This window comes from Chiloscyllium punctatum, chromosome 46, assembly GCF_047496795.1.
Source record: "Chiloscyllium punctatum isolate Juve2018m chromosome 46, sChiPun1.3, whole genome shotgun sequence".
Taxonomy (NCBI): domain Eukaryota; kingdom Metazoa; phylum Chordata; class Chondrichthyes; order Orectolobiformes; family Hemiscylliidae; genus Chiloscyllium; species Chiloscyllium punctatum.
The window spans coordinates 50,964,070-51,036,158 of NC_092784.1; the positions used below are offsets into that span (position 1 = coordinate 50,964,070).

The following is a 72,089-nucleotide window of genomic DNA, read 5'->3' on the forward strand; positions in this document are numbered from 1 at the left end:
ATTCCAGCCTCAGGTGACTATCTGTGTAGAATTTATGCATTCTCCCCATGTCTGCATGGGTTTCCTCCGTGTGCTCTGGTTTCCTCCCACAGTCCAAACATACGCAGGTTAGTGTGGATTGGCCATGTTAAATTACCCATAGTGTTTAGGGATGTGCAGGTTAGGGTGGATTGGCCATGCTAAATTATCCATAATGTTCAGGGATGTGCAGGTTCGGGTGGATTGGTCATGCTAAATTACCCATAGTGTTCAGGGATGTGCAGGTTAGTGTGGATTGGCCATGCTAAATTACCCATAGTGTTCAGGGATGTGCAGGTTCGGGTGGATTGGCCATGCTAAATTACCCATAGTGTTCAGGGATGTGCAGGTTAGTGTGGATTGGTCATGCTAAATTACCCATAGTGTTCAGTGATGTGCAGGTTTGGGTGGATTGGCCCAAGAAATGCAGGTATACAGGGATAGGGTAGGGAGATGGGTCTGGATAGGATGCTCTTCAGAGAGTCAGTGTAGGGTCAATGGGCTGACTCCACACTGTAGAGTTCTGTGATTCTAGCCAAAATCACCCATGTTCAATGGACGAATAAAATAATTCCATTATTTTATATTAATGCCATCTTTAGGAGGTCTTGTGCTGGAATGGGTAGTGACTCTGGCTCTACGCCAGAAGCCTTGGGTCCCACTTTGAGACTTGATGTTTTAGAAGTGTGTATTTATCCCATGCCCAAACAGGTTGAGTATCAAATCTTCCAATGCATGCGATTCCTGGTCAAAAACGACACTTGTGGATTAGCCGTGCGAAGTGCAGAGTTATGGGGATAGGGTCAGTGTGGATGGACCAAATAGCCTCTCTTCACTATACGAATTCTATGATTCTGTCCTCTCGCACATTCTCAATTTCCATCTCTCTATCATTGGTGACTTTGCCGTAGTTTCAAACTCTGGTATTCTGTCGCTAAACTTCTTTTCCTCTATCTGATCTCATTCTTCAAAGCAAGGCAAAACTGCTTTCCTGCTGTTTTATGATCTAGCTTGGTGTCAACTGTTTAAGAATGACGTTTTGATGTTGCTTGGGACAGTGTACAGGATTAATGTAAGTGCACGTTAGGGCTAAATAGAACTGCCAGTTTCAGATATACACAGATCTGTGAGGGAATGGGATGGATCGAATATTCAACACTGTCCTATGGACTTCAGTCATGTAAAATTGGAGGGAGAAATATTTGGGTAGCCATGGTGTAGTGTTGGACTAAGACATCGATGTGTTGATCCATTGACATCCCATCGAACCAAGATCCTGATGTGTTAAATGTCATGAAGGAGTAGGTAGGTGGGAAGGGAGCAATTTGGAGGATTGTGTACAAAAATCTTGAAGCAATTACTGGGTAGGTATAATGAATAATCTAAAAGGCTGAAGGGAAATGTGGACTTTGCACGCTGGCTTATCTCTACCTTTGGTCTCTTATTCCCCCTCATTCGGTCTATCATATACATTTTATAGATGATAACGAAATATTCTTTTAACAGACTAATAAAGCAGTTTGGAAACTGGCCTCCTGATGGCCAAGCTTCCCAGAATGCATTACAACAGGCCTTAGCATCCCCTAGTGGTCAAGGGAATTATTGCAACTTAATAAATTGGATTCCCAGATCCTGCCAGAAGGGGATGCAGAGTAACTGTGAGAAGGTTTGGGCTTTGTGAGTAATTTGTTTGCAGACAACGATAAGCTTGATGAATGGGTTGGCCTTTCGCTTGGTGCAATTGTGAAAGCAAGCACAATTACTGCTCTGTTTTGATATCTCCTGGAAGTAGATGATGTTGGGTCGATGTGGAGTATTTAAAGAATATTAATAAGCAGTGTCACCTGTAAAAGGAAGTTAGGAACAGGAGTTGTCCATTCACCTGCGTATATCTGTTCTGTATGTCAACACAATACTGACCACTGAGCTAACTCTGTATTTACCCTGTATCCTTTAATACCTTTGGCTAACAGAAATCAATCATTCTTAGATTTGTTTGTAGAACAGTTTCAGATTTCTATCATACTTTGTCTGCATTCAATTCAGGTTAGAGTATGACCTCTACTCCTTGCTTCCATAATCAGCAGAAATATGTTTCCACTATCGACTCTATCAGTTCACATTTAAGCTTGAAAACTTTAACCAAGTCACTTGGGAGTTCAAAGGAGCACGATCTCATCTTTTATTCCCACCAGCACTAACTCGAAACTGTGCTGCCTTCTATGCCTACGTATCCTTCCTAATGTGTGGAGCCCAGAACTGATCAAAGTTATTCAGTATCACCTTATCAGTGGCATCTATGACCTTCTATTTGATGATTGAAGGGGAAGGTAGGAGCTTGTAAATGTGGAGCAAACTTCATACCCTCAGGATGATCCAAAACACTTCACTACTTAAAATGTCCGTTTGCGATGATGTTGTAATACAGGGAACCCAGTTCCAATGAACAGCAGTGGGATACATGTGCAAGTCAGCTATTAATCAGTTTATTGTCACATGAGTGCAATGAAAAGTTTACAAACTCACCACTTACGACATCATTGGACTGCAGGTGAGGTCAGCACGGACTGGATGTGAGGTCAGCACAAAGTGGATGTGAGGTCAGCGCGGATTAGAAGTAAGGTCAGAATGGACTCGAGGTGAGATCACTGTGGATTGGAGGTGAGGTCAGCACAGACATTTGAAATCTAACATCTACCTGTTCAAATGTTGTTAGAAATCACTGTCCAAATAATCAGGAGGACATCGTGATCTTTGTTTTCCTACCTTTTTTCTGAGCTCTCTTGTCATTGCAGTGATATATTTCTCTGAATGTCCTGCTAATCTCCATGTTATCAGATTGGCAATGGAGGGCAATCTGTTTTTGCTCTCAGTTGTTAATGGGGAAAAGCGCGACATTAATACGGAGGTCAAAGACCATTGAGGGGAAAGGGGAGAACTTACATCTGTGGAGCCTACTGACAGGACTTTACATTTAAGACTGGTGCCCTCTTACTGAAATCCAACGCAGTCCACAAACCTCAGACAGTGCAGTCACCTGATATGGTCCTTGTTTGGCAGGAGTATAGGAGTTCGGAGGTCATGTTGCAGCTGTACAGGACATTGGTTAGTCCACTGTTGGAATATTGTGTGCAATGCTAGTCTCCTTCCTATCGGAAAGATGTTGTGAAACTTGAAAGGGTTCAGAAAAGATTTACAAAGATGATGCCAGGGTTGGAGGATTTGAGGTACAGGGAGGGGCTGAATAGGCTGGGGCTGTTTTCCCTGGAGCATTGGAGGCTGAGTGGTTATCTTATAGAGGTTTGTAAAATCATGAAGGGCATGGATAGGATAAATAGACACTAAATAGAATTAGAGGGCATAGATTTAGGGTGAGAGGGAAAAGATATAAAGGGGACCTAAGGAGGAATTGTTTCACGCAGAGACTGGTGTGTGTATGGAATGAGCTGACAGAGGAAGTGGTGGACGCTGGTACAGTTGCAACATTTAAAAGGCATCTGGATGGGTATATGAATAAGAAGGGTTTGGAGGGCCATGCTGGGCTGAGTGCTGGCAAATGGGACCAAATCAGGTTAGAATATCTGCTCAGCATGAATGAGTTGGGCCAAAGGGTCTGCGTCTGTGCCGTACACCTCTATGACTCTACGACTGGACTAAAAAAAATGGCTGTGTGTTTCCACCCCCCCCCCCCCTGTTGCTGTGGAAGTGAATGGAACGACAAGGTAGAACTGGAATTTGTTCGACTTGAAATAGCGAGGGAATTGATTTTTGATTAAAAACTGCCCGTCTCAGATTTGCAATTCTGCTTTCAGTCCTGTGGAAAAAGCATCACAAGTTGTACCTAGAACTCATTGAGGGACTGAAATGCGAGGCAGGTGGGAAATCACAGGATTTGAGGCCACACTTTGAAATCCCTTATTAATGTTATTAATGAATGATATTAATTCAGAATAAGAGCTCAAGGGGAGAGGGAGGCCATTGATCAGTTTGTGCCCACACCCAAACATCCAACTCATTCCTGAAAATTCAGAAAACTAGATGTTGATTTCATCAGGGCCTTTGACATAAGAAATCCTGCTGTGAGAGCACATTTGTTGAGAGGGGAGGAATTTACTGTCAGGAAAGCTATTGACACGTGCAGAAGCTTGTTTATCACAAATTGTCATGTACTTATGGGAAAACGAATCAACTTTTGCACCACGCAGAGGGATGACCAACCCAAATGAAAATAACACTCTGGGAAAAAGGAAGAAATCGTTGCAGAGTAAACAACAACATAGAGTCATCGAGATATACAGCACGGAAACAGACCCTTCAGTCTGCGTCCATAGAACATAGAACATAGAACAATACAGCACAGAACAGGCCCTTCGGCCCACAATGTTGTGCCGAACATTTGTCCTAGCTTAAGCACCTATCCATGTACCTATCCAATTGCCGCTTAAAGGTCACCAATGATTCTGACTCTGCCACTCCCACAGGCAGCGCATTCCATGCCCCCACCACTCTCTGGGTAAAGAATCTACCCCTGACATCCCCCCTATACCTTCCACCCTTCACCTTAAATTTATGTCCCCTTGTAACACTCAGTTGTACCCGGGGAAAAAGTCTCTGACTGTCTACTCTATCTATTCCCCTGATCATCTTATAAACCTCTATCAAGTCACCCCTCATCCTTCGCCGTTCCAAAGAGAAAAGGCCTAGCACTCTCAACCTATCCTCGCACGACCTATTCTCCATTCCAGGCAACATCCTGGTAAATCTTCTCTGCACCCTCTCCAAAGCTTTCACATTTTTCCTAAAGTGAGGCGACCAGAACTGCACACAGTACTCCAAATGTGGCCTTACCAAGGTCCTGTTCAGCTGCAACATCACTTCACGACTCTTGAAGTCAATCTCTCTGCTAATGGACGCTAATACACCATAGGCCTTCTGACAAGCTCTATCCATCTAAGTGGCAACTTTCAAAGAGCTATGAACATAGACCCCAAGATCCCTCTGCTCCTCCATCTTACTAAGAACCCTACTGTTTACCCTGTATTCCGCATTCTTATTTGTCCTTCCAAAATGGACAACCTCACACTTGACAGGGTTGAACTCCATCTGCCACTCCTCAGCCCAGCTCTGCATCATATCTAGTCTCTTTGCAGCCGACAACAGCCCTCCTCACTATCCACAACTCCACCAATCTTCGTATCGTCTGCAAATTTACTGACCCACCCTTCGACTCCCTCTTCCATTCATTAATAAAAATTACAAACAGCAGAGGACCCACTTGTCCCTGCGGAACTCCACTTGTAACTGGTTCCAGGCTGAATATTTACCATCTACCACCACTCTCTGACTTCGACCGGTTAGCCAGTTTTCTATCCAATTGGCCAAATTTCCCTCTATCCCATGCCCCCTGACTTTCCGCATAAGCCTACCATGGGGAACCTTATCAAATGCCTTACTAAAATCCATGTACACTACATCCACTGCTCTACCCTCATCCACATGCTTGGTCACCTCCTCAAAGAATTCAATAAGACTTGTAAGGCAAGACCTACCCTTCACAAATCCGTGCTGGCTGTCCCTAGTCAAGCAGTGTCTTTCCAGATACTCATAAATCCTATCCCTCAGTACCCTTTCCATTACTTTGCCTACCACTGAAGTAAGACTAACTGGCCTGTAATTCCCGGGGTTATCCCTATTCCCTTTTTTGAACGGGGCACAACATTCGCCACTCTCCAGTCCCCTGGTACCACCCCCGAAGACGAAAAGATCATTGCCAACGGCTCTGCAATTTCCTCTCTTGCTTCCCACATAATCCTAGGATATATCCCGTCAGCCCGGGGGACTTGTCTATCCTCAAGTTTTTCAAAATGCCCAACACATCTTCCTTCCTAACAAGTATCTCTTCTAGCTTATCAGTCCATTTCACACTCTCCTCTTCAACAATACGGTCCCTCTCGTTTGTAAATTCTGAAAAAAAGTACTCATTCAAGACCTCTCCTATCTCTTCTGACTCAATACACAGTCTCCCACTACTGTCCTTGATCGGACCTACCCTTTTTATTATTTTTTATCCACTGCTTTTTATTATTTTTATAAATGATTTAGATGTGAACATAGGAGGTATAGTTAGTAAGTTTGCAGATGACACCGAAATTGGAGGTGTAGTAGAAAGCGAAGAAGGTTACCTCAGAGTACAATGGGATCTTGATCAGATGGGCCAATGGGCTGAGGAATGGCAGATGGAGTTTGATTTAGATAAATGTGCATTTTGCAAAGGCAAATCAGAGCCGGACTTACATACTTAATGTTAAGGTTGTGGGGAGTGTTGCTGAACAAAGTGACCTTGGAGTGCAGGTTCTGCTGATGTTGCAGACACTGTATTAGATTAGATTAGATTACTTACAGTGTGGAAACAGGCCCTTCGGCCCAACAAGTCCACACCGCCCCGCCGAAGCGCAACCCACCCATACCCCTACATCTACCCCTTACCAAACACTACGGGCAATTTATCGTGGCCAATTCACCTGACCTGCACATCTTTGGACTGTGGGAGGAAACCGGAGCACCCAGAGGAAACCCACGCAGACACGGGGAGGATGTGCAAACTCCACACAGTTAGTCGCCCGTGGCGGGAATTGAACCCGGGTCTCTGGCGCTGTGAGGCAGCAGTGCTAACCACTGTGCCACCGTGCCGCCCCATGGTATGAATGAAAAGGACCCATATCCAGTGTGAGGAAAGCAGTGCTCTAACAGAAAGAAGGTAGAGTTTAAAAAAAAACACATAAGGCCAGGTTATAGCCCAACAGAAATAAACCTGTTAGGCCGTAACCTGGTATTGTGTGATTTTTAACTCTGTCCACCCACGTCCAACACTGCCACCTCCACTTTATGAAAGAAGCTGAATTGCTTTGTGTACAAATGGCTAGAAACAAAATATCCAGAAAGAAGCAAAACAAGCGTCAAAACAGATAGCTGCTGGAGAGGTATCAGCTGACAATTCTGAGAAATCACTGTACAACAGACTGACTTGATAAAACGTACATGACTGTCAAAAATGAGGATTGCAAAATGGGAGCATCATGTCAATAAAGTATCAGACAGGCATCAACGCTTTGTGCAATCTCACGAGTTCCACAGCTCTGTGTCAAGTTGGTGACAAGAAGGAAACTTTTCAGGGTGAAGTGGAGGCTAGAGGTTGGAACGATACCCATCCCAGGCTGAGAGTCCAATGCAATGGGAAGGATGAAGGTCTATCATTCAATTTGGCAGCTATTGAGCGAGCTTCACTCATGTTTGAGTTCGAAAGAAGGGCTGAACAGGCTGTGACTTTTTTCACTGGAGCATAGGAGGTTGAGAGTTGCGGGTGTGTGTTGCTAGGTCAGGCAGCATCCGAGGTGCAGGAGAATCGATGTTTCGGGCTGGAGACCTAGGAGGTTGAGAGGTTTCTAAAATAATGAGGGGTATAAGTAGGATTAACGGTATTTGTCTTTTCCCTAGGATGGGGGATTTCAAGACTCAGGGACACATTTTTAAGATGAGAGGAGAGAGATTTAAAAAAGACACAAGGGGCAATTTTTTTATACAGAGGGTGGCTTGTGTGTGGAGTGAACTTCCTGAGGAAGTGGTGGATGTGGGTACAGTTACAAGTTTAAAAGACATTTGGATAAGTTCATGAATGGGAAAAGTTTGGAGAGATTTGGGCCAGGAGCAGGCAGGTGGGACTAATTTAGTTTGGGATTATGGACTGGTTGGTCCGAAGGGTCTGTTTCCATGCTGTGGGACTCTATCTTGGCAGAAAGGTGTCTAAAGCTTGGGGGCATGACCAGAAACCTGCTGGAAGAGATTGGGAGCATTATGCAGTCCCTTGACTGCTCGACAGATCTTAGGAGATAACAGAACATGGCTCCACAGGTCTTTGGATCTCATCCCAGGACAACACTCTGGAATCCCCTCTCCCAGGGCATTGTGGGTCAACCCACAGAAGGAGGACTGCAGCGGTTCAAGAAGGCAGCTAATCCTCATCCTCTCAAGGGGGCAACTAGTGACACCCACGTCCCACAAATGAGTAAGAAAGAAACTGTCTCAAAGTGGACGAGAGAGTGAGACCAACTCAGCACTGACTGGCTTCCATTTGCCCCAAGTCCAGCCTCAAAGATAAGATCAGGGAGTTTGAGTGATCACCTGACACCTCCAATGGCCTGGATGAGCAGAGTGACGGGAGGGAAAGAACCTGGAAGGACTAAGATAGTGCAACAATCACAAGGATTTCAGCAGAGTCTTTGAAGGGATTTCATCTCCCAGGCCAAACATTGAAGAAATCTCGCTGCAGTTCGCTACGGCAACGGTATTTATGAAGGGACGGACAACTGCTAGCCCATTACACTGGACGAAAGCCGCTGTTTATGAACTAGATCCTACACCCTGTTTGGCACATTCACTGCCTCAGAAGAGCATTAACACAGACAGCACAAGAGAGTCAATGATCCTCACAGAATGGGAAGCCATGTTCTGGCTAGTCCAAGAATATCAAGGCTCACCCATAGAAACCATTGCTTACCACAATCAGAATTGAACTGCTAGTGAGAGGAGAGGCTGGGACTCTCTTTTCCCTGGAGCAGAGGAGGCTGAGGGGTGATCTTATCGATGTTTACAAGATCATAAGGTGCCTACTTGCCTTCCTCAGCTGAGGCATGGAGTACAAGATTTGGCAAACTATGTGTTATGAAGTTGAAGGCGTGTACTGTACCTTTAAGAGAGAGTGAATGCTGTTCTGTGTACATGACCAGATGACAGTCCCAGAGAGTACTGGGAATTTGAAAATATGTAACATTTGGCCGTGAAATGGACACCTGAACTTTGGTTGCTGTTTTAACAATAATTCAAATTTAACCAATCATTTTAAATTTTGCCCCAGGATACTAAATCCCAATCGAGTTTGAATTTATGGTTTCGACAACATCGAACCAATGAGACGATCCGATATTGGGCGACTATAAAATGCAGACATTTTGAAAATGGGTCAGAGAGCAACTGCTGTAGAGGGAGAAACTGGAGAGTTAATTGTCCATCTTAATATCTTGCTCTCCAAGAAATTAGGAAGCACTCTCTATCAAAGGTACCTTTTCATGTGAAACGTAATTGCAGTAAAAAGATGGAAGATGACTCAGGGAGATCTTCAGCCAGAAGAAGACAGTGGCTTTGTGGTTTTGAAGTTAAGTTAATGTAATTTTAATAAGTTTTATTGGAACAGCATATTGTTATAGAGTTGGAGGCAGATAATAAGCAGTTAAGGAAAAGGGGTGCTTATAGTTGTGAATAGTTGTTTAATGTTCACTTTTAGAGTTAAAAAAGGATGTTATTTTCTTTAAATCATGAAATTGGTGAGTTCTCTGTCATTCACATTTCACCAGATTATGAGGCGAGGTGAGTTTTTCTGGGTGTTTGGTTTAATTAACAGAGGGGTTCACCTCCATGTTGTAACATATGTTGCAGCTATAGAAAGCCTATGCTAGGCCACATTTGGAGTAACATGTGCAGTTTTGGTGGCCATGTTACCAGAAGGATGTGAAAGCTTTGGAGAGAGTGAAGAGAAGGTTCATTAGGATGTTGCCTGATCTCGAGGGCGTTGGCTATGAGGAAAGGTTCAAAAGACTCGGATTGTTTTCACTGGGAAGGCAGTGGCTTGGAGGAGACCTGATAGAGGCCTACACAATTGTGAGAGGCACAGAGAGGGTGGATAGTCAGAGGCTTTTTCCTAGGGTTGAAGTTTCAATTACAAGGGGATACAGGTTCAAGGTGAGAGAGGGGAACGATTTTAAGGGAGATGTGTGAGGGAGGGTTTTCATGCAGACAGCGGTAGGAGATAATAAGATTTGTAGCTCAGGTTGAGGTTCTGGATGTAGGTTTGCTCACTGAGCTGCAAGGTTCATTTTCAGATGTTTCATCACCCTATTAGGTAACTTCATCAGTGAGCCTCCGGATGAAACACTGGTGGCAGTGCCCACCTACAATTTATGTGTTTAGGTTTCCTTAGGTTGGTGATGTCATTTCCTCTGATTATGTCATTTCCTGATATTTTTCTCGGGGTTGGTAAATGGGGCCCAAGTCAATGTGTTTGTTGATAGAGTGCCAGTTGGAATGCCATGCTTCAAGGAATTCTCGTGCGTTTGGCTTGTCCTAGGATGGATGTGTTGTCCCAGTCGAAGTGGTGTCCTTCCTTATCTGTATGTAAGGATACTAGTGAGAGAGGGGCATGTCTTTGTGGTTAGTTGATGTTCATGTATCCTGGTGTCTAGTTTTCTGCACATTTGTTCAATGTAGTGTTTGTTACAGTTCTTGCAAGGTATTTTGTAAGTGACATTAGTTTTGCTTGTTGTCTGAGTTGGGTCTTTCAAGTTCATTAGCTGCTGTTTTAGTGTGTTGGTGGGTTTATGGGCTACCATGATGTCAAGAGGCCTGAGTAGCCTGGCAGTCATTTCTGAGATGTCTTTGATGTAGGGGAGAGTGGCTGGGGTTGGATGTAATTTGTCTGATTGTTGATAAATCGGTGGACTGTGTTCATTGGGTACCCATTCTTTTTGAATACATTGTGTAGGTGGTTTTCCTCTGCTCTGCGTAGTTCCTCTGTGCTGTGCTGTATGGGAGCTCATTGAAACAGTGTTCTAATGCAGTTTCATTTGTGGATTGTGAATTTTATGCCAGTGAGGGTATTATTGATGGGCTTGACGGTTTCCTCTAATTTGTTTCGTTTAGTGATGACAAAGATGTCATCCACGTAGCGGACCCAAAGTTTGGGTTGGATGGTTGGTAGAGCTGTTTGTTCGAGACTCTGCATGACTGCCTCTGCTAAGAACCCTGATATCGGAGATCCCATGGGGGTTCCGTTGGTTTGTCTGTAGGTTTTGTTGTTGAAGGTAAAGTGGGTGGTAAGGCATAGACCCATTAGCATTGTCCCTGCTGATGAAGTTGGTGGTGTCTGGTATATGTATCTTTGGTTCTTCTAGTAGGGTAGTCAGTGTTTCCTTGGCCAGGTTGATGTTGATGGATGTAAACAAGACTGTTAAGTCAAAGGAGGCCATTATTTCATCCTCTTCTGTCTTGGTGTCTTTGATGGTCTTCAGGAATTCTTGGGTGGAGTGGATGGAGTGGCATGAGTCTTCTCCTAAGTGTTTAGTCTTTAGTGTCGCAGCTTGGCCAATCCGTAAATTGGTGTAAGTGGTAGGAGCTTTGAACACACTGCCAGAAGAGGTGGGGAAAGCAGGTACATTAGTGACATCTAAGATGTATCTGGGAGGGTATAGAGGGATTTGGACTGAATAAGGGCAGAAGCTTTTGTTTTTTAGTTTAGTTAGGGCATGACGATCAGCACAGACTTGGAGGGCCGAAGGGCCTGTTCCTGTGCTGGACCACTCTTTTGTTCTTTGTTGTTAAATAAGGTGAGTAGCGAAGGTCTTTTCCCCAGTTTAGGGGAGTCCAGAACTAGAGGATATCAGTTTAAGTGAGAGGGGAAAGATATAAAAGGGACCTGAGGGGTAACGTTTTCACACTGTGGGTGGTGTATGTATGGAACAAGCTGCAGGAGAAAGGGGTGGAGGTGGGTTCAGTTACGACATTTAAAAGCCATTTGAATAGGAAAGGTTTAGAAGGACATGGGCCAAACGCAGGCCAATGGGATTAGTTCAGGTGAGGAAACCTGGTCAGCATGGACGAGTTGAACCAAAGGATCTGTTTCCACGATGTATGACTCCGTGAGTGAGCTCACCCAATGAACTTGAAGCTGAACAAGAAGCAGAAGAAACCAATTGAAAGTGCCTGAAGACAGGTACATTGAGCATGTACTGACAGCAAAAGGAACTTTGACCAGAAGCTGATAGTGCCAGAGCTATATCAGAGATGGAGCAAGCAACACATTTTATCAACAAACGCTCATTCTCTTTGTTGACTGTGAGTAACTGGCAGTGCCAATGCTGATAATTTTGTTCTGTTTCTCTGTTGCCCAAAGGAGGATGCTGGGAGAAATGGGATTGTTTGGCGCCGTCACATGACGCCTAGCTCTACTGTTGAGTGGCTAATCTGTGTAGGCCACAGAAGAGGCATCGGCCACAATGGCACAGTTCAATCCTCAGACAGAAATGAAATAGCTCTCTTTCTCAGCAGAGAGCTGGATTACGAGTAAAAGCTGTTTGTGGGTATGCCTGGCCTGAACTCCTGGCTTCATGTCGGCTACATAACATTCCGCCGGGACTGAGTCACCTCTTGAGTGAATGGGTGTGGTGCACACTACAGAGCTCAATGGTGACTGTCTGCTTTGGAGAGAATTAACCAAGTCAAAACAGCTGATTAGTTCAGTCTCCAATTCACGCAGTAATCCCCTTCCCCACATAAATCCTCCCTCCCACCCCCCCAACATTAATCCAAAGGGATCAAAATCAGATTTAGCAATTGAGATATCATGTAGAGATACCGAGTTTCTTGTTAACTCGTTTGGTACCACAATGGATCTCCGAAATCCACGTGTGCTACTCGTTCTGTCTTTGATTTGTTGCGGATTTGGCAGTGAGATGGTAGTATAAAGCAAACCAAACATGATCGAGGTTACTGATCAATGTGTTAATGCTTCGAAACTGTTCCAATGGTAACGCGTCTGCCAAACACCATGGGCCATTTAACAGGATCGATGGCACTATATCAACGCAAGCTGTTGTTGCTTTATATCGTCCAAGAATGAACAGCACTTGAAGTTAAAGGCAGACGGTTTAGAGGGGATTTGAGGAGGGTTTTTTTTAACCCCCTGGGAGAGTAGGTTAATGTCACCATAGTCCCAGAGGGCCCTCGGATGGGGCTGCTCTTTCATTACAGCGAGAGAAAGAGCGAGGACTGGTGATGGCTTTGAACCTGAGGGCCAGCACGCCTCAGCTAAAGGGGAGAGGCTGAGACGGAGAGTCCTTCAAGGTGAAACACAGGACGAGACTGCTCAGCCCCTCGAGTCTGTTCCACCATTCAGTGAGATTGTGGCCAATCTGTGGCTTTACTCCCTGCCTTTGGCCCATACCTTTGCTGAACAAGCATAACTCTATCTCAGTTTTTAAAATTAACAACTGATCGAGAGTCCACTGCGGGAGAGAGTTCCAAGCCTCTCCTGCCCGTTGTGTGTAGAAGTGCTTCCTAATATCTCTCCTGAGCCATCTGGAGCTAATTCTCAGACAATGCCTCTAGTTCTAGAATCCCAAACCTGGAGAAATAGTTTATCTTTACCTAGCCTGTCTTCTCCTGTTAATGTTTTGAAGACTTTGATCAGATCACCCATTAACCTGAGGAAAACAGGGCTAATTTATACAATGGGAGGAAGTGAGACCTGCAGATGCTGGAGATCAGAGTTGAGAGGGCGGGGCTGGAAAAGCACAGCGGGTCAGGCAGCATCTGAGGAGCAGGAGAGTCGATGTTTCTGCCCTTAACTTACACAACATTTCCTCATAACTGAACTCCATCTGTCTTGTAAACCTACATTGTACTCCCTCCAATACCTCAGTCAGTGTGAGAATTGAACCCACACTATTGGATCAAACTGCATAGGAAACCAGCTGTCCAGCCAACCAACGCCAAGGGTAGTAAAGGTGTGGAAACCTCACAACCTTTAAGAGGTATGTGGATGACCACTTGAAATGTTCAAACACTGAAGGCTGTCCAGATGTTGGGAAGTGAGGTTACTGGGAATAGAATCCTAACAGTGTGGAAGCAGGCCATTCAGCCCCCTGGGTCCACACCGACCCTCCGAAGAGTATTCCAGCCAGACCCAGCACCCACTTTATCCCTGCACTTCCCTTGGCTAATCCACCTAGCCTGCAAATCCCTGGACACTATGGGACAATGTCACACGGCCAATCCCCCTAACGTCTTTGGACTGTGGGAGGAAACTGGTGCAAACCCACAGAGTATGTGTGGAAAGTTCTTTACGTAGAGGGCGGTGGGTGTCTGGAACATGTTGCCAGTGGAGGTGGTAGAGGTGGGCATGATAGCATCATCCAAGATGTATCTAGACAGATACATGAATGGGCAGGGAGCACAGGGATACAGATACTTAGAAAATAGGTGACAGGTTTAGATAGAGAAGCTGGATCAGTGCAAGCTTGGAGGGCTGAAGGGCCTCTTCCTGTGCTGTAATTTTCTTTGTGGACATGGGGAGAATGTGCAAACTCCACACAGACAGTCGTCCGAGGCTGCAATCAAACCCAGGTCCCTGACACTGTGAGGCAGCGATGCAGACCCGATGAGCTGAAGGTCCTCATTAGGAGAAAGTGAGGACTGCGGATGCTGGAGATCAGAGTTGAAGAGTGTGGTACTGGAAAAGCACAGCCAGTCAGGCAGCATCTGAGGAGCGGGAGAGTTGAAGTTTTGAGCATTTCTGATTAGATTAGATTAGATTAGATTAGATTAGATCCGCTACAGTGTACCCTACAAGTCCACACCAACCCTCCGAAGAGTAACCCACCCATTCCCACTTCCCTCTGACTAATGCACCTAACACTAAGGGGAATTTAGCACAGCCAATTCACCCTAACCTGCACATCTTTGGACTGTGGGAGGAAACAGGAGCATATCCTCACAACGTCAACTCTCCTGCTCCTTGGATGCTGCCTGAGCGACTGTGCTTTTCCAGCACCTTGCTCATTGTCTCTGAAGGGCCTCATTGTATGATTCTGTGACTCATGTGCCTCAAACAGCAGAGTTCACTCAGATTTAAAGACAGGTTAAGATCTGTGACCCTTGCATTGTGGGAAAAAAGCAGGCAAATGAGGAAGATGCGCATTTATGTAGTGCTTTTCACAGCCACTAGCTCTCTCCAACACTTTGCAGTGCTTAAACTTGTAGTCAGTGTTGTAATGGAGGGAACACAGCATTCAATTTGCAGAGAACAAGCTCCTACAAATAGCAATATGAATTCTGTTTTGTCAATGTTGATCGGGAATGAGAGTGGGGGGGTGGGTCAAATATTATTCGGAGTGTTGTCCCTGGAGAAGATGAAGAAGGGTTTATGCCCGAAACGTCGATTCCCCTGCTCCTTGGATGCTGCCTGACCTGCTGCGCTTTTCCAGCAACGCATCTTTCAGCTGGAGAAGATGCCACTGGTTTAGTATGACCACTCACACAAGCAGAGCAGGCTTCAGTTTAAAAACTCACAGGATCTCCAACAGATCAGCAGCCCCTCAGCACTGTGCTGGAGCGTCAACCTGGGTTCTTGGACTTGAACCCTGAACCTCAGAGATGAGATTGTTAGCCCCAGAGCCACATTAAAAGCTGGCGTTTGGTGGAAAGTGGTGCCAATGTCAACTAGAAAGAAGAGAGTCAAATCGCCTGTAGCGGTTGTGTTAGAACTCAGGTCGCCAGAACACTAACTGAATCTTTAGATTAAGCATCTAGTCATCATATCACTAGACCATAACCTCCCCTATGGAGGGGCATCATTGACAGAACATATTCTTGAGGAGCCACAGACAGCTCTACAGCCAATTGTTTTTATTATTATTATAAATTCACGAGATCACTGGCTAGGCCAGCATTTATTGCCCAGAGGGTAGTTAAGGGTGAACCACCTTGCTGTGGGTCTATGTAGGCCAGACTGGGTAGAGATGGTAGATTTTCCTTCCCGAAAGGAAGTGAGTGAACCAGGTGGGCTTTTATGATAATTTTACGGTCACTATTACTGAGAATAACTGAAATAACTCTACGAAGGCTGGTATCCTGTCAGCAAGTCACCCTTTACTTAGCCATGCACAGCACATAACACTGATCCAGCTGCCTTGGAGCCAGCTCTCAGAGTGAACAGAACCTCTGACTCTCCTGTTTATATCTGTCAGCAAGGGCTCCCGGATTGGACCAGGTTAACAGCCCCAGTCAGGGAACTCGGATTCTATGAGGGAGAAAGTGAGGGCTATAGATGCTGGAGAGCCAGAGTCAAAAGGTGTGGTGTTGGAAAAAGCACAGCAGGTCAGGCAGCATCCGAGGAGCAGGAGAGTCAATGTTCCTGATGAATTCCTGTTGAATGACTTAAGCCTGAAATGTCGATCCTCCTGCTCCCCAGATGCTGCCTGACCTGCTGTGCTTTTCCAGCGCCATACTTTTCAACTCACGTTCTATGAGGTCCACCTGGCTGACCCCATTGCAAGCACTACATTAACCTTTGCTTTCGGATTCTGAAGAGCAGTCACATTAACTCTGATTTCTCTCCACAGAAGCTGCCAGACCTGCTGAGATTTCTCCAGCAATTTCCGTGTTTGTTTCAGATTTCTAGCATTTCTAGTGGTATTTTACATCAATTTTAGATTATTGCTAATTGAATACATGCTGTAATCGGTCTACGATTCTGTGATGTTCAACACTCGACCAATACACTGAAAAGGAACATTTATGGAGCTGTGTTTTTCAAAACATACCTGTCACTGTATCTGTAAAATCTTCAAAACAAATTAATTAGTTGTGAATGCTTCAGGGCTTCTGACAATGTTGTACAAATAGAGCATGTTTCTTTTAAAGAGAATGAAACAGCAAACATTGCTAATCAAATGTTACTGCATTCATCAAATTAAACTATCACGAGTTATCTCTTGATTGAAACAGCAGGCCCTATGATCTGACAGCATAAGGTAACTTCACTTCCCTTTATTAAATGTTGCTCATGTATTTTTCCTGGTGATTATTCCAAGCACCTTGTGGTATTTTCCCCCTGAGGCCTCATTCCTGATAAAGGGCTTTTGCCTGAAATGTTGATTATCCTGCTCCTGGGATGCTGCCTGACCTGCTGTGCTTTTCCAGCACCACTCTAATCTTGACTCTGATCTCCAGCATCTGCAGTCCTCACTTTTGCCTAGTATATACAGAACAGGCTATTCTTAGCTAACAAGAAGGTTTATTGCATGATAGTGATAACTACAACTGCATTTGGTCAGGTATAATGACTAGGACACGAGGGAGATGGTAGATATATGTGTGCTCCCTTTGAAAAGCTGGAGAAGAACAGCCAGTCTCCACTGCGTGTGGCATCAGTACAATGGGTGGAGCAAATATAAGGTGAACATTAACTCCTTCAGAACCTTATACAACAGTTCCAAATCTTTTAATCACTTCAGAAATAAAATATTGATCATTGCAATTTCATTTTAGCATATTTTCTTTGTATGGAATAATCTTGGAACTGATCAACGTTGCTCAGTTTGAGTTCTGGTGCTGCCAAGTTATCCTAGGGAAATGTATCAAGTGAATTAAAGATATTTAGTTGTGAATTATATCTGCTAACTCTTCTAACCTTCAAAAAGCTCTTGAACATATTGAGTGCTGTGGTGCCTTTGGGCTGGCCATTCTTGATTAGGGACAAAATATTTTTTTTAAAAACTCCACCATATTGTGCTCCCTCTTACAACATGCTATTTGCATTATCCATGGACCTTTTGTGCTGTGAAAGAACGTTTTGTATTGCTGCAAGTGTCTCATGATTAAACATTAACATCCACTCAAATAAACCTCACAATTCAAAGCAACAAAGTGACACTGTCATCATCAATCCAAGTCATTATTATGAAAATGTTATTTATGAATATTTCATTGTGCCATTTTACTCTTCTTTTCACGAACCCTGCATCACAATATCTACAGATAGGCAGCTGCGAAATGTGCTTCAAATGATCTTTCCAATGTTAGTTTTGGAAGATATTCCGGGCTTATGATTGCATCAGAGATTTGGAATTGTGTTCAGTCAAATGCTGCATGATCAAAATGGATGGATACAAAGAGAGATCAAAGTTTTCCCTATGACATGAGCAAAGGAAGACTTAGGGCAACTCTTATGGAGGTATTGGTAAGGGACCCACATTAGCGGTGAGCCACTCAGCCTGTGATGAGGCCAGCAGTGCAGCAGACATTACACAAGAATCAGGACCCCTGAGACAGTCCCATTGACGCTTCTGCTCAACACCGCCACCAGGGAGGCTGTGGCAGCTGACATAATGGTGGTGGTGACGGAAATGCCATTGAACGTCAAGGGGATGCTCGTTAGGTTTTCTCTTGCTGGAGGTGGTCATTGTCCACCATTTGTTTGGTGTGCATGTTACTTGCCACCCTTTAGCCCAAACCCAGGATAGTTTCCAGGTCTTGTTGCATTCAGACTTGGACTGCTTCAGTATCTGAGAATGGTGCTGCACACTGTGCAATCCTTAGTGAACATCCCCACTTACAGTCAGAGAGTCATAGAGCTGCACAGCACGGAAACAGACCCTTCGGTCCAACTCGTCCATGCCGACCAGATATCCTAACCTAATCTACTCCCATTTGCCAGCACTTGGCCCATATCCCTCCAAACCCTCCCTATTCATATTCCTATCCAGATGCCTTTTAAATGTTGCAACTGTACCAGCCTCCACCACTTCCTCTGGTAGCTCATTCCATACACGTACCACCCTCTATGTGAAAAAGTTGCCCCTTAGGTCCCTTTTAAATCTTTCTCCTCTCACCCTAAACCTATGGCCTCTAGTTTTGGACTCCTCCCAGCCTGGGGAAAAGACCTTGTCTATTTATCCTATCCGAGTCCCTCACGGATTTTATTAACCTCTATAAGCTCATCCCTCAGCTTCAGATGTTCCAGGGAAAACAGCCCCAACTTATTCAGCCTCTCTCTGGAGCTCAAACCTTCCAACCCTGGCAACATCCTTGTAAATCTTTTCTGAACCCTTTGAAATTTCGCAATGTTAAAAGTCACGCAACACCAGGTTATAGTCCAACAGGTTTATTTGGAAGCACTAACTTTCGGAGTGCTGCTCCTTCATCAGGAAGGACACCTGATGAAGGAGCAGTGCTCCGAAAGCTAGTGCTTCCAAATAAACCTGTTGAACTATAACCTCGTGTTGTGTGATTTTTAACTTTGTACACCCCAGTCCTATACAGGCATCTCCAAATCAGAAGTTTCACAACATCCTTCCTGTAGCAGGGAGACCAGAACTGCACGCAGTCTTCCAAAACTGGCCTAACCAATGTTCTGGACAGCCACAACATGATCTTCCAACTCCTATACTCAATGCTTTGACCAATAAAGGCAAGCATACCCAATGCCTTCTTCATTATCCTATCTACCTATGACTCTACTTTCAAGGAACTATTAACCTGCACTCTCTTTGTTCAGCAACACTTTGTTCTGGTGATGGGAGGTCATTGGTGAAACAGCTGAAGATGGTTGGAGTAAGGACACTACCCTGGCAGTCTTTGAGAGCTGTTTTGGCACAGTGGTAGTGTTCCTACCTCTGGTCCACGAGGTCTTGGTTCAAGCCCTACCTGCTCCAGAGATGTGTAATGAATCTCTGAACAGGTTGATTAGAAAATATCTATCTCAAGGATCTTACCTCTTTAAAGCTGTATATTTGTCAGTGCAATACCTTCAAAATGAACCCACTACTTTTATGTTGGCAAAAGCTCTGCTCAATTTACAACAACACCGACTTGTATCTATATGACACCTTTAACGTAATAAAGTGTATGTTGTGATGCTTTACTGGCGCATTCCAACACAAAAGTCTTTACCACAAAAGGTGATAGGAGTAGGAGAAATGGCTCAGTTTTATGATGTATGTCAAAGTGAGGGGGAGAGAGTGATTTCTAGACCCTGGGGGCTAGGTAGCTGAAGGCATTGCCACCAGTGGTTCCACAGTGGTTTGCGAAACCAGCACACAGACAGAGGACTCACCCAGATTAATGATTTGCGATTGGTGAAGAAGGAGACCATTCAACTCATTGTCCCTGCGCCATCTGATCTGGTGCTGGCTGGGAGTATGGGATGGTGGCAGTAAACAGAAATATATTGTTGTAATTATTCCTGATTCTTACCTAGTGGGGACAAGCTTGTGAGATGAAGATGGTCTAGAAAGCGCATTATTGTGACAACTTTCAAGCTGTGCGAACAAGATAGGGCAACTTGCGAAGGTTTGACCAACCTTGTAATTTGTTCACTTATTACCATCGCCTCATCTGAATCTGTTACTTCTGGCTGAACATGGAGTCTGCTTCCACAGTTGGGAGTCAAGTCAGTGAGAAGAATCATAGAATCCCAACAGTGTGGGAGCAGGCCGTTCGGCCCATCAAGTCTGCAGAGCATCACATTCCGACGCACCACCCTATACTGTAACCCAACATTTCCCATAATCAATCCACCTAACCTGCACATCTTTGAACTGTGGGAGCAAACCTACAGAGAAGAAGGTGCAAACTCCACACAGACAGTCACCCGAGGACGAGAGTTGAACTGGTGTCCCTGGCGCTGGGAGGCAGCAGTGCTAACCACGGAGCCACCGTGCTGCCCTAGTAGGGGGTATTTTTATTTGTGTTTCTACCAACTCAGAAAGATCAAACCCACAAGACAGCGGAGAGCGTCTGTCAATAAAAAGTGGCTGCAATTGGGGAGACTCTGTACAAAGCGAATGCTATTGTAGACTGTGAATGACTGTTACGGGTGAAGCTATAAAATGGCTGCTGTTGGGAAAGCTCTTTCTATAAAATGACTGCTAATTATGAGGCTGTTGCCATAAAGTTGATGCGATTGGCGGGACTGCTTTATGACGTGGCAGCCGATTGGAACACGAAGGGGAGTGGGGGGGAATAAGTGAGGCTGCAGATTCCCATAAATCCTAACTTCACAATAATAAGCGAGTGTTTGTGTCAAGAAAATTGCTGTGCTAACTACCTTCCCAAAGCAAGTATGTTTACTCCATCATTCACAGTTATCACTGAAAGCATAAATTGAAACAGACAATTGGCGCAGGTTCAGAGCTTTCATGATTTTTCAGAGTCTGGGTTTGAGCATTGCTGTTTAAGTAGACAGGCATCTTAAGTCAATCTGTCGTGAGTCATCCATGTCAACATTTTGGTGAAGTATTTCCTGACGCTGTCCTGGACTGGGGCCATTTTCCTGGAGGGGGAATAGAATTTGGTTGGAGGGGTTGGGGGGAGATGGGATGTAGGTCAGTGAAAGTAGTGGGGGGGGGGAGGGGGAGTAGCTGTGAGCCAGGGGTTGGGATGGAAGTGGTGCAATAGGGCATGAATACGCCCGTGGTGGTGAGGCAACTGACTTTGTTACCCTGGCAACGTGGAAGACCACAGCAGACTCCAGAGGGAAGCTACTGCAGGAAGCCCGAGTGTGGCCTCACAGCGCTGGGGATGCTCTTTGGAGGCTCGTCAAATGCTCAATGGGCCGAATGGCCTCTCTCTCTCTCTCTCTGCACAGTCCTTGCGTTTGGTATAACGAAGCAGGAAGGGCTCCTGTGGTGCAGTGGCAGTGTCCCTGCCTCTGGGTTAGAAGAGGGTTCGAGACTCAAAAAGGTAAGACTGGAAAAGCTTGGGACTTTTGTTCACCGGAGCTGAGGAAGTTGAAAGGTGACCCTATAGAGGTTTATGAAATCACGAAGGGTGAACGGATAAGGTGAGTGACAAGGATCTTTTCCTTGGGCGGAGGGAGAGGGGGGGGTTCAAAATCAGCGGGGGATATTTTTAAGGTGAGAGAAGAGAGATTTAAAAATGACATGAGGGGTAACTTTATTACACAGAGAGTGGTTGATGTGTGGAATGAATGTGCAGAGGAAGTGGTGGATGTGGGCAAGTCGCAACATTTAAAAGACATTTGGATAAGTTTGTGAATAGGAAAGGTTTGGAGAGATATGAGCCAAGAGCAGGCAGGTGGGAGTAATTTAGTTTGGGATTATGGTCGGTTGGACCGAAGGGTCTGTTTCTGTGCTGCGGGACTCTAAGACCCACCTGCCCTGGAGGTAAGTATTGGCCTGATTTAACATGCTTATGGTGGAATAGGGCACTGCGGTAGTATACAGTGACATGGAAGAGAGCCACACTACTGAAGAGAGCCTTACTCTAAGGTAACCAGCTATAGAGTCATCAGCATGGTCCCATTAAGGAGGAGAGAGAGAGAGAGAGAGAGAGAGAGAGAGAGAGAAATGATAGGTGGTGGTTTAACCTGAGGATCACCATGCCTCAGGTGAGGGGAGAGTCCTTCATGGTAACCTTAGCCAGTGTGGGAATCAAACTTAAACTGTTAGTTATCACAAACCAGCTGTCCAGCCAACTGAGCTAACCGACCCCATCATAGAATCCCTACAGTGTGGATGCAGGCCATTCGGTCCATTAAGTCCATACTGCTCCTCAACAGCATCCCTTGCCCTCACCCTATCCCTCTAACCCCACATTTCTCATGGCTAACCTAGCTAACCTGCACATCCCTGTGCTCCACAGGGGCAATTGAGCATGACCAGTCCACCTAGCCTGGACATCTTTGGACTGCGGGAGGAAACTGGAGCACCCGGAAAAAACCCACACAGACACGGGGAGAATATGCAAATGCCACACGGCCACCAGAGGGAGGTGGAATCACACCCGGGTTCCCTGGCGCTGTGAGGCAGCAGTGCTAACCACTGAGAGCCACCATCATGTTTCAATCAGGTCATCTCTAACTCTTCTGAAAAAAAAACAGGGCCCAAACCTCTCCTCGTCAGACAATCCCTCCATACCTCGGATCAGTCGAGTGAACCTTCTCTGGACTGCCTCCAATACGCAGTCAGGGGATAGGTGATAGGTCCATGGAAAGCTGCATCCCGTAAATGAACCAGGAAAAGATCTGAGTCTAATTTCAGATGTTGTCCTCAGCATTTCATACCCATTTATTACTGAAAACCACAGGGAAAGATCCTGTATTTCAGGACATACATTCTGAATGCTGACTGGGCTTTCTGTCTTTACTCGAGACCTCCAGGAATTGTTCTTTTCATTTATTTTCCTTTTAATCTCTTGTTGGTGGCAACTTGTGGGTGGATGGGAAAAAGATGGATCAGGACTTGCTTAGCTTGCTGTCGGATTTGGAACAGCCCTGAAAGGTGGGGGGGAGGAGGGGGGGGGGGTCATGGAGGGGAGCGGGAAGGTGGGCGCCAGGAACACATACATAACAAAATCCGCAAGGCAGCTGCTAATTGCAGAAATAGAATTATTCCAAACCGAGTAGATTTAATTCTGTAGAAGTCACTCAGGCAGGTTTGGCGACCGGACTGAAAATTAGCCAAACTCTTTGAGTTGGGGACACGAAGTGAATGTTCAGAATCGAAACAAATTCAATTTGATGGTTGCTTCTTGCTTCAGGTTGGAATGGGAGCTAGGACCTGGAAGAACATGGAAGAGAAACTCATAATCCTGCACTTGTCTCATCCATTTGAAAACTGGTTTCCTACTGCTGTTAGAGTCACAGGGTCATAGAGATGTACAGCATGGAAACAGACCCTTCGGTCCAACCCGTCCATGCCGACCAGATATCCCAACCCAATCTAGTCCCACCTGCCAGCACCCAGCCCATATCCCCCTAAACCCTTCCCATTCATATATCCATTCAGATGCTTTTTAAATGCTGTGTTGTACCAGCTTCCTCTGGCAGCCCATTCCATACACGTACCACCCTCTGCATGAAAATGTTGCTTCTTAGGTCTCTTTTATATCTTCCCCCTCTCACCCTAAACCTATGCCCTCTAGTTCTGGACTTCCCCACCCCAGGGAAAAGACCTTGTCTATTTACCCTATCAATGCCCCTCTATGATTTTATAAAGTCACCCCTCAGCCTCCAGGGAAACAGCCCCAGCCTGTTCAACCTCTCCCTGTAGATCAACTCCTCCAATCCTTTTATTGAACTTGTCTTCAATGAGGGTGTGTCAGAAGCCAAGGAAAGGTGAGAGCATTTTGATGAATTCTTTTCAAAAGGCACAACTGCTCCTGAGATAAGCCATGCACCAGAACAAATCGGGAATGAACTGTGTTGTGTTTTACATTCACTGAATTCTATATAACTAGAAATCAGTTTGCTTGAAAGAACCATATGGTCTGACAGACAGAACTCTCCAATTACTGAATAACATTTCTCCAACAGGTTTGTTTTTTGCGTGTGTGTGAGGTCGAGGGGTGGGGGGGCGCGATGTTGGAAGAAAGAAAAACAAGCAGGGGTTTATGAAGAAATTTTAAAGATATCCTGGGTCTCAGAGGCAATTGAACTTCTGTAATTGAGAATGACAGGAAGAAAGTCATAAATGGTTCAGGAATCTGGAAAAGTTTCTGTTAAAAAATGTGTTTGGACACATTAACAAGTCTCTCTCTCTCTCTTTCTAACTTTATGGCGTTCTGAAAACAGTTGGGGAGGAATAAAAGCCTTTAGCTATGACCAGAACCCTGTGTGTGTTTTTTCCTTTAATTGCAGGATATGGGTGTCGCTGGCTGGGTCAGTATATGATGCCCATCCCCTTTCTTACCCTGAGAAGGTGATGACAAGCTGCCTCCTTAAACCAATGCAGTCCATTGTGTCTAAGGGCGCATCCACTGTCTATTAATCCTGACCCAGCACCACTGAAGGATTATATATTTCCAAGTCGGGATGGGGAGTGGCTTGAGGGGAAGCTCACAGGGCTGTGGTGTTCCCATGTATCTGCTGCCCCTGTCCTTCCAGATGGGAGGGGTTTAGAAGGTGCCATTGGAGGAACCTGGGAGAGTCGCTGCAGTGGGGGGGGGGGGTTGGGTCAGTTAGCTCAGTTGGCTGATTTGCAAAGGAGACAGTGGGGTCAGCAGATACTGGAGATCAGAGTCGAAGGCTGTGGTGCTGGAAATGCTCAAGCAGCATCCGAGGTGCAAGAGAATCGACATTTCGGGCATAAGCTTTTCATCAGAATCTTTCTCCTCGGATGCTGCCTGACCAGCTGTGCTTCTCCAGCACCACACTCTTCGATTCTTATTTGCGGTGGAGAGTTGACGTCAATAAACTTGGGCTCCATTGCTACCCTGGTTGAGGTTATCATGAAGGGCTCTCCTTTCTAGTCTCTCCCCTCACCTGAGGTGTGGTGACCCTCAGGTTAGACACACCATCAATCCTCCTTCTCTCTCTCTCACTCAAATGAGAAATTAGGTGTATGGCAACTGTTTCTTTGCTGTAGGTGACACACACTTGCTGCCAACTGTCTGGGAGTGTTTGTTACAGATAATGGGAGGGTTTATTAATGCTGAAGACTGTTTTCTCTATTGTCCTCACCCCATCAATCTAAACGCAAACATCACGTGGACCATCACGTGCATGCACACTTGGCCAGAGTTAATGGGCCTCAGTTTGACACAAAGCAATCAATGGTAGGGTCCGATACAAAATGAGCGTGGATACCAGGGTGGCACAGTGGCTCAGTGGTTAGCACTGCTGCCTCACAGCACCAGGGTCCCAGGTATGATTCCAGCCTCAGGTGTGGAGTTTGCACGTTCTCCCTGTGTCTGTGTGGGTTTCCTTTAGATGCTCTGGTTTCCTCCCATAGTCCAAAGATGTGCCGGGTAAGGTGAATTGGCCGTACAAAATTGCCCCATAGTGTTAGGTGCATTAGTCAGAGGGAAGTGGCTTACTCTTCGGAGGGTCGGTGTGGACTGGTTGGGCCGAAGGGCCTGTTTCCACACTGTAGGGAATCTAATCAAAATCATTGACTGTCCCTGTTTAACAATGGACGTTATCAACTGGGTTTATATGGAGCAAGTGTCCAAGTTTGGACAGAAAGCTCCTTTTACAGCACAGCCCCTCCCCTCGCCCCTTGCAGTCCATCACTTTATTGTCCCATGGAGGTCAGGGTTTAGTAGCACCTGCCACCTCTGGGGGGAGCAGCAATGGGAGGCCAGGTGGAGGTCAGGCCAAAAGGCTGGATTGCCCGTTTCTGTCACTGGGACATCAGTCCACATTTAATGATGAAAAATGACAGGCCCTCAAGCCTTGTCCCTGCTCTTCCCCTCCCTCACCCATCCCACTACCTCCTCCTTGACCCCCCTCCACCGCGTGTCCCCTTCCATGCAATCTCCAATATTGACAAGGGGGAGACCTCAGGATGTGTTTAAAATAGACCTTTAAAAACAAACAAACTCCGCAATGTTACCTCATTCAATTACATCACACCGAACATATTCTTTATTTAAAAAAGAAACATAAACCTTTCCAATGAGAACAAAAGGCACATTTTGCCAGGGCTTTTCCTCTTGGACTCATCAGGACACTTTGCAAGAATGCCAAGTTAAGGTGAAAACCAACATTTATACTGCATGTGAGGGATGAGGGTGGGCTGTTGATTATTTGGTCAGCGGACTTCAATTGGGGCAGGCATTGTCATGGAGAATGCACCCGTGATTGTTGATTGACAGTTAACAACCAGGCTTTGTTTAAGTTGTAAACCAGGTGGGCATTGTTATGAGGACTGAACCGGTGAATGGCTGTCAGCTACTTTGTTGCATTGTATACATGTTCTTTCTACCTGCAAATAATCTCTGATTGTTCACCCATGTCCCCAGAGTGTTAACCTGCACCTTTGGGTTGCTCGTACCAACTATGACAAGTGCAGTTACCACCACGTCTCCATCTCCCTGGTGGGTGTTCTCCATTGCAATAGCTCATCAAGCCATAGTCCACGTACCCAACCAACCAGCAGCCTTCTTCCCATGCAGTATAAATTGTTGAAATGTGGTGCTCTTGCGATTCTGTCCTGACGATAGCAAAATGAGAATTTGCTTCTTATTTCAAGCAACGCTCAAACATTCACTTATGGAAACGATTTTAAATCCCACTAGCCCTCTGGGTGGGATTTCAGCCTATATCTCCAGCTCATTTGGCAGGATTACTACTCTACTAACATAACCACAGTGCTCCAATTATCTGTTAGTTATGTTACTGTGGTGTAGAGCACATTTGAAGGATCTATACTCTGCATTATATTCTGCTATGGTTAAGCTCCTTGTATGTGAACAATTCCCCCTGCTTTTAAATGTTGAAAAGGGGTAAAAATATTTTAGGTTGAGGTCCAATCTCAGAACAGCTCTCCCGCGGTAAATAAACATTTTTCTTTCATCTTCAGAACCACGATTGATTCATCGTGGAGTTAATGTCAGCCAGGAGTTGAGGATGAGACCATCCATGTTCATTTTGTATTCAAATAGGGTGCTATCCATCTAGTAACACTGAGCTGGGTCTAATTCGCTCCCTATTCCCCAGTGTCTCATCATTCAGTCCGACGACACTCAAACTGAGGGAATGTCCATTACATTGGACCACACCAATCACTCTAAAACCCAGTATATTGGTTGCACCCCTGTGTTTAGTGTTGAGTAAACTATCGGCTGTTATGTTGTATAAATCATTTTGTTGGGATTGTGGATCATAAAACCTCTGGGTAGGATAGCGCCTGTCGATTGGAAATAATTAGCTGAATTGACCTATGCCACAGAACTGAGTCACAGAGGAATAATACTGGATTAGTGGTGCTGGAAGAGCACAGCAGTTCAGGCAGCATCCAACGAGCAGCGAAATCGACGTTTCGGGCAAAAGCCCTTCCTGTCTGAAACATCGATTTCGCTGCTCGTTGGATGCTGCCTGAACTGCTGTGCTCTTCCAGCACCACTAATCCAGTACTTGGTTTTCAGCATCTGCAGTCATTGTTTTTACCTCACAGAGGAATAAGCCCACTGGGATCAATTTCTGAGTAAATTAGACTCTCTCCCTTCTCATTCTCTTTCCTTCCCTCATTTGTTTCACTCTCACTGTTTCACACTTGCACTCTCTTACACAATCTCTCACTCAGTATCAAATGAGCTCTCTCTTACACTCTTATACAATGTCTCACACACAATCTCTAAGATCACACTCTCTCACACAGTCTCTCAAATACATTCCCTGTCACACACGTGCTCTCGCATACACTCTCTTCCACAATCACTTACACACAGTCTATTATACAGTCATGCCCACACATTCTTTTTCACAAACTCTCTCTCTTAGTCTCTCACACACTCTCCCTTACACAATCACTTACACACAGCCTCTCTCACACAGTCTCTCACACACTTTCCCTTACACAATCACTTGCACACTCTTACACAGTCTCCCACAGACATCCTCTTTCACACACTCTCTCTTACACGATCACTTGCACACACTCTCTTACACAGTCTCTCACACATATTCTCTTTCACACACTCTTTCACAATCACTTGCACACACAATTTCTTACACTCTCTCACACACATTCTCTTTCACACACTCTTACACAATCACTTGCACACACTCTCTCTTACACAATCACTTGCACACTCTTACACAATCTCTCACACACATCCTCTTTCACACACACAGACTCTTACACAATCACTTGCACACACTTCTCTTTCACAATCACTTGCGCACACTCTCTTACACAGTCTCTCACACACATTCTTTTTCACACACTCTTACACAATCACTTGTACATACTCTCTCTTACACAATCACTTGCACACACTCTCTTACACAGTCTCTCACACATATTCTCTTTCACACACTCTCTCTTTCACAATCTCTACCACACATGGTCTCATATACTCTCTCTTACCCAATCACTCACATGTTTTCTAACACAATCACACACGCATGCTCTCTTACACAATCTCTCACACACACTTACTGTAACACACTGTCCCTCTTGCACAATCAATCTCTCACACATGCTCCCTCTCACACAATTTCTCTCTCACTTTCTCAGTTGCACTATGTTTCATCTGCATTCTCTGTCTCTCTGTGTCTCACACACACACACATGCACGCGTGCACACACACACACACACACACACACAATCTTGCATTCTCACTTTCACATTGTAAAGCGTATGGGTGCATGAATACGAGGTTGGAGGGGAGGTGGGGTTGGTGGGAGCCAATAATGGGAAACTCAGGTGTCGGGATTGCCCTGTGTGCTTTAACTCCATTGTTATCTGTCTCATTGTCACTCATAGACACCTCCTCCAGACAGCGGTAGGCCTCAGGTAACAGCCTGAGCATCCAGTTGGGTGACAAGCTCTGAGGAAGAGGCTGTGAGAGCTCGGGTGGATTGTACATACTAAATTGCCCCATAGTGTTCAGGGATGTGCAGACTAGGTAGGTTAGCCATAGGAAAAGCAGTGACAGTCTGGGTCTTGGCAGGATGCTCTTCGGGGAGTTGGTTAGTGTGGACTCAATGGGCGGAATGGCCTGCTGTAGGGATTCTAGTGGAGCAAATTCAAGATTCTAATCACGAAGCAAACTTCAGGGAGGCCATCACTGTGTGGATGGCGACCAAGGTGGGCCCCAGGTTTCTGGCAACTTCTAAATCAACGAGGTGGTCCAAGTGCCAGCTCATGGCTGCCGCAATGGAAGCGGGTTTGGGGCCAGTACCAGATCCGAAGGCATCAACTGAAAGGGCGAGGTGGGCCCAAAATGGACTCACGGCGGCAACGCAGGCAAGATTGGGCCTGTGCGGTACCCAATGGTATCGGGGGTGCATGCATTGGCAAGGGCAAGATGGCACCAAAACATGGGAGACTTTCACCTCAGTGGGCAGTGGCATGGCAAAGGGTACTCAGGCCTGGCTACCTGGCCCATGGTGGAGCATTTAGCAATTGAAGTCGAATACTTTCTTTATTTCTTCATCTTTCTACCTTTATATTCAATGTTTTAGTATATTTTTGAGCCAGCAACACTCTACAACACTTCTCACTGTATTTTGTAACAAGATATACATCAAAATACATCAATCAAATCGTATGTAGAAAAGAGTTTCTTATTTTTCAGGCATTTTACTTGAGCACCTTGGTATTCATGGCAACACGTACCCAAGTTTATGGTTTTGGAAACTGGTTGCTTTTCCCCTGCATTTCAGCTCTGGTCTATCCACACACTTACATCCTCACACATTAATAAAGTTATAGTCACCAGTGAAAGAAAAATAAGCAACGCTGAGAGATGTTTTAGCCCAGCTGAGGGTTCATCTCACGATGTCCCACTGCCAACTGTCCCACCCAGTCAAGAAACCTTTCATACCCACACTGTCAATGTTCAATAAACAGAATCGCTGAAAAATACACTCTGTTCTCAAATCCATCCATTCCCTGGAGATAGCCTTTCAGTTGTAGAAGGGTCCAGGACCAACTGGGAGAGATGGCCACTCCAAGGGTAAGATGAGCCATGTGAAAATTCTTCCCTTCAATAAACTCCACCAGAACATTGGATTTGTCCCAATATTTCTGTTTGGTTAAATTAGTAAGTAGGAAACCTCTGGAAATCGTTGATTGTGGGAACGCTTCTGTTTGAACTATTTGGCAAACTATTTTGGAATTCTGTACAACACAGACAGAGATTGGTGATCATTTCTGTTGTTTTCCCTACTTTTTAATGCCTTAAGGACCAGCCCAGAATAGAGAATAAAATATTTATTGCTGATCTCGAAGCTTGAAAATTTTTTACGAGGGATTTCAGCATTGGATATAGGGACTGGATATATACAGTGATGTAACTGGGTCCGTATTAGTCATGTGATAGAGCATGGAGCTTTGTACTCTGATTGGTATGTCGACAATAACATTTACTTAAAATAAACCTGCAAGATGGTCCTGTGCTTGAAGTATAACACATGTTAAAACAAGAAATATTAAAAGGATGAAGGCAGTGTAGGCAGATTGAGTCAAAACAGTAAATCTCAGGAATCCCTCGAATGTATTCCACCCCATTCAATGGCAGTATAGATTTTTGGCAACCCTGCTGCAAATATGAAGCATCTGAGGCACTAGCCCTAGCCCAACCCCTAACCATAAACCTAACCCCAACACTAATCTGAACCCGAGCCCTAACCCTTACCCTAACCCGAACCCTAACCCTAGCCCTAACCATAACCCTAGCTGTAATCCTAAACCTAACCCTAACCTTAACCCTAACATTAACCCAAACCTTAGCCATAACCCTAACCCTAGCCCTAACCCTAATCCTAAACCTAACCTTAACCCTAGCCCTAACCCTAACCCTAACCCTAGCCCAAATCCTAACCCTAACCTAAACCCTAGTACCAACCCTAACCCTAACCCTAGCCCAAATCCTAACCCTAACCTAAACCCTAGTACCAACCCAAACCCTAACCATAAACCTAACCTTAACCATAACCTTAACCCTAGCCCTAACCCTACCCTAACCATAAATCTAACCTTAACTCTAACCCCAACCCTAACCCTAACCTTAACCTTAACCATAGCCCCAAACCAAACCCTAACCATAAACCTAACCCTAACACTAACCTTAACCCTAGCCCTAACCCGAACCATAACTTTAACCCTACTCCTACTCCTAAACTTAAACATAGCCCCAACCCAAACCCTAACCCTACACCTAAGTCTAACTCTAACCTTAACATTTGCCTGAACCCTAACCCTAACTCTAACCTTAACACTAGCCCTAAACCTAAACATAACCTTAACCCTAGCCCTAAACCGAACCATAAACTCAACCCTAGTCCTACTCCTAACCTTAAACATAGCCCCAACCCAAATCCTAACCGTAAACCTAAGTCTAACAATAACCTTAACCCGAGCCCTAAACCGAACCATAATAATAACCCTAGCTTTAACCCTAACTCTATCCCTAACCCTAACCATAGCCCTAACCCAAGAACTAATCCTAATCATAACCCTAACACTAGCCCTAACTCTAACCCTAACCCTAACCCTCACCCTAATGCTAACCCTAACCTTAACCCTAACCCTAAACCTAACGCTAACTCTAACGCTAACCCTAACCCTAACCCTAACCCTAACCCTAACCCTAACCCTAACCCTAACTCAATTTTCAGGCACGCCATTTGAGAGAACATTCCCCACCAATTACCAGCAATTGTGACTTTTTAAAAGGTTTTTTAATTGTATATGGGCCTCACCGGCTAGGCCAGAATTTGCCCATCCATAGTTGCCCTTTAGAAGTTGGTGTCAATTTGCCTACTTGAATCACTTCAGACCATGTGGTGTAGGAACACCCACAGTGCAATCATGTAGAGGGTTCCAGGAATTTGACCCAGCGACACTGAAGGAACGGCGATATATGTCCAAGTCAGCTTGGAGGGGAACTCGCAAGGATTGGTGTTCCCAAGTACCTGCTGCCCTTGTCCTTCTAGATGGATGTGAGGTGGGTTTGGAAGGTCTGTCTATGGACTTTTGGTGAATTTCTGCAGTGCATCTTGTAGATGATACACACTGCTGCTACTGAGCATCAGTGGTGGAGGGAGTGGATGCTTGTGGATGTGGTGCCAGTCAAAGGGGCTCCTTTGTCCTGGATGGTGTCGAGCTTCTTGAGTGTTCTTGGAGCTGCACCCACCCAGGCAAATGGGGAGTATTGCATCACACTCCTGACTTGTGCCTTGTAGATGGTGGACTGTTATTTGAAAGTCAGGATATGTTTTACTTGCTGCAGAATTCCTTAGACTGATAATTAATACTCACCCCTTGATGGGTCAAAATTCTAGAACCATTTACCTACTGCATGCAGTTCTGGTCTCCCTCCTATCAGAAGGATGCTGTGAAACTTGAAAGGGTTCAGAAAAGATTTACAAGGATGTTGCCAAGGTTGGAGGGTTTGAGCTGTAGGGAAAGGCTGAACAGGCTGGGGCTGTTTTCCCTGGAGTGTCGGAGGCTGAAGGGTGACCTTATCGAGGTTTATAAAATCATGAGGGGCATGGATAGGGTAATAGACAAGGTATTTTCCCCAGGGTGGGGGAGTCCAGAGCTAGAGGGCACAGGTTTAGGGTGAGAGGGTAAAAGATTTACAAGGGACCTAAGAGGATAGTGCGTGAATGGAATGAGCTGTCAGAGGAAGTGGTGGAGGATGGGACAATTACAGCATCGAAAAGGCATCTCGATGGGTATATGACGAGAAAGGGGTTTTGAGGGATATCAGCCAAGTGCTGGAAAATGGGACAAGATTAGGTTGGGATATCTGGTCAGCATGGACGGGTTGGACCAAAAGATCTGTTTCCGTGCTGTACATCTCTATAACTCTATGACTCCAACATGCCATGTGTGTACCTACAGCATATGGACCACAGTGTTTGAAAGGTAAATAGGAATGGGCACAATTTGATTTTCAGAAGATCCATGCTTCAGCTAATTGGATAGAAGTGAGGTTATTCAATGATTCCCAGGTCTATTTTTACAAGCTTCTGTGGCAATCCCATTTCTCCTTTCACTGTCATTACGTTTCTTTAAGCAATATAATTTTTAAAAAATGCTGATGTAAAAGAAAATCCCTGTTTGGCAAGAACAGAAAATGAGTCAAATTTAACTGCACCCAAAAAAATCCAGAATAACTGTCAAGTTTTGGTTTGATGCAGAACAGAACTGCACATTAAAAAAGTGTCAATTTTTTTATCTACTCGCCGCCCATATTCTTGATTTGTTACTGTAAGTTGCGCTATCTCTTTGTGTCTTAAGCACACCCCCACAAATTGCATAAACTGCATTCATCTCAATAAAAAAAACAAACTCACTGCTGTTAAAATTGGCAGACTAACAAGAGCCCAAAGATGTGGATTAAGTTCCATTAAAGTTACAGAACAAAGCAATGGGAAAGATTGCCATGCCGATCGGAACAATTTTCCACTGATCTGTTAATCCAAAACTTGATGGTGGATATTGGTTTTCTTAAGAAAAGAACATTTGAATGATTCTTAAGTGGTTTGGAAGGAGTCACCTCAACCCAGAAATTAGTCTGGGCCAGTTTTAATGCTGGGGTGGCACCAGGTGACCAGACTGAGTTAAAGTCCTCGGGCTGAATGAGAATTTGTTAAAGGAGCTGGAGGAACATCCACATGGCCCTCACGTATAGACAGAGTGGTTAAGAAGGTGTTTAGCACACTTGCCTTCATTGCTCAGTCCTTTGAGTACAGGGTCGAAGAATGTGGTGCTGGAAAAGCACAGCCGGTCAGGCAGCATCCGAGGAGCAGGAGAGTCGACGTTCCGGGCATTGGCCCTTCATTAGGAATGAGGCTTGTGGGCCGAGGGGGCTGTGAGATAAATGGGAAGGGGACTGGGGCTGGGGGAAGGTAGCTGGGAATGCGATAGGTCGATGAAGGTGTGGGTAGTGGTGATAGGCCGGAGAGGACAGGAGTTGGGGTATCATGTTGAGGTTGTATAGGACATTGGTGAAGACTCTTCTAGAATACTATGTACTGATTGCCCTGTTATAGGAAGGATATTATTAAGCTGCAGTGGGTTTAGAAGAGATTTACCAGGATGTTATTGGGTATGGTAGGTTTGAGTTATAAAGAATAACTGGGTAGGCTGGGACTTTTTTCCCTGGAGTGTAGGAGGTTGAGAGGTAACCTTACACAAGTTTATAAAATCACAAGGAGTATAGATAGGGTGAATGGTAGGTATCTTTTCCCTAGGGCGGGGGATTTCAAGATTCATTTTTAAGGTGAGAGGAGAGAGATTTAAAAAAGACACGAGGGGCAAGTTTCTTACACAGAGGGTGGTTCATATGTAGAATGAACTTCCTGAGGAAATGGTGGATGTGAGTACAATTCCAACGTTTAAAAAACATTTGGATAAGTACATGAATAGGAAAGGTTTGAAGGGATATGGGCCAGGAGTAGGCAGGCAGGACTAGTTTAGTTTGGGATTATGGTTGGCATGGACTGGTTGGGCCGAAGGGTCTGTTTTAGTGCTGTATGACTGTATGTCTCTATGGTGGCTGTGCCCCTATATAGTTTTTTGTCAAATGTTGTTTCGGAATGCTCCTGTGGTGCACTTTGGATGGTTTGTTATATAATGGTGCTACATAAATGCACATTGTAGTTCACTTTCACGATATTAAGTGGTATCCTCAACAACACAATGCCAGAAACTGAAAGCGCCCTGGAATGCACACATTCCCTTCTGTTCAGTGCAACAAAATGCGTAATAACTGTCAGCTCTAGTCTGCCTTGGTTTTATTTAATTGGATTTATTGGGTTGAGTCCTACTTTAGATTTTACTATTAGTAGCTCTCTTTACAATTGAGTGGTTTACAGGAATTACTGCTGCACAGAGAATCAGGCTGCAGCTCTTTTGTTTGAAATAAATTGTAGAATTTTATGGCTCAGAAAGAGACCATTTGGCCCATTGTTTCTGTGCCAGCCCCTTGACAGTGCTGTCCAATTACCCATGCTCCCAGACTCTGCTCTCAATCCTAAATGCTGATGAAAGTTCCTGCCTAATCGACTTCCAATGCATGTTCTATCAGTTTAACAGTGACACACACACTTACATACATACACACTCACGCACACTCACACACACACACAAACACTGTCGCTCACACACATACACTCTCTCTCACACACACACAGGCACACACGTGCGCACACACACACAAACATGCTCTCTCACACACACACATACAGAGACACACACTCAGACACACATACATACACACTTACACACTAATGCACTCATACACATACACACACACATGCATGTGTGCACACATACGCACACACACCCACACAAACACATACTCACAACACACACACATACATACACACAGATACACACACATACTCACACACACACTCACACATGCACCCTCAGACATACATACTTACACACACACACACACACAGAAACAATGAAATCATTCTCTCCTTCCTTCATTCTTGGGCTATTGATCTATATACTGTGCCCTTTGGTCCACTCCAGGACCTGATCAGGTGTATTCCAGAACTTTGTGGGAAACTAGGGAAGGGATATTTGGCCCCCTGTTGAGATACTTGCATCATTGACAGCCACGGGTGAGGTGCCAGAAGACTGGTGGCTGGCTAATATGGTGTCGTTACTTAAGAAAAGTGGAAAGGAAAAGCCAAGGAACTATAGACCAGTGAGCCTGACCTCAGTGGTGGGCAAGTTGTTGGAGGGAAATCCTGAGGGACAGGATGTACATGTATTGGGAAAGACGAGGACTGATCCGGGATAGTCAACATGGCTTTGTGCGTGGGAAATCATGTCTCACAAACTTGATTGAGTTTTTGAAGAGGTGGCAAAGAAGATCAATGGAGGCAGTACGATGCGTTATGGTAATACAAACAGGGGCGGGACTTACACAATTAATGGTAAGGCCCTGGGCAGTGTTGGTAAATAGAGGGACTGGGGTTCCGGTACATAATTCCTTGAAATTTGCATCACAGGTATTTAAGAAGGTGTTTAGCATGTTTGCCTTCATTGTGCAGACCTTTGAATATAGGAGTTGGGACATCATGTTGAGGTTGCGTAGGACATTCGTGAGGCATCTTCTGGAGTACTGTGTCAGAGGTCACACCACACCAGGTTATAGTTTGGGGAAGATTTGTAGCTCAGGTTGAGATTCTGGATGTAGGTTTGCTTTCTGAGCTGGAACCTTACAAACCCACATCCAGGTTATAGTCCAACAGGTTTATTTGAAATCATAGCGCTACTCTTTCATCAGCTGAAGTCAGGTGAGGACTGACAGAGGAACAGCGGTCCAAAAGCTTGTGGTTTCAAATAAACCCATTGGACCATAACCTGGTGTTGTGTGACTTCTGAGCTTGTCCACCCCAATGCAACACTAGCCCCTCCACAATAGGATGTACTGTGTCCAGTTCTGGTCGCCCTGTTATAGGAAGGATATTATTAAACTGGAGAGGGTTCAGAAGAGATTTACCAGCATGTTGCTGGGATCGGAGGGTTTGAGATATAAAAAGAGATTGAAAAGGCTGGGATTTTTTTTTACTGGAGTGCAGGAGGTAGAGGGGTGACCTTATAGAGGTTTATAAAATTTCATGAGGGGTACAGAATGACAAGAGTCCTTTCCCATGGGTGGGGGAGTTCAAAACTAGGGGGCATGTTTTTAAAGTGAGAGGAGAAAGATTTAAGAAGGTCACAAGCGGCAACTTTTTGACACAGAAAGTGGTCCGTGTCTGGAATGAATTGCCAGAGAAAGTGGGTACAGTCACAACATTTAACAGATATTTGGATAAGTACACGAATAGGAAATGTTTGGGGGGATATGGGCCAAGCACAGGCAGGTGGGACTAGTTTAGTTTGGGATTAAGGTTGGTGTGGACTGGTTGGACTGAATTGTCTGTTTTTGTGTTGTCTGACTCTATGACTTCAGTAAGGCATTCGACAAGGTTCTGCATGATAGACTGGTTAACAAGGTTAGATCAGATGGCTTCCATGTGGAGTCAGTCCACTCGATACAAAATTGGCTTGAAGGTAGGAGACAAGAGGTGGTGTGGAGGGTTGTTTTTCACACTGAAGGCCTGTGACCAGCAGTGCGCCACAAAGATCACTATTGGGTCCACTGCTTTTCATTATTAATGATTTGGATGTGAATATAGGAGGCAATGGATTGTAAGTTTGCAAATGATCCCAAAACTGGAATTGTAGTGGACTGTGCAGAAGCTTACCTCAGAGTACAACAGGATCTTGATTAGATGGGCCAGTAGGTGGAGGAGTAGCAGATGGAATTAAAGTTAGATAATTGTAAGGTGTTGCATTTTGTTAATGTAAACGAGGGCAGAATGCATACAGTTAATAGTAGGGCCCTGGGGGGATGTTGTCAAACAGAGAGACCTGGGGATGCAGGTGCATAGTTCCTTAAAAGTGCAATTCCAGGTAGACAGGGTAGTGGAGGAGACATTTGGCACACATGCCTTCCTTGGTTAGTGCATTGAGTAGTGGAGTTGGGAGGTCATGTTGCAGAGGTACAGGACATAGGTGAGGGATTCTTGGACTACTGCAAACAATTCTGGTATCCCTGCTTTAGGAAAGATGCTATTAAACTTGCAAGGGTCCAGAAAAGATTTACAAGGATATTGCTGAGATTGGAGGCTTGAATTTACAGGGAGAGGCTGGATAGGCTGGGGCTGTTTTCCCTGGAGAGTCAGAGGCTGAGAGGTGACCTTACAGAGATTGATAAAATCATGAGGGGTATGGATATGGTGGATAATCAATGACTTTTTCCTCGGGTAGGTGATTCCAAAACTAGAAGGCATAGGTTGAAGGTGAGAGGGAAAGATTTAAAAACGACTTGTTCATGCAGAGGGTGGTGCGTGTATGGAATGAGCTGCCAGAGGAAGTGGTGGAGGCTGGTACAATTGCAACATTTAAAAGGCATCTGGATGGGGACATGAATAGGAAGGGTGTGGAGGGATATGGGACAAGTGCTGGTAAGTGGGACTAGATCAGGTTAGGATATCTGGTCAGTGTGGACGAGTTGGACTGAAGGGTCTGTTTCTGTGCTGTATGACACGATGATTCTCCAACCAGCTGCCAATGAAACTGGCTTCTCCATATTGACTCTATCAAGCCCCTTATAGTTTTCAACATTGCTGCAGTTTCAAAAACTGTTGAAGACCTAACATGGAATCCCTACAATGTGAAAGCAGGCCATTTGGCCCATCAAGTCTACACCAAATCACCAAAGGCAACCCATCCAGATTCAATCCCTCCTACCCTATCCCTACTATCCTGCATTTCCCATGGCTAATACACCATGGCTAATACACATCCCTGAACATTATGGAGCAATTTAGCAGGAGTCAAGATTAGAGTGGTGCTGGAAAAGCGCAGCAGGTCAGGCAGCATCTGAGGAGCAGGAAAACCGATGTTTCGGACAAAAGCCCTTCACCCTTTTCCTGCTCCTTGGATGCTGCCTGAACTGCTTTGTGTTTCCAGTACCACTCTAGTCCTGACTCTAATCTCAAGCAACTGCCTAGGCAATTTAGCATGGCCAATTCACCCTAGCCTACACATCCCTGGACGCTATGGGCAATTTAGCATGGCCAATTCACCCTAGCCTACACATCCCTGGACGCTATGGGCAATTTAGCATGGCCAATTCACCCTAGCCTACACATCCCTGGACTCTATGGGCAATTTAGCATGGCCAATTCACCCTAACCTACACATCCCTGGACACTATGGGCAATTTGGCACGGCCAATCCACCCTAACCTGCACATCTTTGAACTGTGGGATGAAACCGGAGCACCCAGAGGAAACCCACACAGACACGGGGAGAATATGCAAAGTCCACACACACCCGAGGCTGGAATTGAACCCGGGACCCTAGCACTGTGCGAACCATTGAACAGCCGCCATCTCATTCTGCTCTGTAACATTGTTCATAATTTCAGCCTAACCTGTAATGGGTTGCTATAAAAGTGACAATGTAAATGACCAGAGACTGGACCAGGTAGTGGGGTTTCCTCTCCCAATACTAGGCCAAGCAGGGTCCTGTCGTTTCTGACAGTTGAAGAGGATGCTGAAAGTCATCTTCATCGTAAGCAGCAACTTACGCAGCACAGTGAGCTGCAACAGGGAAAGGCAACAAAACTTTCAGTCTTTAAGAGGCAAACGTTGAGGAATCGAGAATCTCTTTTGATGTGGCAGTTGCTGGCAGCTCCAAAAATTGATTTTACTTTGTCAATAACTGAAATGCTTCATGACGCGTGTGTTATTAGTCTATAGTAGAGCATGCCCAAGTTATATTGGCAATTATACACACAGGGCAGTACTGCAATGTATCCATGTGTAGACATGGAGTTTCATAATGCGAATGGTATTTGCTTTATCTTCTCATTAATATATTTTTTTGTATTTTTTTCCCTTCATGTGTTGCGGGCATCACTGATGAATTTATTGCCTACCTCTATCTGCCCTGGAGAAGGTGGTAGTGAACTGCTTTATTGAACACCTTCAGTCTATGCGTTGAGGGCTGCTCACAATGCCCTTAGGGCGAGAGTTTCAGGATGCCGACCCAGTGGCACTGAAGGAACAGCGATATATTTCCAAGTCAGGATGGTGCATGGCTCACAGGGGAACTTGCAGGGGACTGGTGTTCCCATATACCTTGACCTTCTAGATGGTAAAGGTGCAGGTTCGGAAAGTGCTCTCAAAGGATCTTTGGTGAATTTCTGTAGTGCATCTTGTCGATAGCACACACTGCATTTGGAAAGTGCTGTAAAGGTACCTTGCTGCAGTGTATCTTATAGATGGTAGACATTGCTGCTGCTTAGTGTTAGTGATGGAGGGAGTGAACGTTTGTGGGCATTGTGCCAATCAAGCAGGCTGCTTTGTCCTCGATACTTCTTGTATGCATTTGGAGATGCACCCAACCACGCTCATGGAGAGTGTTCTGCCAAACACAGGACATACGCCTCAGAGATGGAGGCTAGGCTCAGGGGGGGGGGGGTCAGGATGTGAGTCACTCACCTCTCGACTGAATGTAAGCTTTTCATAAATTTCGTTGGAGGTGCACTGGGCCATGTAAAACCATCCAAAATGTGGCTTTACCACTGCTTACAACTCCAACCTGGGAGAAGGGATTCTATACTGAAAATGTGTTGCTGTAAAAGCGCAGCAGGTCAGGCAGCATCCAAGGAGCAGGAGAATCGACATTTTGGGCATGCACCCTTCTTTCCTGAAGAAGGGCTCATGCCCGAAATGTCAATTCTCCGGCTCCTTGGATGCTGCCTGACCTGCTGCGCTTTTCCAGCAACACATTTTCAGCTCTGATCTCCAGCATCTGCAGTCCTCACTTTCTCCTAGAAGGGATTCTATAGACAGATTGTGAAAATGTATTCAGAAAGCTCCTTTCAACATTTTCCCAATGCCTTAACAGTACCCCTTGACACTCGATCCCTGATCCAGTCCCCCTCTGACACCCGATCCCTGACCTGGTCCCCCTCTAACAGCTGATCCCTGACCTGGTCCCCCACTGACACTTGATCCCTAACTAGTCCCCCTCTAACACCCAATTTCTGGCCCAATCCCCATCTAATACCTGATCTCTGACCCAGACCACCTCTAACACCCGATCCCTAACTCAGTTCCCCTCTGATGCTCAATTCCTAACCCTGTCCCCATCTGACACTTGACCTCTGACCCAGTCCTCCTCCAGTCCTGTACCTTCACTATTATACTGTCTGTCCTCAGCAAACCTTACTGTTCAGAAGCTGAAAACTGCTTATTTGCCAGATTTTTCCTTTTAGAATGAAGGAAAAGGTTCTGATTCTAGTTATTATTGTCATGTGGGAAACTAATTTGCGGGAGGAAAGTTTCCATAAAGTGCAACAAGCTGTGCTGAAAAAAACCTCGAAATTTTCATCTTCCAGTCATCAGGACAATTCACAAGAAATACCGAAATATTTCGGAGAGCGTGTGTGAGCATGGGAGTGTCTGTGTGCGTGCGCAAGTGTGTGTATGTGCGCAAGAGAGTGTATGAGAGTGTGTGTGTGTGTGTGTGTGTGCGCATGTGTGCACACGCAAATATGTGTGAGGGTGTGGGTGCGTGTGAGAGAGTGTGTGTGTGTCTGTGTGAATGTGTGTGTGCACGTGAGAGTGTGTGTGCACATGAGCCTGTGCGTGAGTGTGTGTGAGTGAGAGAGTGCATGTGATTGTGAGAGTGTGTGTGTCAGTGTGTGAATGTATGTGTGCGTGCATGCGCATGTGTGTGTGTGTCAGTGTGTGAATGTGTGTGTGTGCGTGCGTGAGAGAGTGTGTGTGTATATGCGTGTGTGTGAGTGAGAGAGTGTGTGTGTGTGAATGCGCGCATGTGTGAGAGTATGTATGTTTACGTGAGAGCGTGTGTGTCTACATGAGAGAGTGTGTATGCGTGTGTGCAAGTGAGAGAGTGTGTGTGCATGAGTGTGTGTGTGTGTGAGAGTGAGAGAGTGTGTGTGAATATGGGAGTGTGTGTGTGCGCGCGAGTATGTTTGAGTGTGTTTGTGTGTGTGCGCGTGAGAGTGTGTGTGCACATGAGCCTGTGTGTGTGGGTGTGTGTGAATGAGAGAGTGTATGTGATTGTGAGAGTGTGTGTGTCAGTGTGTGAATGTGGGTGTGCGTGCGTGTGCATGTGTGTGTCAGTGTGTGAATGTGTGCGTGCGCGTGCGTGAGAGAGTGTGTGTGTATATGCGTGTGTGTGTGAGTGAGAGAGTGTGTGTGTGTGAATGTGTGTGTATGTGAGAGTGTGTGTGTGAGTGTGGGAGAGTGTGTGTGAGTATGGGAGTGTGTGTGTGCGCGCGCAAGTGTGTATATGCGTGCAAGAGAGTGTGTGTGTGAGAGCGTGTGTGTGCGTGAGTGTGTGTGCGTGTGTGTGATTGAGAGAGTGTGTGTGAATATGGGAGTGTGTGTGCGTGCAAGTATGTTTGAGTGTGTTTGTGTGTGTGCACGTGAGTGTATGAGAGCGTGTGTGTATGCATGTGAGAGAGTGTGCGCATGTGTGTGTGCACGTGAGTGTGTGTGCGTGTGTGTGATTGAGAGAGTGTGTGTGAATATGGGAGTGTGTGTGCGTGCAAGTATGTTTGAGTGTGTTTGTGTGTGTGCGCGTGAGTGTATGAGAGCGTGTGTGTATGCATGCAAGAGAGTGTGCGCATGTGTGTGTGCACATGAGTGTGTGTGCACGCGAGTGTGTGTCTGTGTGTGAGTGTGTGTGTGCATGTGAGAGTGTATGAGTGTGTGTGCACGTGAGTGTGCGTGTGGGTGTGTGCGTGAGTGAGAGAGTGTGTGTGAATATGAGAGTGTGTGCTTGCAAGTGTGTGAGTGTGTGTCAGTGTGTGAATGTGTGTGTATTTGAGACAGAGAGTGTGGGAGTGTATGTGTATGTGCACGCGTGTGCGTGTGTGTCAATGTGCGAGTGTGTGTGTGCATCAGTGTGCAAATGTGTGTGTGCGCGAATGCATGTGTGTATGTGCGTGTGAGAGAGTGTGTGTGTGAGTGTCTGTGTGTGCGTGAGAGTGTGTGTGCACATGTGTCTGTGTGTGTGTGAGTGAGAGAGTGTATGTGACTGCGAGAGTGTGTGTCAGTGTGTGAGTGTGTGTGTGTGTGTGTATGCGCACGTATGTGTGTGAGAGTGTGTGTGTGTGCCAGTGTGCAAGTGTGTGTGTGTGTGTGTGTGTGCGTGGCTGCAACATTACCTGTGGAAATGGGATGTTTAAAAAAGAAACTGAAGATCTGATATAAAGCCAAGACAAAACATTGGAAGATCACAAGTGAGTGAGTGTCATTGCTTGTGTTTTGTGGTTTTGTCACGCATTTGGAATTTAAGCTGCAGCCCCACTACAGGCAGTAACAAAAGCGAACTTTTCATCCAAAAGAAATGTAGCCTCATATTTGAGATTGGATCCGTTGAAATACATTTTTTTCCTTTATGCATTCACAGAATGAGGGTGTTTTGTGAGCTACGCATTGTTTATTGCCCATCCCTAATTGCCCAGAGGGCAGTTAAGAGTCAACATTGCTGTGGGTCTGGAGTCACATGTAGGCCAGACCAGGTGAGGATGACAGATTCCCTCCCCAATGGACATTAGTGAACCAGATGGGCTTTTCCAATAATTGGAAATTCATGACATATCGTTTCAGATGTTTTCCTTGATTGAATTCAAATTCCACCATCTGCCTGGAGGGATTCATAGAATAGTAAAGCCCACGATGTTGTGCCGAGGATTATTCCTAATCTAAAATGAAATAACTGAACCTACGCACCCCTCAATTTACTGCTATCCACATGCATGTCCAGCAGTCACTTAAATGTCCCTAATGACTCTGCTTCCACCCCCACAGCTGCCAACGCATTCCATGCATTCACAACTCTCTGCGTAAAGAACCTACCTCTGACATCCCCTCTGTACCTTCCTGCTAATATCTTCAAACTGTGACCCCTCATGCCAGTCAACCCTGCCCTGGGAAAACATCTCTGGCTATTGACTCTATCCATGCCTCACATTAGGTCAGGTGACCTCTCTTCCTCCATCTCTCCAGAAAGAAAGGTCCAAGCTCAGTCAACCTCTCTTCATAAGACAAGCCCTCCAGTCCAGGCAACATCCTGGTAAACCTTCTTTGCACCCGCTCCAAAGCCTCTGTATCTTTCCTATATTAGGGCGACCAGAACTGGACACAAAATTCCAAGTGTGGTCTTACCAGGGTTTTGTAGAGCTGCAGCAAAAGCTTAAACTCGATCCCCTTGTTAATGAAATCCAATACAACTTATGCTTTCTTAACAACCCTATCCACTTGGGTGGCAACTTTGAGGGATATATTCCCTTGAACACCAAGATCCCTCTGTTCCTCCACACTGCCAAGAATCCTGTCTTTAATCCTATATTCAGCATTTGAGTTCGGCCTTCCAAACTGCATCACTTCGCATTTATCCAGGTTGAACTCCATCTGCCATTTCTCAACCAAGCTCTGCATCCTGTCGATATCGCGTTGCAGCCCACAATTGCTCTTGGTACTATCAATGATACCTCCAACCTTTATGTCATTGGCAAATTTACTAACCCTCCCCATAACCTCCTCATCCAAGTCACTTATAAAAACTACAAAGAGCAGAGGCCCAAGAACAGAGCCCTATGGGACCCCACTCAACACTGACCTCCAGGCAGAATACTTTCCATCTACACCCACTCTCTGCCTTCTGTCAGCCAACCAAATCTGAATCCAAACAGTCAAATCTCCCTGTCTCCCATACCTCCTGACTTTATGAATGAGCCTACCATGGGGAACCTTATCAAATGCCTTGCTGAAGTCCATATGCACCACATCCACTGCCTGACCTTTGTCAACCTGTCTCGTCACCTCCTCGGATAGCTCATTAAGATTTGTGAGACATGATCTGCTCCTCACAAGGCCATGCTGACTGCCTTTAATCACACTATGCCTTTCCAAATAGTCGTAAATCTTACCCCTCAGAGTTCTTTCCAAAACCTTGCTGACAGCAGACATAAGACTGACTGGTCTGTAATTGCCAGGGATTTCCCTATTACCCTTCTTGAAAAGAGAAATAACATATTCGCCTCCCTCTAATCCTCCGGTATGACTCCCGTGGAGAGTGACGATTACCAGCAGCTTAGTAATCTCCTTTCTCACTTCCTGGAGCAGCCTCGGATAAATCTGGTCTGGCCTTGGAGACTTATCAATCTTAATGTTTTCCAAAATTTCCAGCACATCACCACCTCAATCTCGATCTGTACAAACCTATTTCCCGGCTCCTCAAAGTTCTCTTTCACAACAAGTTCCCTTTCCTTAGTGAAAACCAAAGCAAAAGACTCACTTAGGGGTTCCCCCATCTGCTCAGACTCCACACTCAAGTCCCCTGCCCGATCTCTGACCGGCCCTACCTACTCCCTGATTATTCTCTTATTCCTTACATATGAGTAAAATGCCTTTGGGTTCTCCCTAATCCTTCCTTTTTCCTGCTCCTCCTGGCTCTCCCCAGTCCATTTCTGAGCTCCTTTCTAGCAAGCCTGTAATCCTCTAAAGCTGTGCTAGACCCTTGCTTCCTCCACTTTACGTAAGCTGCCTTCTTCTTTTTAACAAGAAGCTGCTCTGTTCTTGTCATCTAAGGCTCCTTCGTCTTACCCCTTCTTGCTTGTCTCAGAGGAACAAATTTGTGCATCACTCACAACAACTGCTCTTTAAACAGTCTCCACATGTCTACTGTGCCCTTTCTGTGGAACAATTGCTCCCAATCTGTACTTCCCAAATCCTGTCTGATAGCGTCATAATTTTCCTTTTCCTTCGTCTCATGGTAACTGCTCCTTTCCCTCTCTACGGCCATGGTAAAGGTGAGGCAGTTGTGGTCACTGTCACCAAAGTGTTCTCCCACCGCGAGATTTGATACCTGTCCTGGCTCATTGCCGAGCACCAAATCCAAAATGGCCTCTCTCCTCGTCTGCCTGTCTACATACTGAGTAAGGAAACCCTCCTGAACATACCTGACAAAAACAGCTCCATCCAAACCATCTGCACAAAGGAGGTTCCAGTCAATATTGGGCGAGTTGAAATCACCCATAAAAACAACCCTGCTACATCTGCATTTTTCCAAAATCTGCCAGCCTATGAGTTCTTCAATCTCCCTACTGCCATTACAGGGTCTGTAGAAAACCCCCAGTGCGGTGGTTGCTCCCTTGCTGTTCCTAACTTCCACCCAAACTGACTCAGTAGACACACCTTCCTCAACAACCTTCATTTCTGTAGCTGTGATGCAATCTCTGATTAGCAATGCTACACCCCCTCCTCTTTGTTTCCGCCCCCCCCCCCCACTTTATCTTTTTAAATGTCTAAACCTTAGAACATCTAGCAACCATTCCTGTTCCTGTAAAACCGACGTGTCTATTATGGCCGCAACATCAAAGTCCCAAATACTGATCCATGCTCTAAGTTCGTCACTCTTATTTGGGACACTCCATGCGTTAAAACAGACACACAGACACACTTTAACAGATCCCTGAGTTCCATCACATGAAAATCCTTCCCGATATATTCACCACATCCTGTCACTGCCCCATCTACAACTATCGCCCTCTAAGATGTGTAGCTCTGGTTCCTATCCCACCCCCCCACCAAACTAGTTGAAACCCTCCTGAACCACATGAGCAAATCTCCCACCCAGGACATTTGTGCCCCTCCAGGTCATGTGCAACCCGTCCTTCATGTACAGGTCCCGCCTTCCCCAGAAGGCATCCCAATGGTCTAAGTATCTGAAGCCCTCCCTCCTGCATCAGATGCACAACCACGTGTTAAGCTGTACTCGCTGACTGTTCCTTACCTCACTACCCAGTAGCAAACCTGAAAAACGACTATATTCGTCCTGCTCTTCAGCTTCCAACCTAGCTCTCTGTAGTCACTTTTCAGATCCTCAATCCCTTTCCTGGCTATGTCATTGGTGCCAATATGTACCACGATTTCTGGCTGCTCCCTTCAGAATCCTGTAAACCCAGTCAGCAACATCCCGGATCCTGGCACCAGGGAGGCAACATACCTTCCGGGAGTCCCGTTCCTGACCACAAAATCTCCTGTCAATCCGTCTAACTATTGAGTCCTCTACCACGAGCACTTTTCTATTCTCCCTCCTTCCCTTCCGAGCCACAGTGCCAGGCTCAGTGCCAGAGACCTGACAACTATGGCTTTCCCCTGGTAGACTGTTCCCCCCCCCCCCCCCCCCAGCAGTATCCAAAATGGTTATACTTATTGCTGAGGGGAATGGCCATAGGGGATCCCTGCTCTGTATGTTGGTCCCCGTTCCGCCCCCTGACTGTCCTTATCCTGCATCTGAGGAGTGACCACCTCCCTGTACATCCTCGCAACCTCCCCCTCAGCCTCCCGGATGATCCGTAGTTCATCAGCTCCAGCTGCAGTTCCCTAACTCGGTTCTCAAGGAGATGGAGTTGGGTGCACTTCCCGCAGATGTTGTTGGCAGAGACATGTCTCGCACCTCTCACCTGCCACATCCTGCAGGAAGAACATACAACTGCCCTATCAACCATACCCTGCTACTCTGAAAGCCCACACACGACTAAACAAACAAGGAAGAGGGAAAAAAAAATAAACCTGAAGAATTTACCAAGTTTACAGACTCTTATTAAGGTTAGAGGAGGTGGGTGGGAGAGAGACCCTATGGTGTGGGGTCGTGGGTTTAAAAAAACAATCACTTATCCTTCCTGGCAGCCCTCGCTTCCCTCCACGCTCTCTCCTCACTGCTCTGTAAAAAATGATTCAAGCCCACATCTCCCAGATTACCTAGATCTCTGCATTAACAGACTAGTGACAATACCAACACGCCAGCACTTCCCCTTCACCTACTAAACCTTTTCTTTCTTGATAAAAAGAACAAAGAACAAAGAAAATTTACAGCCCAGGAACAGGTCCTTCGGCCCTCCAAGCCTGAGCCGATCCAAATGTACTGTCTAAACCTGTCGCCCAATTCCTAAGCCTCTGTATCCCTCTGCTCCCCACCTACTCATGCATCTGCCCAGACACATATTAAATGAATCTACTGTTCCTGCCTCTACCACCTCTGCTGGCAATGTGTTCCAGACACCTACCACCCTCTGTGTGAAGTACTTGCCGCGTGTATCCCCCTTAAACTTTCCACCTCTCACCTTGAAAGCGTGACCTCTCATTATTGAATTCTTCACTCTGGGAAAAAGCTGGTCTCTATCCACCTTGTCTGTACCTTTTATGATTTTGTAAACCTCAATCAGGTGACCCCTCAATCTCCTTTCTCCTAATGTAAACAAACCTATACTCAACCCCTCTTCATAGGTGGCACCTTCCATACCAGGCAACATCTTCATAAACCCTCTCTTCCAAAGTTTTCAGTTTTTGCTGAAGGTTAACATTATTAGAATGCATAAAACATGTCTTCACCCATTTACCTCCCCCGGTTCTTAAGAATTGACTTCCTTACAGCTATTTCCAGATAACAATGTGCTACTGGGAAAAAAACCCACACAGTCCTGCAGTCCCAATTGGTCTCAAACTATTAAATAATGAGCATTTGTATCCAATTGACCTATACTTTCTCAGGTGTTAGAGTCATTTAGCACTGGGGTAACCTCTGCTCCATCTAGGCGAAAGTGCTGGAGGTTAGAGTCTAGATTAGAGTGGTCCTGGAAAAGGATAGCAGGTCAGGCAGCATCCGAGGAGCAGGAAAATCGACAGGAAAAAAAGGATTATTCCTGCTCCTCGGATGCTGCCTGGTCTGCTGTGCTTTTCCAGCACCTCTCTAACCTTGACTCTTCGCTCTACCCGCCCATGCTAGTGAGTCCAGAATAATACAAGCAAAATCCTGTGGATGTTGGAAGTCTGAAGCAAACACAGAAAGCGCTGGCGAGACTCAGCAACTCTGGGCAGCCTGCGTGGAGAGAGCGAAGCTGAGTTAACGTTCCGAGGTTGATGCTTACAGAACTCATGAAAAATATGTTTGCCTAGATCTTAAAAACAAAGGCTCCTTTGTTTCTATGCGGCAGGCAACTGTCAGTCCCCTTTAACTCTGAAGAAGTCATACCAGATTTGAAATGTTAATTCGGTTTCTCTTTGTACAGACGCTGCCAGATTTGCTGAGCTTCCCCAGTATTTGTTTTTTATCCAATTAGTTCCACTCCGTCTGTTTCTCTGCAGATGCAAAACGTGAAGTGTATTGGACTTACACAAAGGATCAGTGAGTGTGCGAGGGCAACATTCCCCTGCCTTGCCTCTTCAGAGACGCCCTGTGTAAACCCCGCTTTTTATGCCTGTCTGCACATCTCCCAAACCCCTGTGCCTATTCTTTAAAGATGTGGTGAGAGAGAGAGAGAGAAACCACCAGTCGCCGCTCAATGTGGTGTTGGGAGGGCGGGGAGGTACCGGAAGTTGTGAGTGAGGACAATACAGCGCACTCATTCTTCAAGGTCCTTTGAGTTACGCACTTATTGCCGCTTGGGGTTTTATTTTGGTGAACCAAAGGCCGCTGATGGCTGCCATAAACCCTCAGAAACTGTCCAGTGGTAACGATGTCTGAGAGGCTTTAGTGTGCGTGAGGTGATGCAGAGTGAGTGGGTGGTGAAGACATTGCAACATGTGAAAGCTTGATGTTTTCATCTGGAGTGTTTATTCCTCTAGCGCTTTTAATGTAGGCTTTTCTTCGGGTCTTTTATAAACAGGTTCAGCTTTGAGGTGGTTTTGTTTTATGATGGCGTTCTGTTGGCACAGCCCATAAAGTTCAGGTCACAAGGGGAAAACGGGCTCAGAAATAGCTGGGAGGGCGAAAGGTGCCATATTCTCCCCAAAGCCAGTCTGTACAAAATGTCCTGCAACAATTACGCAGGTAGATATACCCAGCCCATGCAAACAATGTACTAGCAGAGTTCCTGTGACATGAATCCCCCCCTCCCCCATCAGCCAGGGATGCAATGGTTTTTAACAATTGCTGCATTATTAACAGTCTAGTGCGTTTCCATAAACAATCAACAGAGACACCCATATGATACTTGATAGTTTTCTTTGTCTTCTGCTGCTTCCTCCTCGGGATAGGTTTACAAACTGGGATATTCCCTTCTCTCACCCTCAGCCAGTCTCAAACATGCTATCAGCTCAGCGAAACATGGCCAACTGCTGCCGTGTAATTCACTTGGATTGATAGAGTACACACATATAATATGCACACGCAACCCTCATGTCACACACTTTCTCTTACTACACACACACACACACTCATGCAGTCTCACACACACACGCACTCACATGCAGCCTCTCTCACGCGCACACACTCACATGCAGTAACACACGCACACACATGTAGTCACACATACACACTCTCATGCAATCACACACGCACGCACACACATGCAGTCTCTCTCTCACACACATGCAGTCACACACACATACAATCACACACTCACATGCAGTCATACACACTCACGTGCACACACACTCACATGCAGTCACACACACTCACATGCAGTCACACACACACATGTAGTCACACACATATACAATCACACACTCACATGCAGTCATACACACTCTCACGTGCACACACACACATGCAGTCACACACTCTCACATGCAGTCACACACATATACAATCACACACTCACATGCAGTCACACACACATGCAGTCACACACTCTCACATGCAGTCACACTCACATGCAGTCACACACACTCTCACATGCAGTCACACACACTCTCACATGCAGTCACACACACACATGCAGTCACACACTCTCACATGCAGTCACACTCACATGCAGTCACACACTCTCACATGCAGTCACACACATATACAATCACACACTCACATGCAGTCACACACACATGCAGTCACACACTCTCACATGCAGTCACACTCACACACACTCTCACATGCAGTCACACACACTCTCACATGCAGTCACACACACACATGCAGTCACACACTCTCACATGCAGTCACACTCACATGCAGTCACACACACTCTCACATGCAATCACACACACACACATGCAGTCACACACTCTCACATGCAGTCACACTCACATGCAGTCACACACACTCTCACATGCAGTCACACACACTCTCACATGCAGTCACACACACACTCACATGCATCACACTCACATGCAGTCACACACACTCACATGCAGTCACACACACACATGCAGTCACACACACTCACATGCATCACACTCACATGCAGTCACACACACATGCAGTCACACTCACATGCAGTCACACACACTCTCACATGCAGTCACACTCACACACTCACGTGCACACACAGTCACATTCTCTCACACAAACATAGAAGATAGAAACAGAGGGAAGCCATTCGGTCCGTTGAGCCTGTTCCGCCAATCATCACCATCATTGGCTGATTGTCCAACCCAACAGCCTAATCTTGCTTTCTCCCCGTGACCTTTGATCCCGTTCGCCCTCAAGTGCTACATCTAGCCGCCTCGTGAATACATTCAATGTTTTGGCATCAGCTCCTCCCTTTGTAATGAATTCCACAGGCTCCCCACTCTCCCGGTGAAGAAACGTCTCATCTCCGTTCTAAACGGTCCTCAGACTGTGGCCCCTGGTTCTGGACACATCCACCATCGAGAGCATCCTCTCTGCACCTACACTGTCTAGTCCTGTTAGAATTTATAAGTCTCTATGAGATCCCCCCTCACTCGTCTGAAGTACAGTGAAAACAATTTAATCTAGTCAATCTCTCCTCACGCTATCTCATGCAGACACTGTCTCACACACACTCACAAACTCACTTGCTTCCAAATCAGCCTGTTAGACTATAGCCTAGGGTTGTGTGATTTTTAACTCTGTACACCCCAGTCCAACACCGGCGTCTCCAAATCATCACAGACACATAGTCACACATTCTTTGACAGACACCTTCTCTCACACACATACAGGCACAATATCTCACGGTCACACTCCCTCACACATACAGTTACACTCTCTGTCACACAGACACATTCTCTCTCACACGCAAAATATCTCACAAAGTTACATACAGTCTCACACACACACACACACACACACACACACTCATACAGACAGCCACCCCCTCACTCAGCCACAGGGACAGTAATGTATATAAAGCACAGGAGGGTCAGGTCATTGCCTGAGCTCTTTCAAAGAAATATCTGATTAATTCCTCCCCACTGCCTCTTCCCCATAACCCTGCAGTTTTCCTCTTGAATTATCAATTCAATTATCGTTTCTAAGTGTCAGTTGAACCTATTTTCTTTGGATGAGTGAATTCCAGCCATAACTCGAGTTAAAACATTTACCCTGAGCAGCTTTGAATTCTGTTGTCAATTACCTTTTAACTTCTGCATGAGAAATGATCCAAAAATGTGAATTATATAAAATTTATTTGGTTTAGGTTGGTATATTATACATGTTACATACTGTATATAAGCTATTTGTGTACATATATGTTTACAGTTACTTTATATTTATATAATACTCTATAGTTAATAAATGTAAATGTAGGGTTATGTATAGTTTATAGTATAATATGTAGGCTACACTATACTAGTTATTGTTAACGTTTATATGTATAGTTATTGTTTATATATAACAATTACGAACTTCATGTTACGTATAAATTATAAGCTACAAATGTGACATGTATAACGTAAAGATGTACATATATAACGCTTCTTTGGTAAAATGCAGTAAAACGTTAAACGAACGGCGTGCTTTTATAGGGTTACGCCGCTGAAAGACTTTAGGGATATACCTGAGGACCCAAACCAAGCGGAGCAGCTATCTTTGAAGAAGGTGCCAAATGAGAAAAGAGGTGACGGTGGTCAGGAAAGGAAGAGGAGACTGAGAAATGAAAAGCAGAAGGTGGCAGGAGGAAGGAGGTAAGTAGTGGTGGCGATGAGGAGGCAAAGACTGAGCGGCTGGAGGTGTCAGGAGAGTGTGTGTGTGTGTGTGTGTGTGAGAGAGAGTGGGCATTGGTGAGAGAATGTGTGTGTATGTGTGAGGGTGTGTTTGTGTGTGTGTGAGGGCGTGTGTGAGAGTGTGTGTGTGTGAGGGTGTGTGTGTGTGAGGGCGTGTGTGAGAGAGATAGTGTGTATGTGTGAGGGTGTGTGTGTGTGAGGGAGAGAATGTGTGTGTATGTGTGAGGGTGTGTTTGTGTATGTGTGAGGGCGTGTGTGTGTGTGCGAGAGAGAATGTGCGTGTGTGTGTGAGAGAGAGTGGGCATTAGTGAATGTGTGTGCGTGTGTGTGAGAGTGTGTGCATGTGTGAGGGTCTGTGCGTGCATGAGTGTGTGTGTGGGTGCGTGTGTGTGTGAGAGAGAGAGAATGTGTGTGCATGTTTGTGTGTGTGAGAGAATGTGCGTGTGTGTGTGAGAGAGAGTGGACATTGGCGAATGTGTGTGCGTGTGTGTGAGAGTGTGTGTGCATGTGTGAGGGTCTGTGCGTGCATGAGTGTGTGTGCGTGGGTGCGTGTGTGTGTGTGTGTGAGAGAGTGGGCATTAGCGAATGTGTGTTCGTGTGTGTGAGAGAGAGGTTGTGCATGTGTGAGGGTCTGTGCGTGCATGAGTGTGTGTGTGTGGGTGCGTGTGTGTGTGTGAGAGAGAGAATGTGTGTGCATGTTTGTGTGTGAGAGAGAGAATGTGCGTGTGTGTGCGTGTGTGTGAGAGACAGTCCCACTCAGCAAGAAAGCGAAGCGTTAACTGAATGAGGCACTGACGCTTTGGGACTCCGATAAAGCTCGGGGTCGCTGTGTGTACACGAAACCTTCAGATTAAAATTGGGAAGGGGATGGAGGGTAAATTTCTTCCATCTGCGGGACAAGGACGCTCTGAAGACATCACAGGAGCATTGAGATTAAACTGACATCCTCTCTGATCTAAAGTATAAAACACAGCGATTTGCTGTTAGTGGTTAGCACACATATCAAGACACCAGGAACATCTTTAAACCGGAGAGTGGCTGTATTGTGTCCGGGTATTCACACACTTGTTTATAAATCTTAGACCAAATAATTATCTTAACCTCTGGGACCCTTCTATTCACAATAGCGATCACAACTGCCTTCAAGTCAACTTGGAGCTGTCAAAAGTGATTAATAATGACAGCCTCTATTTCCTACCAAACGCCCTGTATACAAATGTCCGCCCTTCAACAAACATTTCACATCGATTCTGCTACAAGTGAAATAAAACAAAGAACTGTGGATGCTGGAAACCTGAAACAAAAACAGAAATTGCTGCAGAAACTCAGCGGGTCGTGGAGAGAGAACCAGAGTTGATGCTTACGGTTCCTTTTGAAGCAAGGTCACCGGACTCGAAACATTAACTCTGGTTTCTTTGCACAAGCGCTGTCAGACCTGCTGAGTTCCCCCAGCAAACTCTGTTGATGTTTCTGGTGAAAGGAAACATTTGCAGAACTCGCGATGAAAAAGCTTGTTTGTGTTTTTAAGAGACACGTTTCCTTTGAAATTTGTTCTTCCAACATTTTGACGCGTGTTTTTGAGCTGCCATTGTGTTGGTGATGAGCCCATATGTGAGAAGAGGTGAACTCTGGTCGATTTTCTGTCTTGCTCGCTTTTGACAGTGCTTCAACGTTTTAAGATAACGACAATTTATTAACATTTTTTAAAAAAGTCTTAATGATTCGTCAAAAAAATCTATGATGATATAATGTCCAATTAAAACTATATTTTTTTAAAAAAACTCGCAAGCACACGTTTTTCAGAGAAAAAAAAACCGGTTTAATCTCCCAGTTTTAATCCATCAAAAACGCTTTTCAAATGATTGCAATAAATTTTATCTCATTTACAGGGAGGAGTGAATAAAGAACTGGAATTCTGGAGGATCAGACTGGTTTTTTTTGCGGTACAGAGTAGATAGATTCTATTATCCTATTCTAAATCGAGGTTATGTTCAATTGGGATTATCAAATCGTCTCAGGTTTGAACGCAAACATAAATCGATGATGACAGATAATTTAATGACCCCAGACAATCCCAACTCTGTCCCGCTAAATTGGGAAAAAAAAAATTGTGGTAATCGATTGTTAGAATTTCTTAATTAAGACAGAAAACGATTCGATGTGTGCGTTAAATTGGGCCTCTTTACGTTTCCCGGTGCTCCTCTCTCACCGTCGGCTCTGTGTTGACTTCATTTTACCTCACTTGAAGAGAGGTCCTCAGTGTGAAGGGGCGGGGGAGAGGCGGATGAACTCTGTGATATTCCCCCTTCCCCAGCTCTTATCATTTATCAGCTGCCCTCGAGGGCTAATCCGCAGATATCGAATTTCGAAACGGTGAGGACAAATCAAGGGCCAAACGAGGGAATGAAACTCATGCAAACAAAATGATCGAATTTGTTCAAGAAATTAGAATGAATTCACTTAATATAATGCAAAACAAGATGTATGTTTGCAATAAATCACAACATGATATTTTAAAGCTGGAGATCTATTTTGTACACACTTATTAATTAATCTAATTTTCAGCTCTTTCAATGAAATATATTTCTAAATGGATTATCTATCTTGTGATTCGCTTGTTGTATTGGTTAAGGTCCATCCACATTGTTAATATTAAGCCCATCAACGTGAAATGCATTAAAAACACTAAAGACTTCGATACTCTGTGGTTATTAACCTCACGAAGCCAGTCTCCTGACAAAACTGATATTTATAATGCCAAATTCTGAAGGAGAGTGACTGAACTCCATAAACCCACAACAATCCCCATCTCCAATCCTCCTGGATTTCTGCCCCCCTTGTTCCGAATCGCTCTGCCATTGCTGACGGTGTCTTCAGTTAACGCGTCTCCTTCCCCGCCCACTCCGCTCCTTAAAAAAACCCCTCTTCGACCCCCACTTCACCTCCGATCTGTTCAGACGCCTCTCAAACCCAACTTCTTTCACGACGTTTGTCACCACCTTCCCTAACCTTGTGCCCCAGTTTAATATTCGATTTCATAATGCGCTGTTCAGTACCAGTTTAAGCTCCCAGTTTTAATCCATCCAAAACGCTTTTCAAATGATTGCAATAAATTTTATCTCATTTACAGGGAGGAGTGAATGAAGAACTGGAACGCTGGAGGATCTGACTTTTTTTTTTGCGGTACAGAGTAGATAGTTACCAGTTATTCTGTTAATGTTGTAAATGATTGTTTTACCTATAGTGTGCAAATATTAACAGAACTGGTGTCCATACGATGTCAAAAATGAAACATAATTTGAGAATAACTGGGGTCATTAACTGCAATGAAATAAAATTTAAGTTAGATACATTTTTTAAAAAAAACACTACGGATGCTGGAAATCAGAAGCAAATAATACAAACAGAAATTGCTGGAAAAACTCGGCAGGAAGTTTTGAAGAAGGGTGATTGGTCCCGAAACTTTAACACTGCTTTCTCTGTACACAGATGCTGCCAGACCTGCTGAGATTTTCCCGCAATTTCTGTTGGTTTTAATTTTGCTTCTGATTTCCAGCATCCGTAGTTTTTTTTTAAAAAAATGCATCTAACTTACAAAACTTACTTCATTGCAGTGAATGACCCAGCTCTACTCATGTTATGTGTTATTTTTGACAGCGTATGGACATCAGTTCTGTCAATATTTGCACACTATAGGTAGAATAACCATTTACAACATTACTCTGCTAATGTTGTACTGCACAGCGTATTATGAAATCGAATATTAACCTGGGACACAAGGTTTTAGATTGAGATTAGATTCCCTACAGTGTGGAAGCAGGCCCTTCGGACCAACCAGTCCACACTGCCCCTCCGAAGAGTAACCCACCCAGACCCATTTCCCTCTGACTAATGCACCTAACGCTCCGGGCAATTTCGCCTGGCCAATTCACCTGAACCTGCACATCTTTGGACTGTGGGAGGAAACTGGAGCACCCGGAGGAAAAACCCACGCAGACACGGGGAGGACGTGCAAACTCCACACAGGCAAGGTTAGGGAAGGTGATGACAAACTTAGTGAAGGAAATTGCTGGGAAAACTCAGCAGAAAGTTCTGAAGTTGGGCCATTCCTCCCGAAACGTGAACACTGCTTTCTCTGCACACAGATGCTGCCAGACCTGCTGAGTTTTTCCAGCAATTTCTGTTATTTTTTTTTAAATTTGGAAGCTAGATATTGTACAATTTAATATGTCGCAAGCAGCAGAGATCCAGAAAATATTTGGGTCAAATCGGTAAACTTATGGCCTCATCCTGTAAATACAGGATTTGTGGCGATTCGTGACTGGCTATTTCTGGATGGATTGGGTGGGGGTGGGGGGGAGTAGTGAGGGCATTAAACTGGCAGAGAAAGTGCTGGAAAAGCTCAGCAGGTGCAGTAGCAGCTGTGGAGAGAAAGAAAAACAGAAGGCTAATGGTAAACCAGACCGTCCCCCCCCATCCCCCCCCCCCCCCCCCCCCTCGGAATATAAACATCCAACAAAAACAGAAATTGCTGGAGAAACTTAGTCTGCGGCAGGTGCAGAGAAAATCGAGTGAACGTTTCGAGTAAGGGGGTGAAGGGTAACAGGCGGATGGCCGGAGAATGGGCTTGAGGAACCTATCAGCTATGGCAGAGCAGGCTAGATGGACTGAATGGTCTAAAGTCTGCTGCTGTACTTTAGGATTTTATGCACTCCAGTGACCCTGCTTCAGAATTTCAGATTATAAATACCAGGAGGTTGGCTTTGTGAGGTTAATAATCACAGAGTAATTGGGATTTTTTTCAATGCTGGTTTACATTTGATGAGTTTAATATTATTGGAAGAACAGACTCTTAATAACAGAATACAGAGCCACGCGCCTCGATGAAATTCACTTGATGAAACACGTGAAAAAAATTATTGGGGTTTGCTTCACAAAAAGAAGAAGGAAAAAAAAATAAATTAGGTTTATGCTCAGGTTGCCAGAACTGAGAGGCTATATGTAAGAAATGAAACGTTAAGAATTGGGAATTTTTTTTTGCAGGAGCAGATTAAAAGTGTAAAACGAAGCAGTTTGCAAAGGTCGGTGGGTCATCGAAATAAGCAAATTTCAAAATATTTCACACACGCGGTGGAAGCATAGTGGTTATTGAAACCGAAACTAAATCAGATGAATTAGATTTTTAGAATGCAAAGGAGTAATCATTGTGAAACTCCTTCCTGAACCGCGGGTGATACAGCGCAACATTTGAAGACAAATTATAAAATACATGTATAATCCAATTGTTATATTAAAAAAATTGGGTGGGGGTGGGAGAATATGATTTCAACTTGGAATTTCTGATTTAAAACATCCCAATCTATAATAAAATGCCAGCAATGCTATTTTCTAGAATGGAAAATTTCTGATTGAAAGCATCCAAATCTATAACAAAATGCCAGCAATTCTGTTCACCATTCGCTAGATTGAAAAATTTCTGATTTAAAACGTCCCAATCTATAATAAAATTCACCATTCGCTAGACTGGAATATTCCTGATTTAAAACATATTTCGGAAAGGGGGTGGGGGAGAAATGCAGATTTTATATATTTTGAAACGGGCGAAATTAGATTTGATTTAATGCGAAATATTGCTGAACAGAAACAAGAAAAGACTCCCTTAAACATATCAGGAGGATTAAAACAAGTAAATTAAAGGAGTAATGATCCTGGGGGTTAATATTTGCTCAGCTTCCGCTAATTAGAGTCGTGAATTTTAATTTGTTTTCTTAATACAGTAACCGGCTATCGGAGATGTTTGTTTGAGAGGGTGAGGAGAATTTGGAGAATGAACGAATTATGTAATGAACGGGGTTGATTCGAATCAAAGTTACAATATTTCCTTCCCTCTAACCCCAACCCTGTCTGTCAGCTTTTAACCCCCACCCTTTCCCATTGTATCTTCCGACAGATCCGAACATCTCTCTCTCTCTCTCCCCCTTTATTCCTAATTTTCAAACATTCAGAACATAAACCAACTGAACGAACAAAATCGAACGCGTCCGGGACCACAGGTAACCTTCGCACTGGATCCGACCAGTCCCTCGAACATCTCCCACCCTCAATCCCAATGGAAGCGGTTAAATAAACATTCTGAAAGATAAAATTCAGAACCCTGAACAAATTAAGATTCTCACAGTTCAGAGGAAAGCAAAAGGTTTATTTCCGTGTCGAACCAAGCAAATGTTTTATTTTAAATGTGAAATCTTGTTTTCAGTTTTCTCGAGACTGTTTACCTTCAGATTTGACTGTAACGCTCTTTATTTACGATTTTCCCATACTCGATCCCTTTCCTAAACACTGTTTAAATGTTACATTCCTGGCGTGTTTTTCATAACTGCAACTCCCCAGCTGGTGCTGTTAAGGTTTTAGACTAGTTAATGTAGTGTGTAACAAAAAAAAATGGTGAAGGGATAGCTGAGGGAATTGTATTCATCCACCGGACAGGAGAAAACACTGGTGAATTTCAATAGGTTTGGAATATCGTTGGGATTAACATGGATTTTAAAATAAAACCCAGTCTCCCGCTCTCATTTCTAACAATAGGAAGGTGTGTATGGACATTGGGGGTTACAAGTAAAATGAGATGATGGTTCCTGAAACCACCGTTTGCCCTTGTTCGGGCTCTCGGACCGGAGTGAGACCGCTTTTTTGCGCGGCCACCGGAGTCAGAGCGAATTTGCATTTGGATAGCGCCTTTCACCATCTCAGTGCCAACATCGCGTCCCTCCCAAACTTCGCCCCCGCGCGGCGCTTTTGCGACCAACGAGGTATTTTTCTGCCGCAAGCCGGGCCGCTGTTCTGAAACAGTTAGAGTTCAATTTGCGCATAGCAGGATCCCACTGTCCAATAGAAGGGGAGATTTAAGGAGTGTTTAGATGAGTACTTGGTAATTTGCAGGGTTAGGGACCAAGTGCTGGAAAATGGAATCGGAGAGGATAAGTGCTGAATGGGCCATTGCAGAAACGATGGGCTGAAAGGCCTCTTTCTGTGCTGTAAAAGCACAAGATCTACAGTAAGCAGATTCGGAGTGAGCACATCTTCTGCCTTGGGAGTCTAAGACAGTACTGAGGCAGGACTGCAGTGTAAGAGGTGAAACTTGCAAGGGTTCAGAAAAGATTTACAAGGATGTTGCCAGGGCTGGAGGGTTTAAACTATAGGGAGAGGCTGAATGTTAGGGGATGTTATAGGGGATGTTATAGAGCTTTATAAAATCATGAGGGGCATGGATAGAATAAATAGCCAAAGTCTTTTTGTCAGGGTAAGGGAGTCCAAAACTAGAGGGCATAGGTTTAAGGTGAGAGGGGAAAGATTTAAAAGAGACTTAAGGGGCAGCTTTATCACACAGAGGGTGGTGCATGTATGGAATGAGCTGCCAGAGGAAGTGGTGGAGGCTGGAACAATTACAGCATTTAAAAGGTACCTGGATGGGTTAAAGGGAAATGGGGTAAAAACAATAACTGCAGATGCTGAAAACCAAATACTGGATTAGTGGTGCTGGAAGAGCACAGCAGTTCAGGCAGCATCCAAGGAGCAGCGAAATCGACGTTTCGGGCAAAAGCCCTGATGAAGGGCTTTTGCCCGAAACGTTGATTTCGCTGCTCCTTGGATGCTGCCTGAACTGCTGTGCTCTTCCAGCACCACTAATCCAGTAAAGGGATATGGGCCAAGTGCCGGCAAATGGATCTAGATAAATTTAGGATATCTGGTCGGCATGGATGAGTTGGGCTGAAGGGTCTGTTGCTGTGCTGTACATCTCCATAACTGTATGACTTGGTGTAGTCAAGGTCTCATTGGTTTCTCTTTCTAGGGGTGAGACAGCAGTCCGGAACCAGAATAAAGCAAGGCACTGCAGATTGCTGGAAATCTGAAACAGAAATTGCTGGAGGAGCTCTGCAGCATCTGTGCAGAACTGGAAAGGATCGCCGGACTCAAAACATTAACTCTGCTTTCTCTCTCCAACAGATGCTGCCAGACTTGCTGTGTTTTTCCACCAATTTCTGCTACTGAGTCTAGAACCAGGTTCTGTTGCTGTGTAGAAGTGGGTACGACAGATGCTGGAGATTAGAGTCAAGCTTAGAATGGTGCTGGAGAAGCACAGCAGGTCAGGCAGCATCTGAGGAGCAGGAAAATCGATGTTTCGGGCAAAAGCCCTTCATCAGGAAAGTTCTTTTGTCCAAAAACGTCGATTTTCCTGCTCCTCGGATGCTGCCTGACCTGCTGTGCTTTTCCAGCACCACTCTAATCTTGACTTCAGTTGCTGTGTGGCAATTTGTGACATTAATGAGCAGTTACAGAACAAGGATTTAAAACAGTCTCAAAACACTTTAAACCAATTGCAAATCACGGTGGGGTTGGAGTGGATGTGGGGTGCATCTAAAATGACTGAGCAGTGACATAGAAACTGGACATATGTCTGAAGCAAAATTTCTAACGCTTGCAAAAGTCAACGACAGAAAACAACTCTGTACAGATTTATCAGGACGTTGCCAGTAATTGAGAGTTTGAGTTATAAAGTGAGGCTGGGACGTTTTTTCACTGCAGTGTAGAAAGTCAAAGAATGACTTTATAGAGGTTTATGAAGTCATGAGGGCTACAGATAAGGCTTGCTCTAGGGTAGAGGATTTCAAGGCCAGGATGCATATTTTCTTCAGGTGATGGGAGAAAGATTTAAAAAAGACATGAGGGGAAATTGTTTTTACAGATAGTGATTCAAGTGTGGAATGTACTTCCAGAGGAAGTGGTGGATGCAGGTGCAGTTGCAATGTTTAAAAGACATTTAGATAAGTACATGAAATAGGAAAGGTTTGGAGGGATATGGGCCAAGCGCAGGCAGCTGGGACGAGTTTAGTTTGGGATTATGGTCGGTATGGACTGGTTGGACCGAAGGGTCTGTTTCTGTGCTGTATGGTTTGAATTCCATAAACTCTCAGTCTTGTCTGGGTATTAGTGGCCTTCATGCCCAGACAGAACAGAAATGGAACAGGAGGAATAAGCCTGGAAATGCTGTGAATAATAATTGCAAAGGATTTGCAGCACAGAATGAGGTATTCATCTCCACTGGTCAATGTAACTGGCGTTCCACACTAACTTCCTTACACCTAATTCAACACAGAATGACTCTCGTGGACTCTGAAATGGCCCCAATAAGCTAGCAAGTTCAAGGACAACTCACACCATGTGCTGACCTTGGTAGCGACACCCATGTGCCATGAGATAATATAACAAAATATCCCCTCCTCCCTCACGTTGTCTCTCAGCTTCCCTATGGGTGCTCTCACACTCTTTGAAATATAAAAGAGGTTGACAGTGTAAATGCTGAGAGGATATTTCCCTCTCATGGGAGAGCCTAGAACCAGAGGGCATAGTAAAGACTGAGATGAGGAGGATTATCTTCTCTCAGAGGGTTGTGAGTCTTTTGGACTCCCTGCCATAGAGTGCTGTGGGAGCAGAGTCCTTGTGTAGAGAGGCAGTGCTAGAGTTCTGAGTGTGGTGCTGGAAAAGCACAGCAGGTCAGGCAGCATCCTGCTCCTCAGTTCTCCTGCTCCTCGGATGCTGCCTGACCCGCTGTGCTTTTCCAGCACCACACTCTTCGACTCTGATCTCCAGCATCTGCAGTCCTCGCTTCCTCCTCGTGCTAGGGCTCTGAATAGATTCAAGACCACGTCTGTAAATCAATTTGTACTCAAGTTGGAACACAATACAGGACGACATAAAATAGTTGTTTGTAAGAACGAGCAAATGGTGGATGTCGGATCTTTGAAATTAATGCGGATAAACCCCCTGTTTGGGATTGTACTCATAAGTACAAACATTTGTTAAGTTGGTTGTTCACACATTGGGACTACCCTGAACTTAAGATAGATTCTTAATTCATCAGGGAATCAAGGGTGACAGGGAATAGGCAAGAAAGTGCATGCAAGGTGTGTCGGATCAGGCCTGGTCCTGTTGAATGGTAGAGCAGGCTGGAGGGGCTGAATGGCCTTCCCTCGTTCCTACTTCCTATGGTCCTATGGTCTTACTTGGGTAGCCAGCCAGTCCCACTTTCTCACCGCAAGGTAACATTCCTGGATTCACTGTTGGCAAAAAATAAAAAAAGGTGGGAAATTTGAGATCAAGACAGGGAATGCCGGAAACGCCTTTTACTATCTGATGGCATTCCTTAGGAAAGAAACTAAAGGATGTTTTGAGAGGATGACAGAAGATCACGGATATGAAATGCTCATTCTTGCTTCCCGCTCCAAAGACGCTGCCAAACCTCCTGAGAAAATGCAGCACTTTCTGTTTTTATTTCCTAACACTTGTAAGTGTTTTTGCTCCCACTTTGAACAAGGCTTTCAGATCATAATCCACCATGTGGGATTTTAATCATAGTCTAATAGTGGAGACAGAGGGAAAGTGTAACACATCACCTTGTCTGTCAATATTGAGCTCATGGCTCATGGGTGAGGTGTGGAGCTAATGTTCACCGTATATATTGATATTTTGCACTTGTTCATTATAAGTTATGTTGCACAGCTAACTGGAAATTAACTTGAGTTCTTTACTCATGTCTGGTGTCCTTAAGAGATAGAGGGAAAATATTACTGAGAAAGCGATAAATATTCGAGAAAGATTAAATAGTTTCCAGTTCCAAACTGACATTGTACTATAAAGACAAGGAAGATAGCCAACAGCTATTCCCCCATGGTAAGGGAGTCTTAAACTACAGGGCATAGGTTTAAAGTGAGAGGGAGAGATCAAAAGGGTGCAGAGTGGCAATGTTTTCACACAGAAAGTGGGGAGTGTCTGGGCCGGCTGTCAGAAATACTGGTGCAGGTGAAGAAATTTAAGAAACATTTAGACAGGTACGTGAATGGGGCGGGATATGGACCAAGCATGGGCAAATAGGACTAGTTTAATTGCAGAAACTGGGCAGCACAGGCAAGTTGGGCCGAAGGGCCTGTTTCCCCACTGCGGACCTCTATGACTCTGTGTTTCAAGGCAAGAGGCCTGTTTATATTTGCTGCAGCTCCACTAATGACTGTGCCTACAAGAACATTTCAGAGGGAGGCGAGAGTGTGGTGCTGGAATGGTGCAGCAGGTCAGGCAGCATCTGAGGAGCAGGAGAGTCGATGATTCGGGCAAAAGCCGTTCATCAAGCTTTTGCCTGAAGCGTCAATTCTCCTGCTCCTCAGATGCTGCCTGACCTGCTGTGCTTTTCCAGCACCACATTCTCGACTCTAATCTCTGCAGTCCTCACTTTGGCCAGAAGGTGGGTATTGTGCAGCCAATAACTCACCTCCTTTCTCCCCTAAAGCCTGTCCACCATCTACAAGGTACAAGTCAGGAGTGTGAGGGAATACTCCCCATTTGTCTAAGAGGCTACAGCTCCAACAACACTCAAGAAGCTTGATATCATTTGGACAAAGTAGCCCATTTGATTGGCACCCCATTCATCATTCACCCCCTCCTCCACCAATACACACTGGTTACAGACTTACTGCAGAGTACACACTGGTTACAGACTTACTGCAGAGTATCTTATAGACTATACACACTGGAACAGTATGCATAGTCTATAAAGTGTGTATAGTCTATAAGATACTCTGCAGTAATTCACCAAGACTCCTTTGACAATACCTTCCAAACCTGAAACCTCTGCCATCTAGAAGGACAAGGGCAGCAAGATACATGGGAACAGCACCAGCTTCAAGACTCTATCGGAGACACTCACCATCTTGAATTAGGAATACATCACCATTCCTTCAGAGTCGCTGGGTCAAAATCCTGGAACTCCCTTCATGGGTGTTCTGTGGGGGTCCTTATCCACATGGACTTCAGCTGTTCATGAAGCTGGCTCATCACCACCTTCTCAAGGGTAGTTAGTGATAGGCAATAAATGCTGCCCCAGTCAGCAATGCCTGTGAAAGAGTAACAAAAAAAACTTCCTGAAATGGTCAATTTGTACAGAGGATTTAATTAAATATAAGTAAACGGTCAGGAACAAGCACCACAAAAAGTTTCGTTTATGCCACTGAGCTGGAGGACTGATATTTTGTTTTGCTTTCTCGAAATATCAGCTTGTTCAGATATGCCTCATCACATCGCCAGAGCAGATGGGTTTTGAGCCCAGACCCCCCCGGTTTACTGTTAGGGACACCACCACTCCGCCACAAGAAGATGCAATACTGAGACCATTTCAAGTCAACTTGTTCTGTAGTGTATTATTACAGGATCAGGTGGGACCTGAACCCAGGCTTTCTAACTCAGAGGTAGGGGCACTACCACTGCACCACAACAGCCCAGATTGAGTGGTTTATATAAACCATATGTCCATTCCTCATCTCCTGAAGATGTCAATGGAGGCTGAACTTTGAACCCATTGGCTCAGGGTGTTCGTTGGTCCTTCAACCAATGGCTATTCTTCATGACTATGTTACTAATACCACCCTCTTTAGGGAACGCCCTCTTCCATTCCCATTTCAGCTGACTCTCCCATCCATGTCATTGCTCTTATAATTATAGAATCCCTACAGTTGCATATGGAGGCCATTCGGCCCATTGAGATGGCAATACCCCTTCGAAGAGCATCCTGCTCTATCCCCGTTATCCCACATTTACCGAGGCTAATCGACCTAGCTTACACACCCTTGGACGCTATTGGGGCAACTTATCATGGTCAATCGACCTAAATCCGCATCTTTGCACTGAGTGAGCACCTAAAGGAAGCCCAGGTAGACACAGGGAGAACGTGCAAGCTCTGCACAGACAGTCGCCCAAGGTTGGAATCGAAGCCGGGTCCCTGGTACTGCAAGGCAGCAGGTGCCTTCCATGCTGCCTTTCCTCCTGAGCCACCATCCTGCCCTTTACCTTATGCTAAATGAGTTGGAAGCAGAGCTCCCTTCCTCACAACCCTGTGTCTTGAACTGCTGCAGCCAATTTACTGTAGGTGTTCACACAATGCTGTTCAGGAGGGAGTTCCCTCTTTAACTGCATTAAGTAGGTAGTGGGGTTATATTTGTTGTAAATCAGTATTTTAATCCATTTATCAAGTGAGATCTGAAAACCAGTAACTAGCTTAGTTAACATAAGACAGTGCGGTCACTGTAAGGCCAATTTCTGGGATAGTCATAGAATAAAGGGCCAGCTACTTCAATGAGGGAGGGGTATCTCTTCATCTGGAGATCTTTAGAATTCTCTACTCCAGAGAATCGTCGTGTGAAAATCTCTGTTTTTGAGGAAGCAGGGTGACTTTTGCAAGTGGCGGGTTGCAACTGTGTGGTCCATGATGGATGCGCAGTACCTTCTATTCCAGAAATTAAGACCAACCATGATTCGTGGTTGGGTGAGCGGACCATCTTGGGAGGAGAAGCAACATTGGGAAGGTTGGGGAGCTTCTGGACGCTCAAGACAGACACCGATAGATTTCTGCATTTTACAGACATCAAGGGATAGTGCAGGAAAAATAGTGTGAAAGAAAAGTCATATCCCAGGAAAATGGGGGAGCAGGTTGGGGAGACAAAATAGCATCCTCCTGCACCAATATTTATGCTCCAATTTGAACTTCCCAGTGCAAAGTGACCACTCATTAATAGTAGGAAATTAAACCTATAAAACCTATACATGAAGTGAAGCAAGTCTTGATAGATTGGTCTTACCTTGAATCGTCATTCATTGAAGGAACTACCTGCGCAGTCAGAATGCGCAGGAGCAGTGTGGCTATCCTGCATATCCGGAAGTTCGGTCATTACCAACACAGTGCTGGTCAACAATTGATTCCATATCTCCCGGGTTCCATTCGTGTCCCTACAGAATGCCTGCTGGGGCGTCTCTGTGTGTGTGTATATTAAACCGCACCTCTCCTCATGGTATAATCTATCCTGTTGCAGAATAGAATGGTTTCTGAGTAATCCCCGCATGTCAGTGCCTACAATTGAATGTGTCAGCTTAAGGCTTTGCTGTGAAATTTCTATTTAGGTACAGGCACCTCTTCCAATGTGACTCACTCACCAGGACGGTCTGTGTGAGAAATGTGAAAACTATTTGCGAGCATGTTCCTGCGCAATGATTCACTGCCCTTTAGGCAAGTTGCTTTAGATTCTCCATCGGACTGAATAAGGACAGCGTGCAGCGTTGTGGATTTGGGTGGGGCAAGGGGGAGAGGGTGAAAAACAAAAGTTATTACTGCAGCTTTGAAGCTGTGAGTCAGCCACAACATGAAAGGTTTTTAACCGATGCAGGCTTTCTTTGCCAGAGGCTGAGTACGACTGGATAAAGAGACAAGGTTGGCGAAGGTTTGCATCTTGCCCTCACCAGGGCAGCTGCAAGAGTGCTGAATTTTACTCGTTCATGTTGGGACCTTGCAATTTGCATGTTTTGGCTACTGAATACTCGGCCAGAGCAACTTCCATTTATCAAATGCCTCTAACATTACAGAACATCCCAAAACATTTTGTTATGTCAACCTGACGTCAATGGGTGAGACAGAAAGAGAAAGACACCTTCCTTCATGGGGAGAGTTTATTAACTACTCAGTCTTAGAGCTCTTCCCAGCCCCATTGTTGCAGTGCTCCCTGTATGTGTATACTCATGCACTGGTTTGCAATGCAATGTGATGGGTTCAATTCTTGCATGTTCTGAGGCCACAGTGACGGACTCTCTTTCTCAATCTCTCCCTTCGCTTGACCCGCGGGTTAAACCCTCACCAGTCACCTCTCTGTAATGAGAGAGATGCCCTGTACTCTGATAAGACTGTGATGGCTTAACCTATTTTTTTTCAATCAACCTGTTCAGGGATATTCTTACACACCTCTGGAGTAGGCGGGACTTAAACCCAGGCCTTTCTGGCTCAGAGGTATAGACACTACCATAGCACCCCACACAACTGAACGACTTTCCCTCCACCAAAATCACCGTGACTTTTGTTCTGTTTTATTTTTCTTTTTGCTACCATCGGTGTAGCCAATGAAATATTTGCAAGCAAAGCCCATCATGGGTAATGTGAACCATCAAAAATGAGGAGGGGTTAGGGAGAAAGGGAAGGGGATAAATCAAACTGGAGGAGGAGGGGGACATAAAGGACTGAAACGTGCCAATCTGCAACAGTTGGACATGGTCAACGTTTTGCCCTGGCTTAAGTTGTGTTTAGCTTTCAGATTCCCAGCGGTGATACCGGGAGGTCACACCCTCGGTATGTGCTTGCCTTCCCGGACGTTCATAGAATCCTGACAGTGTGGAAGCCGGCCATTTGGCACACCACCCTCCGAAGAGCATCCCAACCAGACCCGACTCCCCTACCTTATCCCTGCATTTCCCCACGGCTACCCCAGCTAGCCTGCACGCCCCTAGGGCAACTTAGCTCGGCCAATCCTCCTAACCTGCAGGTCGCCTTTGGACTGTGGGAGGAAACCAGAGCAGGCCTCTGCAGACGCAGAGAGAATCTGCAAACTCCACACCCAAGGGGAGGGAGAAGAGTGGGCATCAAACCCAGGTCCATGGCGCTGCGAGGCAGCAATGCAAACTGCTGAGTCACCATTGTGTTGTTCGTTGAGAATGAATACAGGTATTCCCTCACTATCCGAAAGTAGAGCGCTCCTACAAAACCTTTTGTCAGCTGAAATGGTGAAGAAGCGTTAAATTAAATGGGAAAAATTTCGCCTTTTCTCGTGAAAGCGAAAATCCTCTTCTGATTTCTTTCGGTTAGCAAAAAAAAGGTACTAATGTAGGTCTTGCGTAAAAGCAAAGTGGCGTAAAGCAAGATTTCAAGATGTGGGGGATACCTGTGGTTAGAAGTCAACACATCAACTGGCAACCCCTTTAACTGGTGTTGTGCGGTAGACCGTGTCAGGCTGCTGCTGTCAACTCAAGCTGCACAACTTTGCTGGGTGCCTCTAATGATTCTCTGAAGGAGTGTCTTTTTTTTAATTGCATGTCGCGCGAAGCGATAACTTTTGCCTCCTGACTAGCCGACTGCTAGGAACCCGAATGAGTCGCGTGAGCCGAGTCAGAGTTTACCACAGGATGAGACGCCCGCTCTGTCTTCATGGGGTACTCAGCCAGTGAATGCGGGCACAGGTTGGCAAAGCCGCAGCCCTATTCCCCCAAACCAGCCCCACCCTTGGGGAGGAAGTGGGGGAGGTGGTGGGGTTCAAAACATGCCCCACCGAACTCAGGCAACTTTCCACACTGATGGTCTAGACTGGACCACCCAACCTGTCAGAGGCTGGTTTTCACACTGTGGGGATCCCAGTGTTAAGAAATGGAACAAATTCTCGTGTTTTTTTTGGCACTCATCAAGTTCTCCCAAGGCAGCCAGATGCACAGTTAAGCTTTGTCCACAGTTACACGTTCAAAAGGACCTGGAGCCCCCGCGTGGACTGGGAGGGGTCAGGGTTCCCACATGGTCGTGTGTGTTTATCATTGGTGGGCCTACGTTCCCAAACAGCAATGGAGATTTGGAAGGTTTCCCAGTCTAAGCCTGACCTTATAAAGAGTTCCTTATACCTCCTCAAGGCTCACGCCAGAGGTCCCTGAGGTCAAATGATTTCCTGGAGGCAACAGTAGATTCGTAGCATCGCCACGGGCCATTCAGCCCATCAAGCCCACTCTGAAGAGCAACAGAAACAGAAGTTGCTGGAAAAGCTCAGACCGTCTGGCAGCATCTGTGGAGTGAAATCAAAATTAATGTCTGGGGTCCGGTGACCCTCCCTCATAAGCGACGGTGGCTCGGAAAAAGGTTGGTTTATATGCAGAAGCTAGGGTGGGCGGAAGGGATAATAGGTGGAGATAGAGCCCAAAGAGAGAGAGAAGAACAGTTGGACAGAGGAAGGGTTGGATAACAATCTGGCTGCAAGGTTTAATGGGGATTGAAGGGTATCCCACCCATCCCTGGATGTGATTTGGAGGGGAGCCGGTGTTGGACTGGGGTGGACAGAGTTAAAAATCACACAATGCCAGGTTATAGTCCAACAGGTTTATATGGAAGCACTAGCTTTCGGAATGACGCTCCTTCATCAGGTAATTAGATTAGATTAGATTACTTACAGTGTGGAAACAGGCCCTTCGGCCCAACAAGTCCACACCGCCCCGCCGAAGCGCAACGCACCCATACCCCTATATCTACCCCTTACCTACACTACGGGCAATTTAGAATAGCCAATTCACCTGACCTGCACATCTTTGGACTGTGGGAGGAAACCGGAGCACCCAGAGGAAACCCACGCAGACACGGGGAGAACGTGCAAACTCCACACAGTCAGTCGCCTGAGGCGGGAATTGAACCCGGGTCTCTGGCGCTGTGAGGCAGCAGTGCTAACCACTGTGCCACCGTGCCGCCTACGGTGATGAAGGACTTATGCATGAAACATCAATTTTCCTGCTCCTTGGATGCTGCCTGACCTTTTCCAGCGCCACACATTTTGACTTTGGACCAATGTGGGCAGCATAAAATTAAATGGGATCTTTGTTTTTGTGGGTTTAGGGTATAAATGAATCATAGAATACCTACAGTGCAATAAGAGGCCATTTGGCCCATTGAGTCTACACCAACCCTCAGAAGAGCACCTCTGTATTTCTCATAGCTAGTCTCTACATCCTTAGTCACTACAGACAACTAATCCACAGAACCTGTATATCTTTAGACTGTGGGAACAAACCGGAGCAGTTAGTGAAACCCAGGGAAAACATGCAAACTCCACACAGTCACCTAAGGCTGGAATCAAACCCAGGTCCCTGGCACTGTGAGGCAGCAGTGCTAACCATTGAGCTACCCCATGAGAGCCCAGATTTTGGTGCAAGTCTGTATGGTTTGCTCGGTCGTACTTATCATTCAAACACCCCGGTGTAGGGGTGCTGACACACAGGGCAGGACGTAAGATTTTGTCCCTTCAGAGGTGTTGGTGAATGAGCTCAGTTTTCACAACAAACTCCGAAGTCAGTTTCACAGATGCTAACACTTTTAATTAAATTGCCATTTTTTTCACTGCTGGGTCCTGATTTGAACTCACATTCCCCTAATTACTAATCCAGTTACATAACCAGTTCACAGACTTGGATCAAATTTAGTGTTTGTTTTTCCTCACTTAGTGTTCCCACATAACACCATACTTCCTGCAGCTTTTTTGTTTCATGTTCAACATCATTTTGTCAACAGTAACAAGTCTTGTCCCTATCTTTTTTAATATTGATTCACAGGATGCGGGTGTCACTGGTTGGACCTACATTTGCCCATCCCTAATTGCCCCAGAGGGCAGTTAAGAGACAACCCGTTGCCACGGGTCAGGAGTCACATGTAGGCCAGACCAGGTAAGGATGGCAGATTTCCTTCCCTAAAGGATTTCAGTGAGGCAGATGGGTTTTTCCTGACAATGGACAACAATTTCATGGTCGTCACAAGACTCTTAATTCCGGATTGTTATTGAAATCAGATTCCACCATTAAATCCTGGGATTCAATCTGGGTCCGCAGACCATTACCCGATAGTTTTCCCAACAATCAACAATGGATTCATGGAGTCATCATTACACTCTTAATTCCAGGTTATTTAAAAAATGTTGCATCAAAATTCTACCATCTGCTGGGGTGGGATTCGAACCCGCATCTCCAGACTGAGTGGTTGCCTGAGTGATCTAGAAGTCAGCAGCCGAAGTGTGCCGTTCCAAAATCAGTAGAGAGTGGCGGGGAATGTTCTGGACATGGGAGAGGCCACTTGGAGAAGTACAAATTTCACTTTGTGACTCAATCCTACCCCTTCCCTGAGAAATGACTTGAACCGAATAGATTCGGTGTGAGCGCAATGGAAAAAAAGAACACAAAGCAACCTTTTCTGTCTCGTATGCAACACATAACATTCAGGCATTTCCTGCTGTTGGAATACTTCACCAAAAAATAAAAACACATGTAAACCAAAGAGTAAAGCTGGAATCCAGCAGCGTCTTCACTTGAAGCGAAATCTATTTTTAACTATAATCTGCTACACTCTCTCCTTCATGCGTGCATTTGGAGAACATATTCTACCCTGCAGTCACTGCCAAGTTGACCAGGGGGAAGATAGCACAGTTGATTGTGAGTGAGCAATTTTCAGCTCTTTATTGTGTCTCTGAAGGTATAGTCATTCAGGATGAGTCACTGCAATAGATTTTCCGCCAGTTTTCCATTGCTATCTAGCCCCCACCCCATCGCATACTTGACCTTGTAACTCTTTCCTCATCAGATCTGTCTTGATCCGATGCTTCTCCCTTGACGGTGTTCATCGCGCAGCCGGTGCCATCTGTTGCTCTTTGTGGGATCTTGCTGTGCGCAGACGGCTGTCACCTGGAAGGACGCGGGCAGCCGATACACGACAAACTGTGAGGTTCCCACCAAAAGCCTCACCATCCTGACTTGGAAATATATCTTCGTTCCCTCACTGTGGGAATCCTGGACCTCCCTCCCTAATGGCATTATGGGCGCAAGGTAGCCCCCAGCCCAGCCCCTCACCCCACCCCACCAAACCCC

General features: G+C 45.4%; 1 long non-coding RNA gene across 1 annotated transcript; it reads left to right on the forward strand.

Moving 5' to 3' along the window:
* The first annotated feature begins 20,665 nt into the window (after nt 1-20,665).
* LOC140467914 (uncharacterized) lies at nt 20,666-55,051 on the forward strand. Its single transcript, XR_011955534.1, has 4 exons — nt 20,666-20,744; nt 21,272-21,366; nt 52,377-52,535; nt 54,464-55,051. It is a non-coding gene; the product is annotated as an uncharacterized lncRNA (long non-coding RNA).
* Nucleotides 55,052-72,089: the final 17,038 nt, after the last annotated feature.